This window comes from Macadamia integrifolia, chromosome 10 (genome assembly GCF_013358625.1).
Source record: "Macadamia integrifolia cultivar HAES 741 chromosome 10, SCU_Mint_v3, whole genome shotgun sequence".
Lineage (NCBI taxonomy): Eukaryota > Viridiplantae > Streptophyta > Magnoliopsida > Proteales > Proteaceae > Macadamia > Macadamia integrifolia.
The window spans coordinates 7,903,446-7,975,534 of NC_056566.1; the positions used below are offsets into that span (position 1 = coordinate 7,903,446).

The window sequence follows — 72,089 nt, forward strand, 5'->3', positions numbered from 1 at the left end:
GTGATTCAAGGTTGTGTTGATCCATGTGAACTGGGTTGTAATCACTTGTAGGTAGACAATCTCAGAGAGACGAAGGAGGTGATATTGAACTTAAGTGAGTCAACCGATTATCCTGACGTGTTCAAATGGACCGGGAGAATACTTGAGGTGTAGAATTGTGCCTGAACCAAAAATAGTTTGTTTTAGGATTCTTGAATTTCCAACCCCTTGTTCATTCATTAAATTAACAACCAATGATCCATCCAAAGTTAGTCCACTTAATGGTAGGGAGTGGATAGGGATTGATGCCCCTAGTCCACTCAATGCCATAAATGGGAGATACACATAAATGGCTTGACTAGAATATCCCTATTAATACATTCTTTGCCAATAAAGTCATACTTTCCTTAATCTTATCCCACTAGGTGACCTTCCTCCTAGTTTCCTCGGGTCTTTTAGATAATTCATCATTTTTCAAGACTTTGACAGAAGTCAGTCCGGATTGCGCATGCCAAATCATCCACATTTCATTTCTAAGAGGAAGGACACCTTTTATCTGAAACCCACTTAGGGGAGCATTTCTTTATGACTAGAATGTATCATAGAAAAATTCCTTTTCAAGACCGCAAACAAATTCTATAAATCAACTTGTGGCATTCCTAGCATTCTCCATCTATTTCTTACATGATGCGAGCATGTGGCGGATGCAATAGAACTGATAAGGCTTCCTTAATAGGATCTATATATGCAAGGTACATGATCCTTTTGATATACCAGTGCGTACGAGATCAAGGGGGTGACTTCCTTACCCATTACTCGTGACTACACACGATTGTATGCAAAAATGTAATGCGAAAATATCATTATTCGATCTTAGAATGTCATAAAGTGCACGGACCTCCCCGAGGGTGCTAGAACAATTATTAACATCCTCATCGTTTAACAATAGCCCACACCCTTGTATAGGAAGTGACCACCATTTGCTCTCAGAGTACTCTCCATGACATGCACTGACCTCTCCGAGGGTGCGGGTATGACAGGGAGTCCCTCGCCAAATGATTTCACTTCAAGCATAATGCACGATGTGGTTAGTGAATACCATTACAAACATGTGGTTAGCGAAACATGTTTTCAAACAAATGTGGTGGAAAATGTTCTTGCATTTAGAGGTAGCATCTAGTGTTGGATGCTTGATATTATCCCCAGTGGAGTCTCCACTATGAGGGAAGCGGCCGGAGAAAATGTGTCGCATTCCTCCTTTGTGGGGAGGAAAAAAGGTTTGCATTAATTTTGTCTTCTCCCCTCTCTTTCTCTTTCATGAGGGAGGATTGTGTCATGTGTGCTTCCTCAAAGGGTTCCGCACCACCATATCACAGCTCAGAGATATGTGGAGGCCTATTTTACAGGAGTGTAAAGTTCGTCTTTCGAGATAGGAAAATAATGATGGTCTAATATGGGGATCGAAATCACGCAAAAGGGTTTGGAGTTGCCACCTAGGATTATGGGCCTAGGACCCAGGGTGGGCTTAATTCCTGAGAAAAGGGCCTAAAAGTTGGTCTAGTCCAGAGATTTAGGGTAAGTGTCAAGTTATAGAATTGGGAAGGTGTTAGGCACCCAATCTACCCAGTTCAACGAGTCTTCCTACTAGATGCTTAAGAACGAACATTTTTCACATTTATTCCTATTCCGCATGCATGACTAAATTATCACATAAATGTACATTGACTGAATTTAAATAACTATGTACACTAAAATGAGGTCAATATAAAGTCTACATTGTGCTAATTTTGTTGAGAAATTATACTTGAGCTTGACCCCTGTTTCAGGTCAAAAGGGGTGGAGCCCCTGGTTGATGCTAATATGAACTTTTCTTGTGGATTCTCCTGGCTTAGGGGAAGATGGTCTTGACCTCCAAATTCCTTTCCCAAGAGAGGTTGACTATAATAATATTCGGACAGAGTTCCGGCTAGGAATGGTTACTTTTTTATTTCAATTTTGACAGATCTTTGGCTGGGGAAAGTTATTTCTGGGTTTAGACTGAGGTGGTATTCCGACAGAGCTTCAGCTAGGGATAGGCTATTGCTAGGTTTTGATTGAGGTGGCACTCCGACAGAGCTTCCACTAGGGATAGGCTATGAGAGGGCTAGGATGAGGTGGCACTCGGACAGAGCTTCAGCTAGGGATAGGCTATGGGAGGGCTAGGTTGAGGTGGCACTCGGTCAGAGCTTCTGCTAGGGATAGGCTAAAGGAGGGCTAGGAGGAAACTTTCCTAAAAATGTCACTCAAAGAAAGCAAGGGATTGAAGAGTCCCGAAGGCCCGAAGAACACTTCGAACACTTCGGATCTTATGAAGATCTCTCCGAAGACTTGGAAAACCTCAAAGGGGGAGGGGAAGAGAGAGGGCAGAGCTCTACTACCATGGGCTGCTCCTAAGAGACTTGGGTTGTTGTATTGTGTAAAATCAAAGGGAGGGGGTATTTATAGGATTTTTGGACCGAAAATTCCTTAGCCAATGGTGGTAAAAAGTAATTTCTCTAAACCAATGGGGTGAAAGTAGAAAATTTTGGACCAATAGGGTGGAGGGTAAATTTCTATAGCCAATGGGGTGAAAGGTAATTTTTTTGGGCCAATAAGGTAAAAAGATTTCTTTTTGGACCAATGGGATGCCGCAATGTAGGGTACACTAGCGGGGCAATGTAGGATACATAGGCGGGCGAAAAGGGAACTCCTTCTCCAAATCGATCACCAGAAGGGGGATTCTGATCGCTGGTGGGGGTGTCGGAGGTTTCAACGGGGGTGTGGCAGCTTCAACAAGGGTGTTGGAGGTCCAACAGGGGTGTTGGAGCTCCGGTATGGGTGCTGGGGCTCCGACATGGGTGCTAAGGCTCGGGGGGCTTGGTCGGGTGCTCGTAGGGTGCGGGTAGGGGTGCAAGGCAAGGCGTGGGTGCTCGCATGGGTGGGGTTTGGGCACTCAAGGCAAGGCATTAGTGCTCGCATGAGCGGGGTTTGGGCACTCAAGGTGTAATTTCCAGGAGTGATTGCGAGAGATCCGATGGTCCGATTTTGAAGTACCATATATCGTTGGAATCATAATTCCAAGTATTATGCATCTATGTAGTCACTATAACCGGATTCCTTCATATATGAAATATCATAATTGGACCCTTCTTTTCTCTCACACAGGTTTTCTAGGAATTTTGGGTGAGTATGGAATGCTTCTGGAAATAGTTACCTTAGTCAATTATCATCTCTATCGATCGGAAGCAAAAGGTCGCGTCCAAGATCCATACGTCAACATAGCCGGTTAGGGTGACAAAATTGGGTGTCTACAACCCTCAAAGTGAATTCGGTTGTTAGGCCATTGGTTTACTTGGCCCTCCACTAGACTATGGCCCAATTGCAGGCCACCCCCCCAAGGTTTAAGAAATTACATCTACACCCCTATAGTTTGATAGTGTTAGATGTGAAATGTAAAAGACTAATTTACCCTTATTACATTTTAAACTCTGTACAAAACATACACTCTAGGGTTACCTCAATGATGCTTCACTTGTAGCGGAATAGATCTGGTTGCCATATCGTTGTCCCTGCACGAACTATAACAATCGAGGGTTTGCAAGAATCTCATTTGGTAATGTTTCACCTTCCAAGTCTAAGAAAAGCAATAGAGATCCTTAGAGACATACGCTCTCAATTGGGAGAGGCGGGAGATAATAGGGGGAGAGGAGAGAGAGAGAGAGAGAGAGAGAGAGAGAGCTTTTGAGATTAGGTGAAAAGTTATGCTTTCTTGTGGTCAGACCTCTTATTTATAGAGATGTGGTTAGTTAGGATTTCTAATCCTAGCGGGTCTATACTTGCCCCACGTGGGCGACCGACATAGGAACCGAGTCAAGACCAAGTTCAATTAACAAACTCAAACATCCCAATACAATTCTATCTTTCTGCATCTCTCTCTTCTACTTCCTCATTGGCTTATTTCTTTTACATCTCTCTCTACCATGGGTTTTCCACAACTGAACCTTGGCACTAATAGACCAGTTTGATATCAGAATTTTTGCAACTAAAACACAAAATGGTTCAAAAAATAGATAAGATACCATAAGGCTTGAGATGAGATTGCACAAAATGAAAGAGAAAGTGCAATATAAGAGCGGGTTCAAATCCTCTACGGTGGGTGAGTGCAACAAGCATCCAACGGCTGGGAGGGCCTTGAAAGCACCCCAGCCATTGGAGCTCACTGTCCCCCGTTGCCTCCCCGCAAAGATTTTTTACACATAAAAGAGCTGCCTTCAAATGAGACTGCACAAAATAAAAGAGAAAGTTGGTTCAATAAAAGAGCTACCTTCAATTATCCATGTTAATTTTCTCCCTCTCTCTCTCTCTCTCTCTCATATACACACACACAATAGGAAATCATAAGGTTCATATTCTTGTAGATTTCAAAATTGCTGGATGGAACTAAGGTTATGGAGTATCTGAGTACAAATGTATAATGCTTTGATAGTGTTTTGAGGGCTCTTTTTATTATTATTATTGAACTTTTAGGGTTCTTACATGGTCCTAAAAACTACCTGTTTGTACAATAAAGTAAAATAAGGGAGAGGATTAAGGAAGGAAAGAAAAGATTGCAAATTGGTTTGGAATCCTCTTTAACCTGTATTTGTTGAAATCTAGCACAAAAATTGAAATTTATGAACCTTAGACTCCAAATTGATGATGAAGAAGGAATAGATTGAAGGGGGAAAACTTACCTCCATGTTGCAAAGGTCTTCAAGAAGCTTCACCAATATTGTTGCACCTTTCTTAGGTCATTGGTTAACTAGGATCGTTGGAGTTCTTCAGCTCAACCCAAAACCACTGTATTTTTTGTAGAGGAATGAGTTAGCTTCACGCAGGACAATTCCTGGTCGCATAACGCCGGAGTGGGGAGATTATTGCTCACAAGTCGCTAGAAGAGAGCAGTTGTTCTCCAAAGAGGAGAAGTTCATAATAGAAAGGGAGATGATGAAGTTACAATGATGAAAAGGAAGGGAAGACATTAGTTCCTTTGTTTTAGTTAAGGGGTAAAATATTAAACTCATAACAACCAACGGGTATTTTGGCTATTTATGAATGTAGTGCCTATTGACATCATCAGTTAATGGACTCAAACTAACGGATTGAGGCTGCTTGGAAGACTTCTTAAAATGTAAGGGAGGTTCAAGTCAATTTCTTATGGTAGGGCCATAGTCTAGGGTAGGACCAAGTAATTTTCTCAAGGAGGGAAGTTTTGATTTATGGTGTTCCAAGTAAAGACAAGATTTCATCGTTTTATCCAGTAAACCTTATTTATCCTTTGTGTTAATCTCAAAATTAAATCATTTGACACCTTTTCCTCTCATGCAGCATTTCAAAAAGAATTTGATTTGCTGGGCCATTGGGTGGCATACAGAATTCCTTCAATCTTTCTATTTGGTTGAATTGTTTGATAGGTTTACTTACTGTTCACTGTTATAAATCAAATATAGTGAACATCATATGTATTGCTTCAATTACTGCGGATTATACTTGGATCTTTAGTTATAATGTTATTTTAAATGTCTAACTTTTCCCCAACTGTGCTTGTTGGCCAAATCTATAAGTGTGTCAGTGAACTTAATTGTAATGTCTTGAATTCTTCTATGGCTAACAATCCCCCTATGGGCTTCATGTCTCTTACAGAATACCAACATTGGAAAGGGGCTAACATGGACTATATAGAAAAGCCTATCTCTAATGGTCGTGAAGAAAACCAATTTAAACAACTCTCCAAACAATACCAATAAGTGATGACATTCTCCCAACCCGTACCTGTTGCTTCCTCAAAGTTTCACACATTAATGATCTTTAAATAAGACTGGGCCAAGGTTTCTCCAAACCATTCCATCTTGGTCCATGTTCAACCCTTCAAAACCTCAAATCCATTCAAGGAGACCAAATTCAGGCCGACCCAAACCCATTGTACAGCCCAAACTAAAGTGATCAAGAGCATTAGGGTTTCATCTGATGGCCATGATTGATCTTAAGTTTTACAGGATTCAGATCCTCTACAGCCGCTAGGATGCCCAGTGAGGCATCCAACGTCTAGGAGAACTTCGGCACACTTCAATACATGGGCCCGCACCTCTAGATCCTCCTAACCATCAAACGCACACTGGAACGCAGTTAGAAAATCATTTTTAAAGTCCCAGTGAAATAGAAGAAATTAATATGTTTATATAGAAGAAAAAAAATGTTGATTGTCTCTAGATCCTAGCCAATATCTAATGTTGATTGCCACCATTATAGGCATTGGCTATCCATCCAAATTCCAGCGTACAATCCATCAACTTTGGTGAAATTATACTCCAACATTATTCAAGATAAAACTTAAAGCCCTATTTGAAAATTCAATTTCAACCAAATTAACCCAAAACCCTTCTCTTCTAAACTAATTTCAGTATTAATAAATTAATAGAAATCAACTTATTAATTCTTATTATCCACTATGGGTGATAGAGATCACTTTGATTAAGTTTCATTATCCACTAGGGACCCTATCCCACTATAATAATTGATCCTTCTCTTTAAGGGTCGATCAATAGTATATTGGCTTAACGTATGCTTTGATACCATTAAGGAATTAATGCATTCCTAAATTACATGATCTTTCTTAATAAATAGTGAATCAACTCCTTAATTTCTACGGGGATGGATTACATACCATTCACAAACAAGACATGGATTTTGACAGAGCTTGAAGCAGCCATAGATGCCTTTCCAATTCGGATGACTGCAACCTTCACTTTGAGCCTTTAATGGAGATTGGTTTCTTCATCTTCACCTTCTCAATTACACTCACACAATAATGGGAATATGTGAATTACGTATGATGAAGAGGCGACCTAGGTCTACCTATAATATAGACATTCTCTAGCCTCCCATAACGGCAAGAGAGTGGAGTATCCCACTCTATCAAAATCATCTATAAGATAGGAGGTGGATTTCTTATTTTATTTTGGGTAATTTATAGTACCACCCCCTAGAGAATGCCATTATTAGAGAAACACCCCCTGCATAATATCAAATTATACTTAGACCCCCTACGTCAGTCGCTGTTAAGTGAGGAGTTGAAATGACTGCTGTACCCTTTTGACTAAAACACATGTCAAATTCTAAGCTTAATCTCCAATATGTGGAATCCACATACGGAGGTAAGAACACTTCTAAGCTTAATCCCGTGGGATAAAGAACGCCGGTGAATCTATAGTTTTGATGGAGATTGCTTCCTCCCACTAGAACTTGATCATCACAGAGTAAGATTGTCGTGGAATGGAAGATGGGTTTAGTACTTAGAAGCGAGACCATCCATTCTGTTTATCAGATAGGTACAACATCGAGTAGAATATTGGATCTCTTCCCATTTCCCAACCGGCAGTCCCCCTTGCATAACCACTACATGACTTGAAAACCATTAGAAAGAAACCTACAAGAGAAATCACCCAATAGTAGAAAAGGATCAAAACGCCTCAATCCCATACAAAACAACAACACAAAAAACCACAAACATAATAATAGTTAGTAGCCGTAGTATAAGAAAATGATTGAAATATTCTTTATATCTCTGTAGAAGGAACCAGATGCTTCAGCTCCATTTTGAACCACCCATGCGCCTTCTTCCAAAGAACTGAGGGGAAAACTAGAAGGGAAACATCATAGAAGAGAAAGGTAAAAAGGGTACCTTCCAATGCTTCTTCTAACAAAAGCTCCTTCCCCTTCATTTTGAGGCTGAGTTAGAAACCTCTTTGCCACCAATCTGGGTATGCTAATACTAGATGTCTTATGCTCGGTAGACATGTTATTGATCAAAGAAGGAACAAAGATGTTGGTTTGATTTTGGTTTTGGTTTTGATCAGAAAATTGTTTAACAGAAATCGATTGTTTATGGCCTTCATGGGTTATGTTGGCTTGCAATCTTTAACACTGGCTTTATACTTATGTACTAGCAACACTTCAGATACTTGGAAAGGTTGGGGAAGACACCAATCTCATTCAAAACATCTCTAACTCAAACAATATAGAATTATTTGTTAGATTGTCATGGAATGGAAGATGGGTTTAGTACTTGGAAGTGAGACGACCCGCTCTGCTTATCGGGTAGGTGATTCGGATCCTTCCACATATGTTTAAGGCTCCAATGAACTTCCCAGAATTGGCCTGCTGGATTGACCCTCGTGGAGCTCCACCACAGATGAGACCTCAGCTTGTACTACTATTGAAGAAGAAGAAGAAGAAGAAGATTGTTTTAGTGGGAGCAGAACTGAGAGCCTGTGCCTGGATGGAAGTCATCTTGAGTTTACAACATCTTCTCCTCGTCGCTCGTCACCGTTGCCACTGCTCTTCACGGAGGTAGATCGCCGACGCTCTGAAATCGTGAAGGATTTGGGAATGAAGAACAGGATATCAATTTGAGGGATGTGGTCTTTTTCGATTTAGGGCTAGGGAGTTATTAAAGGGTATATTAGGTAGTTCCCATTTTACAAGGGTATTTTAGTATTTAAAAAATATATATACTAGCTGACATTAGCATATAAGGTATATTTCATAATAGTAACTGACGGCAGGGGGTCTCAGTATAATTTGGTATTATACAGGGGGAGTTACTCTAATAATGACATTCTTTAGGCGGTGGTGTTGTACATTACGCTTTTATTTTATATCACGAATAAATCAACAGGTGTTCCAACTAAAGACAAGATTTCATCATTTTATCTAGTAGACCTTGTGTTATCCTTTTTTGTATTAGTCTGAAAATGAAAACATTTGACACCTTTTCCTCTCATACCCTCAAAGTGCATTTGGTTGTTAGGCCATTGGTTTACTTGGCCCTCCACTGGACTATGGTCCAATTGCAAGCCACCCCCCAAGGTTTAAAAAACTACATTTACGCCCTTGTAGTTTGACACTACTAGATGTGAAATGTAAAAGACTAATTTACCCTTATTACATTTTAAACTTTGTACAATTGAAACATACACTCTAGGGTTACCTCAATGATGCTTCACTTGTAACGGAATAGATTTGGTTGCCATACTGACGTCCCTGCATAAACTATGACGATCGAGGGTTTGCAAGAATCTCATTAGGTAACGTTTCACCCTCCAAGTCCAAGGATAGCAATAGAGATCCTTAGAGACATACACTCTCAATTGGGAGAGGCAAAAGATAATAGGGGGGGAGAGAGAGAGAGAGAGAGTGAGAGAGAGAGAGAGAGCTTTTGAGATTAGGTCAAAAGTTATGCTTTCTTGTGGTCAGACCTCTTATTTATAGAGATCTGGCTAGTTAAGATTTCTAATCCTAGTGGGTCTATACTTGCCCCACGTGGGCGACCCACATAGGAATCGGGTCAAGACTTGTTCAATTAACAAACTCAAACATCCCAATACAATTCTATCTTTCTGCATCTCTCGCTTCTACTTCCTCATTGGCTTATTTCTTTTACATCTCTCTCTACCATGGGTTTTCCACAATTGAACCTTGGCACTAATAGTCCAGTTTGATATCGGAATTTTTGCAACTAAAACACCAAACGGTTCAAAAAATAGATAAGATACACTAAAAGGCTTGAGATGAGATTGCACAAAATGAAAGAGAAAGTGCGATATAAGAGCGGGTTCAATTCCTCTACGGTGGGTGAGCGCAATAAGGATCCAACGGCTGGGAGGGCCTTGGAAAGCACCCTAGCCGTTGGAGCTCACTGTCACCCATTGCCTCCCCGCAAAGATTTTTTACGCATAAAAGAGCTGCCTTCAAATGAGACTGCACAAAATAAAAGAGAAAGTTGGTTCAATAAAAGAGCTACCTTCAATTATCCGTGTTAATTCTCTCTCTCTCTCTCTCTCTCTCTCTCTCTCTCACACACACACACACACACACACACACACACACACACACCATGGGAAATCATAAGGTTCATATTCTTATAGCTTTCAAAATTACTGGATGTAACTAAGGTTATGGAGTATCTGAGTACAAATGTATATGCTTTGATAGTGTTTTGAGAGCGCTCTTCTTTATTATTATTATTATTATTGAACTTTTAGGGTTTTTAATTTCTCAGTCCTAAAAACTACCTGTTTGTACAGTAAAGTAAAATAAGGGCCGGAGAGGACTAAGGAAAGAAAAGGCTGCAAATTGGTTTGGAATCATCTGCAACCTGTATTTGCTGAAATCTAGCACACAAATTGAAATTTATGAAACTTAGACTCCAAATTGATGAAGAAGAAGGAACAAATTGAAGGGAGAAAACTTACCTCCACATTGCCAAGGTCCTCAAGAAGCTTTGCCAATATTGTTGCACCTTTCTTAGGTCGTTGGTTAACCAAGGTCATTGGAGTTCTTGAGCTCAACCCCAAACCATTGTGTTTTTTTTGTAGAGGAATTGTGTTAGCTTCACGCAGGACATTCCTCGTCGCATATTGTTGGAGTGGGGAGATTATTGCTCACAAGTCACCAGAAGAGAGTGGTTGTTCTCTGGAGAGGAGAAGTTCATAATAGAAAGGGAGATGAAGTTACAATGATGAAAGGGAAGGGAAGACATTAGTTCCTTTGTTTTAGTTAAAGGGTATGTAAAAAATTAAGCTCACAACAACCAACGGGTATTTTGGCCATTTATGAATGTAGTGTCTACTGACGTCATCAGTTAACAAGCTCAAACTAATGGACTGATTAGGCTGCTTGTAAGACTTCTTAAAATGTAAGGGAGGTTCAAGTCAATTTCTTATGGTAGGGCCATAGTCTAGGGGAGGACCAAATAGTTTTCTCAAATAGGGAAGTTTTGATTTATGGTGTTCAACTAAAGACAAGATTTCATCGTTTTATCCATTAAACCTTATTTATCCTTTGTGTTAATCTCGAAATGAAACTATTTGACACCTTTTCCTCTCATGCACCATTTCAAAAAGAATTTGGTTTGTTGGGCCATTGGGTGCCATACAGAATTCCTTCAATCTTTCTATTTGGTTGAACTTAATTGTAATGTCTTGAATTCTTCTATGGCTAACAATCCCCCTATGGGCTTCATGTCTTTTACAGAATACCAATTTAAACAACTCTCCAAACAATACCAATAAGTGATGACATTCTCCCTACCCGTACATGTTGCTTCCTCAAAGTTTCACACATTAATGATCTTTCCATAAAAACAGGCCAAGGTTTCTCCAAACCATTCCATCTTGGTCCATGTTCAGCCCATCAAAACCTTAGATCCATACAAGGAGACCAAAATCAGGCCGACCCAAACCCATTGTATAGCCCAAACTAAAGTGATCAAGAACATTAGGGTTTCATCTGATGGCCATGATTGATCCTATGTTTTGCAGGATTCAGATCCTCTCTAGCCGCTGGGCTGCCCAGTGAGGCATCCAACGTCTAGGAGGACTTAGGCACACTTCAATACATGGGTCCGCAACTCTAGGTCCTAGCCATCAAACGCACACTGGAACGCAATTAGAAAATCATCCTTAGAGTCCAAGTGAAATAGAAGAAATTTATGTGTTTATATAGAAAAAAAAAATGTTGAAGAACGGTCCGCGTGGCCCCTATTGTCTAGAGTCCACACACAGAGGGCGAACAAATTATGCCCTCTCCTCTATGAAATGCAAAAAAACCTATCTTGTCTTTGTGCCTATGTACACTCCCTTATTGGTCCTACACTAGCTAGGGCCATGCAACCTGAGATCGTTCTTTTTGAAAAAAATAATATATAAGAAATTAATCAACAAAGAATACACGGATGGAGATCTCCCCCATATGCAAACACATCAGCAGGTCCTCTTGCTAATGATGTTGATGCTACAAATAGCCCTTTTAAGGCACAAACACAGCCAGGGATGTTGGGGATCCACCATTATTTTACAAGTATGGCCTATCCCCACCAACCAAACTTTTGGATTTGGTCACCCCCTCCGGCCCACTCGCACGCTACTTCTACAGTTCTATGTCTTCATCCATCCATCTCTCTCACCGCCCAACCTTATTTTTTCTCAATTTTCAATGCTTTTTGAAAAGGTGCTTGCCCTTTCCCTCTCTCTCTACTATCTTCATAATTCAAATAATGCCACCCATGTCCCTAGCAGGAAGTGACATAATTACCCCAAATGACTAATGACGTTAAGGTCATCTTTTTCCCATCTAACCCAAAAGATCCTTTTCTTCTATATAGCCTTTTTCGGTCATAATTTATTGTTAATTAAAAAACTGATTTTCTTGAGTGGATACCACACCATTTTAAGAATTGGATAGGATCGGATTGAATTGGATCGGTTTGGTTAAGGCTGATCTCGATTATTCTTAATCCAGCTCAGGCTGATTTTATACGGAAAAACCTTAAGGTCCGGTTGATAACGTTTCAAGAAACGCGTTTCTGTGTCTAGAAACGGTAGAAACGGAAAAAAAAAAGCGTTTGATAAAACTATTTTGTTTCACTTATTTTCATAATAGAAATTGAAATTTCTTCCTATTTATGGTTTGAGAATCGACCTAGGCGAAACAAGTAGAAACAAGAAACTACCACAAATTTCTACCGTTTATGGAAACGACTCGTGGCCATTTTTTCGTTGGTTACTATTGACTTCTAGAAACATGAATTATCAAACACCTTCAATTCCATTTCTGTTTCTAAAAACGGAAATTTATGTTTCTTCCGTTTCTTGAAATAGAATGACAGAAACGTTATCAAACGGGCCCTTAGATGCGAAGAACTTTATTTTTGAATTCTATACTTCTTGCTTTCATGTTAAGGATTTGATCAAAAGGAAAATACTGGTCCAAGGCCCAACCCGTTGTAGGCTCTACCTTGTTCGGCTGCTTTACACAGTTACACTTTCACTACTTCATTTTTGGTAGGGATGTAAATGGATAGTCGAAATCTAAATTCGAATTCAAATTCGCATTCGTATTTGTTTAGGGGTATCCATATTTGGTTAAAGGGTATCCAGAATAAAATCCGAATTATCTAAAAAATAATTATCCAATTTGATTAAATAATCAATTAATGATTTTGAGGGGTCTTGAAGTTTAAACAGGTTCTAGAGAATGAGGAAAATAGTTAAAACAACTTAGAAAGATGGATTAAAAGCAAATTATATTCAATGGGGGGAGGAATGTCCAGATTACACAAGTCAAAGAGTAAACGAATAGTTGAAAATCTGAATTCAATCCGCATTTGTATTCATTTAGGGGTATCCGAATCCGGTTAGAAAATATCCAAATCCAAACACATCCCATTTGTATTCAATCTATATCCGATCAATTTACATCCCTAATTGTTGACTCCACGTCCTTCTCCATGGTGTCAATGTGGAGAGGGATCTAGACGCCTCACTGGTAGGTGTTTTGAAAAAAGTATAACCTATATGGGGTCCACATATTCAAAAGCACGTGAGAAAATAATAAAGAATTTCTGTGAAATGGAAACTGCACACGGGCAATATAGTAGTTTCTTCCGAAAAAAATTTAGTTCAAGTTTTACCATAAAAGGTGTTTCTATGTATTTATTATTATTATTTTTTTTTGGGGTAAGATCTTTTTAAGAGATTTAGAATCCAGATTTTAACATAATAGATTTTATTTTTTGGGGTGTTTAAAGGAAACTTGCATTGTGCATGGTGCATGGTGCAAACAAACCATAAAGACAAGTATTGCAAAAGTTTGATGTACCTCCCAACAATTAGGCTTTCTTTTGTAAGAAAATTGTGGGAAACAAGTGATCTTGCCTCAAGCTTTGTTGTTGAACTTACATGGCAACACATAACTAACCATATCGACGATGAGCAATTCAACACAAGAAAAGTCTCATTTAGATTCTTGGTAAATTATCCCCTAAGAGGTAAGAAGCTATTTTAGGTTGAATCAGTATCTTATTAACATTTTTTCGTACTAATGAGGAACCCCTTGAAGCTGCTTGGTTTTATGGTTCAGGCCTAAGGATAAATCCTGGTTATTCACAATCATGCCTACCCCATGTAACAGATCAGTCACAGAGAGACTTAATATGGACACGTCTGTAGACACACAACACATTTGAAACCAGACGTCTGTAGACACACAACACATTTGAATCCAGTTGATTGATTGAACCAATGCCCTTTTAACAGTCCAATTTACTTTCCAAAATAGATATTCTAGCTAGCTATCAACTCAATTGAACATTTTAACAATTTGATTTGATTGTTGAATCATTCATTCCACAAAAAAATGGGTTGACGAACTGCCTAGGTTTAAAAGCAGAATTGGATGTAAAATTTGTGGTAAGATTTTAAAGAGAGAGAGAGAGAGAGAGAGGGAGAGACCAAACCATTGTGACTCTCGCTAACAAATAAACTCATCTCATTTTAAATCATACTAGCGGTTAGCAAAGGGGCAGTTTGGTCATATTTTAAATTCTCCAGATAACCACTTTATGACCCTGACAGATTTTTGCCAGCCTTCCATACACTTCAAGGAAGACTCATTATGCAATTCCTCATCTCCCATATAATATATATATATATATATATATATATATATATATATATATATATATATATAGAGAGAGAGAGAGAGAGAGATTTAAAACCCACATTTTAATATTTTTTGCTTCAAAGACCCAACAATCTCTTCAGCAGAATCACTTGCAGAGATGGCTGGGTTTGTTGGGATTCTTGTCTCAGATCCATGGCTCCAAAACCAGTTCACTCAGGTGGAGCTGCGCGGCTTGAAGACCCATGTGAGTAAAGTTCTTAAAGCCTTAAACCCTAGTCCTTTTTCTTGCTTTCTTTCTAGTTGTGCTCCTCAGGATCTCTGTTTTTTGTTGTTGATTTTGTTTCTCACATTTTGGACCCGCAACAATGGCGATTGTTCTTCAGTTCCTTTCCATAAGGAGGGAGCTTGGTCAAGTAACCTTCCGTGACTTGCCTTCGAGGATGTCGAAACTGAAAGTTGTAGGAGACAATATGAGTGAGGAAGAGAGGGCTTCGTTTCTGCTCGAGTCCTACGCGAACATGGATGAGGAGGTCGATTTCGAAATCTTTCTCCGGGTGAGTTCTTTGAATGGGATCATTGGAACTATTACTTTTAGACCTTGAATCCATTAATGTGTGAAAGATCAGATTTTGTAACTGAGAGGAGTGAACTTTTGTGTGAAGTTTAATGCCTGGACTTGAATGGGTGGTTTGGGTGAGCAAAATTTTGATAAAATGATGGCAGGTTTATCTCAAAATGCAAGCTCATGCAAATGCTAAAATGGGTAGTGGGGCGAAAAATTCTTCTGCATTTCTAAAGTCTGCTACGACTACATTGCTTCATACCATCAGCGAATCTGAGAAGGCAGCTTATGTTGCACATATTAACAACTACCTTGGACAAGATGAGTTCTTGAAGAAATGCCTTCCTATAGATCCTTCCACTAATGATCTCTTTGAGATTGCAAAGGATGGTGTCCTTTTATGGTGATTCCCTGTTAAACTTTGGGTTGTGTTGAGTTTGGATTTTGGAGATGATTTTTTTTTTTTTCCATTGGTACAAGTTTAGTAATTTGAATGTGTGTTTTTTTGATGCAGTAAGCTTATCAATGTCGCAGTCCCAGGTACTATTGATGAACGAGCCATCAACACTAAGACAGTACTCAATCCATGGGAGAGAAATGAGAACCATACACTATGCCTCAACTCTGCTAAGGCCATAGGGTGTACAGTAGTTAATATTGGGACACAGGACTTCATCGAAGGAAGGGTAAATGCATGCTTTCTCTGTTGTGCTTTTTGGAATTGGGTTATAAGCTTGTTGTTTATCTTATTATTTTTTTTTGCAACTTTTTAATATTCTCATGTGTTAGTAATATCATTGTATAAGATAGCTATGATTATTATTTCTTAAAACCTGCATCTGGCAAGCTTTTGTTCCGTTGTTCACATTGTAATGTTTTAGTCTGTGCTCTGAATAGCAGTGATGATTTCTCATTTATGCTTGTGGGGGTAATAAACTGCCTTCGTGGGATGCTGAATGGTGCCTGTATGACAGCTGCAAAATGTCTTGAGTGCAGATATGTTACACTTCTGCATCCAGACTTCTATTATTAAAATTAATTTTGGTGGAAACTCTAATTTCTTTGTCTTCCATTTCTTTTTATTCTGCTCCAACATTGCCTCTCAATAACAAATCAAGGTTCTATTCAGATATTTTGTTTAAAATCTTTTAGTTGCCTACATTACTACCATTTTATCTACGTTTTTAGTGTTTGTAGTTCTTTATCTACTGCTCCTAGTTATTCTCTATGCTCTTAGTGTTTTTAGTTCTTTATCCACTGGTCCTGGTTATTTGTAAGAGACTAATTTCCTATTCTATTTTTTCTTTCAGCGGCATCTTGTGATTGGGTTGATTTCTCAAATTATTAAGGTATGGTGTGCTGATCAACCACAAAGCAATCATTTTGATGCATGTGCAAATTTAGTTTGTAGAGTTCCTGGACTAAAATCTAACCTGTGATATTTGCACCGGTATCCTTGTTTGGATTTTGGAGGCATAAAAACAAAAACTTAAAACTTCACTTCAAATAGATTTTTGACGTGGTGAACATGATCCTTACTGTTTTGATCTTTAGATACAACTATTGGCCGACCTCAACTTGAAGAAAACACCCCAGTTGGTAGAGCTGGTTGATGATAGTAAGGTGAATTGTCATTTCTTTTAAAAAATCCTAGTCTTCCTTCTCTTGGAACTGGTCTGAAGTTTATGTTTTCCTCTGTGACATAAGTTGCATTCATGTGTCAATAATCAACAGGATTTGGAGGAGCTAATGAGCTTAGCACCAGAGAAGATTCTACTCAGGTGGATGAACTTTCAGCTGAAGAAAGGAGGATACAAGAAAACCGTTACAAACTTCTCTTCTGATGTCAAGGTAAGTGACTTGACTCAATGGAAGAAGAAATTTTCTCTCTTGTTTTTATTTCTACACTATAGTCATTCTTTTTCCTATGCCTTCACAGACAGCTTTAAAACTATTATAATTTCATGTTGTTTGGCATTTTTAACCACAAGAAATGATACTATCTTTGATGAGTGAATCACAGCTATTTTAGACAGTAAAGAGAGGAGAAGGTTTACAAAGGTAGACATTATGATACCTGGATGATCAGCGTGTTACTAATATTGGTACTCATGTATACTTCATAGCTACAAAGTACTTTTTGGGCTTTCAGATGTTCATGTTTCTATCTTTCTTAAATAAAAACATATAGATGGTATATTATAGGCAATTTACTGTACAAAAAACAGTCTTTCTTTGGATTTTCTTTGAGTTGGCAAGCTGTGAACATTGTTCTAAAAAGAAAAAAGATATTTGGCTTGGAAAAGATAAACACTAGATGAGATACTTGAACCCATTCCTAGTTCTAGGATGAAAGTGTTGCATCCCTCTTTTTTGCTTCCTTATCTGTATCTGACTATCTGCATTCATGTCTGCATATGGCCTTTCTTAATTATAAGTTCAATCCTGATTGTGCCTCTGAAGTGATTTAATCTAAGCCTAGTTATTGGTGATCTGAACCATCGAATGTAGAAATGCAACCCTAAAAGCGATGTAAAAGGTAATGGAAAAACAAGAACAAATAATGCACACAGGTTTACGAGGTTTGATAAGATTGCCTACGTCTTTGGTGAGATGAGATTCTGCTTCATTATCACTGGAGAATAGAGTTACAGTGCTCGTCCTTACACCTCTTAGAATTGCTTACAGAAAAAGTAAATCTTGCTACAAATATATAGCGAAAAACCCTATTACCAGAAAGTACAAAATTGTCGGGTGTCCTGCACCTGTACTTACTGGATTAAACTGCGACTGAATACTAGACATTGTACACCAACATCAGATTGCTCAACCAGTTTTATGAGTTTATGGCCCTCAAATATTTTCTTAAGTCAGTAGACTGTTTTGGGTGTTAGGTTTTGACATTCTGAATTGTTGGACTGTGTTCCATTTGTTTAGTCCAAAGGTCCTAAAATACTGGTATTTAGACCACAAGCAGCAGAGTTTGGTCATGATGGATAGAATTGCCTTAACAGTTGAATTTAGGGGGGTTATTGTTTGTCTGGCTTTTCACTGATGATTTTCAAAATGATGCACTTTTGAGTGCCCATCCTGTTTGGAGAGACCAGGTTTTCTTATGTTTATCCTCAAATTTGTTAGTTTATCAGTTTTTCGGCAGATTTCCTTTTTTCAACTCTGTTGAGCTGACACTTTGTGTCTAGTCTAGCCAATTAATGCCGTAAGTTAGGAAACATATAATTCATGACATTATTTTGATACAGACATAAATTTTCATGTCACTCTTTTCCATTTGCTTCCCAGTTATACTTTGGAATGAGTTAAATTTGGATTATTTACAAAAATCGTCTTCTGTATGGCTTCTGTAGTTAGCTGAAAATGTTGTTCATCTTTTCTATATCTGTATTTTCTCATATAATGGATCCTTTGATTCAGAGTGACGTGCACTTGATTAATTTTTTGTCATATGTAATGATTTATGCATCTATTGGAAATTTCTGAGCTTACTAAGTTCTGCCTCTGCAGGATGGAGAGGCTTATACATGCCTACTAAATGTTCTAGCACCAGAGCACAATATTCCATCTACATTGCCTGTGAAGGATCCCTTACAAAAAGCAAAATTAATCCTTGAACATGCAGATCGAATGGGTTGCAAGAGATACCTAACCCCAAAAGACATTGTGGACGGTTCTCCAAATCTTAACCTAGCTTTTGTTGCACATATTTTTCAGCTCAGGTGAGGGTGAAAAATGACCAATTCTGGAGCATTTGTTTTTTTTAAATTGATTGGTGATTATATGAACAGTTAGACTCATGAACCAACATCCTTGAGCATAAGCATATAAATGGCCCAGTTGACATGCTAATGTGCATTTGCATCTCCGAACTGCTTATATTTGTTTTAGTTGCACTAAGATGTGTTTTTATGTATTGGAGAAAATGGTGCTGGAAAAAAATAGAAGTAGAAAAAGAATCCCCTTTACACAGTTCTTTACTCTTCCAAATAGGTATAATCATGCATCGAACTATTGATCAAAAGTTGGTGAAATAATGCATTCATGATTGATGGAGAACAAGATTATGCACTAGACAAGATGAATTGCCTTTCTTAACCACCATATGCCTATTCTGCCTGCCATTTTCTTTTGATTATTACTTTCATAATCATAGTTCAAGATTTTGGTTGAAATCGACTGAAATCCTGCACGTTTCTGCTAGCCATTTCGTTTGGCCTGAAAAAACTTCAGGGAAACCCTAGTTAAGTATCTCTAAACATACTAGAACATTTAGATTGTAAAAAAACGTCCAAAATGGTAGTTTGATTTTGTATCCTACATTGGTAGTGTACGATTACCCTTCTGTATACCTTCTTTAATACGTAGTAGCTAATCCTGATTCTGTAGAATCCATGATGGTCTAAATTGGATCTGGTGATCTGGTCCTCCTGATTTGGATCTTTGCATGATTTGGATACACGTCGGCTATTACACTTTAAAAGAAAAAAAACCAAAACAAAGCTTCCGTGCATACATGTTGACGGTGGAGATTAACAAACAAACACGTGGTAGCCTACTAGCCTTATGCGAGGCTTCTGAAATAATCGAGAGGGGAGAGGGGGTGCCACCTGTGCTGGAGGAGGGGGAGGGGATAAAATTGCAAAGCGGGAGAGAGAGGGCAAACCGGAGCATGAGGGGGAGGGGGAGGGAGAGAGAAGGGTTAGGGGGCTGCGTCACTTGTGTGAGTTTGCAGTGGTGGAATTGGCCCGTTACTTCTGCCATTGAATGGACATCTTCGCTGCCTTCTCAGGATTCATTGATCTCTCTATCAAAACCTTCTGAGCATTTGGTCTCCATGACTCTTCAAGTAAAAGAACTCAAAATATGGAGAGAGAGTTGCATACATGACAGGGAAAAGATGGGGATTTGATGTCATGCACTGTAATGTTTGAAAAAGAAAAATTAGTGTATCCAAGCCTTAACCTTTAGTGTGATGTGCTTCTCATGTCCAAAGACAACCTTTCTAATGCACTCAAACTATTAGATAGTTTGGAATCATTGCACCAGATGTTGGACTATTTTTGATTGCTGACTACCATTCTAGAGATCCCACATATTGTCTGAATTTAAAAACATCGACTAAAAAGCACTTCCTTATCTTTTATATTCACCCAAAAAAAAAAAAAAGCCCTAACTGTCCATGATCTGGGTTCTTCTGGGCTGGAGTTGTATTTTGGCCTGTCTCCTTTTTTTTTGGGGGGGGGGGAGAGGGGCAGCTAGAGACTAGTACTAATAGGAAGTAAAACAAAGAATATAGGATATGGAACTAACAGAACAGAATATGAAACTATATCTAATAGAAAATAGAAGAATTGAGAGAACAAGGGCTGGAATCAACTAATCCCGTGAAGAGAATCCACCCAAGCAACTATGAATCCATGGCTGCCAAAAAAAAAAAAAAAAAAAAATAGAAAGTAAACTGAATTGGTATATTACTTCAAATTGTTTGGGGAGTATTGACACAAGTAATTGTGTTTTGCATTACTTTGCTCTCAATAGAGAGGATTACAATTTATATAAGAGACGAATGCCCTTGTCAGCTAGGGTCCTATACAAGGTAGGAGACCTTACAAGGTATGAACACATGCAATATAGAATCCTACCAAAACTGGAATACCAAGACTTTGGAAATAGTATATTGAGTTGCCTGATTGGTAGGACTCAATATACGTCAATACACCCCCTCAAGGGGAAGAGTCAAAAGCGTGAATCTTTAACTTGTAACACATGAATTGGAACTGTGCGATTGGTAAGGCCTTCTTAAGAATATCCACATTTTGGTCCTTGGTGGAAATGAACTGAACAGAAAGTTATCGCTGCGCAACCTGTTCATGCACAAATGGTAGTCTATTTCCATATGTTTTGTGCATGCGTGGAAGATAGGGTTTACAACCAGGTATGTAGACCCAATGTTATCACACCAAAGAACCGGAGGGCTGCAGATAGGAAGCCAAGCTTCTTAAAGAGCGATTCTAACCAAATAAGCTTAGTAGACGTTAAGGTTCAAGGTATCGGGTTTCGACCCTTGGGGAGACCAAAATTTTGGTCAAAACCTGGGAAATTTCGAAGAAACGGAATTTTTCCCGGTTTGGTGGAAACTTTGGTTTCGACCCCCAAAATGTGTTTTTTTTTCTTGATTTTTTTGTACATCCTATTTTAGACATTTCTAACACATTCACATAATTAGTTTCACAGAAAAAACACATAAAGTCATCCATGTGGGGGAACCAAAAGTTTGGTAATGCACGTTGAGTCGACTGAAAGTCTGAAACTATACTACATAAGTACATAGTCTACACTAGGTGTAGTCTACAATCTATGTCAGCACATAATACATAATACAAATGATCCAAAGTAAATAATAATATTACATCATCATGAGTTATCTCTCAACACTCAGCACTCAGCACTCAGCACTCAGCACTCAACACTCAGCACTCAGCACTCAGCACTCAGCACTCAACACTTAACACTCAAAAGTCAATTCCAAGTAGAATGTCTAGGCGGTTCCAGTCCATGAGCTGCGTACTACTGCAGATGTCGTAGCCGCTCCTCTGAATGCACCACATATGCGTCTCATGACATGTTTTGGTCCCAATTGTTTTGGTAGTCTATTACTACTCATCTATAAGATGCATCATCAACATCAACTAGGTCTCCCAGCTTAGGAAATAGCTCAATCACAATTATAGGATGTGGATATAGCACACAAGGTTGGGATGGATACCTAAAGATACTGTCAACAAAAGATGACCCACCACTTGAACTACCCTCCTATTCAAATGAGGTAGAAGATCCACCATACTGTCCATACCCACCACTATATCCAAATGAAACAGTGCTCTTGAAGGATAGTCCACCGGTATATACACCATACAATGGATACCCATAATGCGATGCAGCTGATCCGGCTCTCTCAAAGCCACTATCACTATGATGTACTGGACTAGGGCTCGAGTGAATGAATTCTAGTGCACGCCAACACCCAGATCCTCCACTCTGTCTGAAACTCATGGCTTTCATTGTGCCCGACAAGCTAGATATATCCATACTTTGGCCCAAGCTGCCTTCCTTAGGTAGATTTTCAAAGATCGAAGTTTAGATTGAAGTTTTTTGGGCACAAGGGGAAAATCTTGAGTGTTTCCCCAAGTTTTCCACTTCACAGAGAAAATAAGGGAAGAGGGTCGAATTTTTGAGAATAGAAGACTTAGTTTCCCTTAAAAGCATGTTATATAAGGGCTAGTTCCACCTAAAAGGTCGAACCAACTGGTTCAGTCAAAATTTCTCACATTTCAGTCAAAATATGGGAATTTTCGGTCAGAACATGTTGAAACCTATCGAAACCTGTGACTTTAAAAAGTCACAAGCTATATGGTATTGGGCTGCTGCGATACCGTTGAAATGTGTGAAATTTAGATGGTATCGGTCGACTTCTTGAACCATGGTAGACGTATCAGCCAAGGCCATGTATTCCAACTTAGTGGAGGATTGCCCCACGGTCATCTGTTTATAAGAAGTCCAGGAAATTAGATTTGGACCAAATAGCATAGCTTCTTGTGGACCAGTAATTGTCAGAATTGCCTGCCTAGTCAGCATCACTGAAGGCATGAAGTGAGGTGGAGGAAAACTGCTAGATAAGGAGGTCATGACCACGGCTTGCCTTGAGATAGCGAAGGATACACTTGACCATCATCTAATGATCCTCAGTGGGGGCATGCATATATTGACAACACACCCTGCTGATAGAAAAATTGACATCTGGTCTTGTTAGAGTTATATATTGGAGAGCGCACACAATTGACCGATATTTGGTTGGATAAGAGTAGGGGGCACCTCGTGTGGCTGATGGTTTGACAGTTGTGACCATAAGTGTCTGAACAGGTTTGCAATCAACCATGCCAGTCCGTTTAAGTAAATCATCAATATAACGGGCCTGAGAAAGGAGACCCTAAGTGATGCTTGATAGGAGCGATGCCAAGGAAAAAAATGAAGTGGACCGAGGTCCTTGATGGAGAATTCGTTGGCCAATCTTTGAAGGAGAACAGAGACTTAAGCTTGTGAACTACTAGTGACAAGGATGCCATCGACATAAATAAAACATACACATATGTTGTACTTGTGTGATAGATGAATAAAGAGGGATCCGTCTGAGATGCACGAATCGCCAAGTGCAAAAGAAACTGGGTTGACCTCTGAAACCATGCTTGCGGGGCCTGTTTAAGCCCATAGAGATAGCGATGAAGGTTGTAGACATGAGACAAATGGGACTTATCCTCAAACCCAGGCGGCTGAACCATTAAGACCTCTTTAGTTAGAACCCATTATAAAAAGGCATTGTGCATGTCCAGTTGTCGCACCAGCCACCACCGGGAGATTGCAATTGCCAAGATGGAACGAATGGTGGTTGTTTTGACAATGAGAATGAAAGTCTCATTGTAGTCCAAGCCTTCTTGGCGATGAAAACCCTTGTCCACAAGACGCGTTTTGTATCGCTCAAGTGAACCGTCGGCCTTGTGCTTGATTCGATAAAACCATTTGCAACATGAGGTCATTAAATTTCTCTGCCATTGCCTGTTGCCTCGTTGGAAACTTGCTAGCCTATTAGAAGCAGGTTGGTTTGATGGGTGGGTTGGAGGAGCATTAGGGAGAGGCTTGAGCTGCATACTATGGAGGGAGAGGTGAACGCTGAGGGATGATTTGAAGACCATCAGGGTGGGAGGTGTGGGTTGTGGCGGCCACGATAGTAGGTTGGGAGTCAGGCTGGCGTGGGGGGGGAGCGGGAGTAGCATAGATGTCTACTAGAGGATGGGTACGATGGGGAGGGGAGGGTGGTGAAGGAGGGGTTGAGCTAATAGGGGAGAGTAGGGGGAGGCAAGGGGTATAGGAGTAAGGGAGGGGGAACGGGTGGGGGAGGGATTGTTGGGTGGTAAGGGCAACAAAGGATAGGGAAGACTAATGGGGGCCGTGGCCCAAGGAAAAGAGAGGAATGGAGGGGGAGACGGACCAAGTGGAGAGACCCTAGAGAATAGGAAGCAGGACTCATCAAAATGTACATGACGAGCAATGTAGAGTCTGTTTGTGGTCAAGTCTAGACAACGATAGCCAGTGTGAGCTACTAACCTAGAAAAACACATGGAGCAGATGAAAATCCATTTTAATGGGCATTGTGTGGACGAAGGTATGGGAAACATTGAAAACCAAAGGTGCTAAGGAAGTAATGGTCAGAGGACTTCTTGAAAAACATGTTGAAAAGGAGTGATATTGTTACTTACCCAAGAGGGCATGTGATTAATGAGGTAACACGGCATCAAAGGCATAATGCCAGTACTGCTTAGGGACAGATGCATGCCTAGCAAGGAGAGAACGGTTTCAGAAATATGGCGATGGCGTGCTCAATAGAGCCCTGTTGTTTGTGACTGTGAGGGCAGGATACCTTGTGGGAAATCCCTAATTTAGAGAAGAAGGTGGGTAGGGAGCGGTTTTCACCACCCCGGTCTGTTTGGATTGATGTTAACTTTTGTGAGAAGTGGTGTTCAACAAGAGATTGAAATTCATGAAAGATGCGAAATCATCGGATTTATCAATCATAGAGTAAAACCAGATGTACTTGGAAAAATCAACAAAAATTAAAAAATATTTATAACCTTCAGGGGAGGGGGTGGCACAGGGCCCCCAAAAACATCATTGTAAACTAAATCGAGAGGAAACAAACTAACAGAAGAGGAAAGAACTAAAGACAATTTAATGGCCTTGCAAAGTTGGCAAACTATACAGACTCGACTCAACTGTGTGGACTGACACGGGAGGTTATTCGTACTACCGGAGAAGACGCTTATGTGGGTGTTATCCCAAATAGAATATAGCATAAGGACTGATTACTGATAACCTTATCCAAAGGGAGAGGGGGAAGCAGTTCAAAGGGATTAAACACCCTTCAACCAGCTGTCCAAAGGGATTGAACACCCTATCCACCAAGATTGCCAATAAGAATTAGGATAGACTGGAATTCTAACATCTTATGTAATTCAGCCAAGAAAAGATAAAAGTAACAGAATGTAAAAGAAAACTAACACTAAGACCTCAACTTATCTAACTAATAAATCCGTATTCCTAACTCTTAACTCATTTAGGCTCATTAAAGTGGTATATTACAATAAAAACCCCTTGGACCAAAGGCCCAACACATGCAAAACCAACCCAAGGCTTATTTCTACTAAAATAAGCCTACTTTTGTGATTTTTGTGCTCCAGAAATGTAAGAATTCATTTCTTTTTTTGGTAGTATTGAATGCCTGACCATTAATTCTACTAGTTTATTCACTGTGTTTTATTTTTTTGAATAAGCATTATTATATTTTTTAGTCCCCTCCCTATAATAAAGCATATTCTCAATTAGTGTTGAAGCTAATATTATCATTTGTTCTATTTAGAAATGGCCTCTCATCCCAGACAAAGCAAATATCCTATGTTGAAATTTCACCAGATGAGGCACAAGTGTCTAGAGAAGAAAGAGCATTCCGCCTTTGGATCAATAGTCTTGGAAATTCAACATATATTGATAATGTGTTTGAAGATGTTAGAAATGGGTAAGCCAGTAACATCCTCTGTATGTGTTTTGATGGTAGTGTCCTAGCTGGGTTATCTTTTGCCATGCCTAACACCATCTTTTCAATATGTTATTCTAATTCCTAACAACTGTTTCTTTTCATCTGCAGATGGGTACTCTTAGAAGCCCTAGACAAGGTTTCACCAGGGATAGTGAATTGGAAGATTGCAACCAAACCTCCAATTAAAATGCCATTCAGGAAAGTAGAAAACTGTAACCAAGTTGTGAAGATTGGGAAACAATTGAAGTTTTCTCTGGTCAACATTGCTGGACATGATATCGTGCAAGGGAATAAGAAACTAATATTAGGTCCGCACATTGTTCATAAATTAACCTTTATGGGCATTTTGTCTCTGAGATCTTGGTTGGAATTTCTAAACTCTGCTTCCTTTTGTATCAAAGCCTGGAAAGGGCTTCTTTAGGCATTGGCCTGTTGACATTTACAAATGCATTGAAGCATTTGATTCATTTTTGTTGCAAGAACTTGTATTCAACACATAGTTATTGTTTTATGCAGCTTTCTTGTGGCAATTAATGCGGTGCAACATCCTCCAGCTTCTAAAGAACCTGAGATTCCATTCTCATGAGAAGGCAATCACAGATGCTGATATTCTAGAATGGGCCAATAAAAAAGTTAGGGATGCAGGGAGGCATAGTCGTATGGATAGTTTTAAGGTATTGTAATCAACACTGATTTCTTTTCAGATGTTAAGGTTGCCAGGTGACGGTGGGGTGAAGGGCTCTATGAGATGTGTTTAAATTACCACTAAATTTTGATTGTGGCACTTTTGGGTTCACGGTTGAGACCCAAGCAGTTGAATGCATACCCAGATGCATGCTTCAGTTTGTCTGTATATTAGTTTTATCCTATAGCTTGAGGTGCTTATCCTGATACTGAATTGTGATCATAGTTGTCACGGCGCCAAGGCGATGGAGAGCTGTCTAAGCGCTTAGGCGAGAAGGCGCCCGCCTTAAGGCGAATAAGGTGCCAAAAAAGACGTTACTATTTTTTTAATATATCTATAATATCTAGTATAACTGTATAACAATGATATACTTAATTTTAAATTGCTTGTAAAAAATCAAGCCTTTAAGTTATATCAAAATACAAGAAGCACGACTTTAAGCAACATAAAGGGAAAAAAGTACACACTTTAAGCAACATCAAGAGACAAGAATCAACATTCAACATGAAATTCATATCAATGCAAATTGCAAAGTGATATATTTTCTAACATGAGAAAACACAACAAAAAATAAAAAAATTATTCATAAAAAAAAAGCTATAAATAAAACAAAAGGCATAACAACATATAATTCCTAATGAAATATTATAAATAATATAATATTTAACTATTTAAGTATGTAGTTAGATATACTTACCTCTATGATGCCCAAAACGAGATCCACAAAGTCCATCATAGACCATGAGTCCATGAACCATGATATTTTAATGTTTAACACCCTGTTAATCAATACGTATAAGTTAGTGATACTAAAGCACTAAGCAACAAGAGAAACCTTGTTCCTTAATATATGAGTCATGACTCATGATAGGTGATAGGCTATGGGTTCCAATCCTACCTGGGGAGAATTAAAAACACCTAATGGAAATTGAGAAACATAAAAATAAACCAAAATGCTAAACTTTAGTAAGCTTTAAAGTATAAATTTTAAAACAACAAAATAAACCATCAAGCTAAACTTTGTTCTTGTTTAACCATAATCAAGCTAACAAATCAACATCTACTTCTTCTCCCTCCTATTGTTGTTGACTCATAGAATCAGTTGGCCCATCACCAAAGTCTTCTTCAATATCTTCATCATCACGCACCACATTGTGGACATCTTCTTCAACTTCATCATCTGACGATTCCTCAATAGTGGCCCTCCCCCTACCACGACGTGTGTAGCAAATATTGGCTGTACTTGTTGATCCTTGAGCCCTCCTAGGTAAATTACGACCCCCCACCGATGTAGATGCACCAATTGCTCTATCAACATCTCCCCATGTGAGGTAGTCTCCAGGATGGACTAAATCTCTATCTTCTTGCTCCCCTGTTATCCATTCACTACTCCAATTCATTTCATCAAGAATTAATGGATCATAATTGCTGCCCTTTTCCCTTCTTTCTTGGAACCTTGAATGAAGCCGACGATTATATTGGATATAGACTAGATCATTCAAGCGCTGATGTTCTAGTCTATTCCTCTTCTTGGTGTGAATTTGAATCCATAAATACTCTTTATTTAAGTCAAGAAATAGATGTAAAAAGTATAATTACAAACTAATATTTAAAAAATACGTACAAAATCAAATGTGCTCCAATTGCACTCACAACCGAAAGCGGAGCAACAAAGGCCTAATATGCGTATTGCATATTGTTGAAGTGTAGGGGCCGAAGATCCATGTGTTTCTCACCAAGAGACTATATATAAGGAAAAAATTAGATACACATATTGTTAAATACTTATTAAAATTAAAAAAAAAAAAATACTTAGTACTTACTAGGATCCAATGCTCCTTCACCGGCTTTCCGTTGTTTAATAGCCAAACTCCTTGAAAAGCTACCTTCACATTTTCTGTACATTTGAGACTTACGTATGATCTTATCTTGCACAGCTAAGTCGGGCACCATTCTTTCAATACCTATCATGAATGCATCTTGTGTTTTACATGATTCTTCAAAAGGGAGTCTCTCATCATTGATGTAGTCAAAATATTTGCTAGCATTTAGGAAAAAGCCAGCAGTATATAAAGGTCGATCCATTTGGACCTCCCAACGGTCATCAATAATTGCTAACACCTTCTTCCATGACCGTTATTTGTTGGCAAAATTTACTTTATCCTTTTTTTTGCTATTTCCATTGCCAAATAAACTTTAGGCAATGCAGGCCTCTCATCACCATCTACTAACCTCAAGACAACTAAAATTGGTTGGGATGCTCTTAAGCAATCTAGTACACGGTTCCAGAATGTTTGTGCAAGTATTGTCTCAAGTACTTTCTTACCTGCCTCTGTCTTGGACAACTTAGAACTATTCCAATCATCAGATACAAATAATTGCTTCAAGGCATCCTTGTTCTTGTACAGACTTTGTAGTGTCAAGAATGAGGTAGCAAATCTTGTAACTCCAGACCTCACCAGATCTATTCCATTTGTCTTTTTCCTCAAAGCATCAACAAGTTTGTAATGTCTGTAGATAAAACTTGTCATTGTTTTTGCCCTCTCTATTGTTGTTTTATAAGCTTTCAACTTGCCAATGCCCTCTAACATGAGGTCCAAACAATGAGCTGCACAAGGAGTCCAATAAAGCTTACTCCGTTTTTCCATCAACATTCTACCACCTGCAAAATAATTAGCTGCATTGTCTGTAACTACTTGTACCACATTATCCTCCCCAATTTCTTCAATTTTACTATCAAGCAGCTGAAATAACATGTCTGCATATTGAGATTCACTAGATACATCTACAGAGCCCATAAAATAAGTCCCCAATGGACAATTGACAAGGAAATTAATCAAGTGTCTACCTCTCTTGTCAGTCCACCCATCAGACAGAAGAGTGCACCCGTGCCTTTTCCAATAATCTTCATATTTCTTCTTGATACAGTCAATCTGAGCTTTTTCATCCTGTAACAAGGGCACTCTCAACTCATGGTAAGAAGGGGGCTTATATCCTGACCCAAACTGCGCAATGGCTTCAACCATCTCCTCAAAGCTCCTTAACTTGACTGTATTGAATGGGATGCTAGCTTCATAAAACCATTTTGCAACATATGCATTAGTTTTCTTTCTGTTTGCATTTGATTTTAAGCTGCTTTGTATTGTTGTCTGGGTAGAACCTTTAGACCTCCTCTCACCAACTATTTCTTAAGGAGTCTGTCGAAGATTCTATAAGAATCTATCAGACCCTTTACTGCCACTTGTGTAATAACATTAGCTTTATTCCTTTTGGAAGATGTCCCAGAGCTTGGCACAAGGTTCTTTATTGAGGAGTCTATAGTTGGGGGCCTTGGTGCACCAGACTGGAGTTGCCCTCCACTTTGTATCTCTTCAGGCAAATCCTCTCCCTCCTGATGATCAACAGAATAATCCTCATCAAATACATCAGGCTTCCTCTTCTGATTTCGCATGATAGCTTCATGCATCTCTCTAGCGATTGCTGCAGTTGTTTTTGGGCACTTTGATATATCTCCATACCCACCAATTAAATGTTGCTTAAGCCTTTTGATTCCTCCTTTGGCATCTTTTCCACAAAGTGTACATCGCACTAAGTTCTTATCATTAAGATCTGGCCAATATCCATACTTTCACCCGGGGTCTTTTGATTTGGCCTTCCTAGTTGGATCTTTGCTTGGATCATATGTTGATGCTCCAGTGCTCGCAGATGGCCCGCCACTACCACTAGTAGCCATATCTATTTGAATAAACTACAGCACCACACAAACATAAGGAACAACAACAAGAGAAACTAAGTAAGAAAAAATAAGAAATAAAAATGAGAGAAGGCATTGCACTAATGCACAACAGTCAATAGTAGTAAAAAAAAATTCATAAGAGAAGAAGCATTGCACTGCCACTAATGCACTCTACAATCTACAAAATAATAACTAATGCACTACAGCCTACCTACAGTAGCAGGGAAATGCACTAGCAGGAGAAGAGAAGGAATCATGCAGGAGTAAAAAAAATTCATAAGAGAAAAAGCATAGCACTAATGCACAACAGTAGTAATCATGCAATCATAAATTCATAATACAGATTACAGTCTACGTCTACTTGCAGGGGAAAAAGAAAGGAAGCACTAGCAGAGGAGCAGAGAAGAAGAAGAAGAAACATAGAAAGAACCGGCAGCCTCCATAAGAAGCATTCGAGAACATCAGAGGGGAAAAAGAAGAAAAAAAAAGAAAACCAGATGCAGACGAAGAAGCAAAGGAAGAAGAGAGGAAAAATAAAAAAAACCCAGCCGTAGACGAAGAAGAAGCAAAGGAAGAAGAGGGAAAAAAAAAACTCAGTTGCAGACAAAGAAGAAGCAGAGGAAGAAGAGAAAAAAAAAAGTCGTAGACGAAGAAGAAGCAGAGGAAGAAGAGGGAAAAAAGAAAAAAAAGTCGTAGACGAAGAAGAAGCAGAGGAAGAAGAGGGAAAAAAGAAAAAAAAAATCGTAGATGAAGAAGAAGCAGACTAGCAGAGGAAGAAGAGGGAAAAAAAAAATCAGTTGCAGAACCAGAAGACGAAGTAGCAGGGAGGGAAAAAAAAATATTACAAACATACCTGAAGTCGAGTAGGGAACGATGGATTTCAGCCAAGTCCAACTTCAATCTCAATCGGTCGGTTGAATCAATGAATCCAAAGTTCTCTAGGTTTAGAGGCGGAGAGAAGTTAATGGCAGAGAGACTTCACCGGGAGAGAGAAACATGGAGGGTTTTAAATTATAAGCCTTTCATGTTATATTTCCCGCCACTACCAAACCTTTTTCTTTTTTTTTTTTGTTCACTTGAGGGTGGTAAAATGATTCCATGCATCTCACACCATTTAAAAACCTATACTTCATCAAATGAAAAGTTTACAATTAGAATATAAAAAAAAAATAATTAAGTGAAAGTAAAAAAAAAAAACACACACACACACAAGGCGGTCACCTTGCCTACCAAGTCGTTCAAGGCGCCAAAGGCGACGCCTTAATACCAAAGGCGACCGCCTTTCCTACGTAAACAATTGCGTCCCTCGCCATGTCCCTAAAAAAAGGCCTAGGCGACGCCTTGACAACTATGATTGTGATAGGTTCAGAGAAATCGCATGTGCCTTGAACCATTCTAATTTATGGGTGATAAGTTGCTTTTTTCATATTTGTATTGTTCATCATTTGATATCATAGTAATATCAGTCATTATGAGGATGTTAAGAAGTTGCTTTCCTATTACGGTAAACTACCTAGTATGGCATCCATGCATGCATTAGCCTCCACATGATGAGCTCTATTACCTAAATCTACTGAGGTTGTGTTTGATTAGAAAATAGTTGTCATGTCACCTAGGTGAACCAAGGTGGTTGGGGGGGGCGGGGGAATTTTAGGCGACACCAGCAAGGTGCCTCGTGCACTGGGTTCCTCTTTTTTTCCTTTTTTTTTTTTATACCAGCAAGGTGCCAGTCCAGGCAGATGCCTAGGTGACACCTTATCAACTATGGAGTATGGATTAGAAGTCAAGTGGGAGGGGGGGGGGTGGAATTCCAAAGTAAAGTGAGGTGGGTAGAAAAAGCAACTTTCACATTGAGTTTCTATTTGGACTGAGGTGAGTGAAAAATAATTTCCATTCACAACGGAAGGAAAATAAGAGTTATTTGGGGGTCTCGGTTTCTTTGCATCTTGGCTTTTGTTTGGTTTGAGTTTGATTGGGTTTAATGAGGTTTTGCCTCTTTTTTTAGTTTGATAGTTGTTGCACTTTCCTGTTCTTTGCTCTTGTATTTATTTGCCCCCCCGGACCTCGCACATGTTTAGTTTGGTATGGCAATTTTGCATCACTTTCTGCATTTTGACCAACCAAAGTGAAAATCATTGTTCCAAGTAAAAACCCTCTACCATCTTGAATTAGTTTTCTCAATTTTCATTCACTTCACATTTAACCAAACACTGGTGTGAGCTAAAACTTTTTCTTGTTGGGTGCCCCAAAACTATCTCGACTTTTATGGGCTTATTTGTATTTCAGTATTCTCCTTATCCTAGAACATTGTGATGGACTTCATTAACAAGAAAAATGAAGAAAAATATATGTATGTGATGAAAATGTTTTTAGAAACATCTTTTCTGCAGTCTTTAGCATTAGGTATTCTTGATGGGGTGTGCATATTGATGTTCTTGAGCCCTCGTCTCAAAGAATTTGTTAATCCCATCCTTATGTTCTCTTTGTCCCTTCAACAAATTAACAAAATGCTCTCCAAGTTTTATTTATATGCTCAGATGATCATGAATTTCACTCTTTTTTCGTCTGCTTCTCTATTTCTTTCTGTAGAGCTTGTGCTTCATCCTCTTAAACTAGGATATTCCTGTGCAATTTAAGGAATTCTAGCTCTACCTTTATGTGCTGAAATTGTCATTAAAGATGATTATTATTCTTTCTTAAGAAGATTGTGGTGATACTTTGGATCCAGCTTTGACCATGTAATTGCTGATGAGTTCTCTTACTATGATTCCATATTTGCAGGATAAAAGGTTGTCTGATGGCATTTTTTTCCTTGAATTGCTTAGTGCGGTAGAACCAAGAGTTGTTGATTGGAGTCTTGTTACAAAAGGGGAAAACGGTAAACTCATATTTTCTGACTGTGATAGTGAAGGCAATTTCCTCAAAGCTTCCTTTTATGACTTGTGAAAGTTTTTCTGAATGATTATTTTGTTGAATTTATGCACTATTATTATTGGAAAAATTCCATTGATGTTCTTGAAATGAATCCTGCATTTTACTCATTAACATGAATCTGTTTGTTCAGGGTGGAACTTGGTCAATAAGAGGGGTGTGACGCCCTCTATCACATGTACCTATACCCATCTAACATATATAGTAGGGATTAATTTTGTCAAAGTTCATTCATTGCCTTAGAGACTGATACGGCCAAATTGATTGCCCAGTAGGGTAAGAACACGTGGTATCTAAGGAAAGGACACGTGTCGCTCACCTGTTAGAGGCTGCAAGGAGTCTGACCGTGTCAACCGCGTGAAGAGAATATTCCCCACGAAGGGGATAAGACGTATCCGAGTAGAACTCGAAGAGGAAAGGAGGCGGACCCGAGGAGGACTCCTCCAAGGAAAAGAGAAACCCTAAACCCTAAGGACTATAAGAGAGGGCCTGAGCGGAGGAAAAAAGGTAAGCAAAAAAACCCTCACCATTACCCTTGTGAAAAGCTGTGCGGCCGATCTCTAACTTGGGTGTCGGAGGACTAACCCCGGATAAACATCTGGGCTTCTGCCTTCTGTATTTGTGCAGGATCAGCTCATACGGATTTTCGGCAGCAACAGATTGGCGCCGTCTGTGGGAAACAACAGTAATGGTGGGGAGAACCTACAATCGTAGGAACACTAGAGCAGCGTCGAATATAAACATGGGGGAGAAGGAACCTTCAGGAGGGCTCCCTCGACGGAAATCGGAGGAGAAAGGGGAAACGATGATTGGGAAGGTTTTGCGAGGGACCAGCGTTCGGCCGGATATTCGGTGTGAAGAGATAGTAATCCTCCACCCCCTCCTGGAGAGCAGGAATATGTGACAAGGGAGCAGTTCGAAGCCCTCCAGGAGAAATATAACCGAATGGTCGAGGCAATGAAGGAGGTCTCCAAAGTTGTATCTCAGAAGACCGGCAGAGCACCGCGAGGCCCCCATATCCGGCTCGAGAGAGCTCGAGATGAGGACCGGAGCAGTACGGAATCGATAAGGTCCGATCATAATCCTCGAAACCGAGTGATAAGGGAAAGTCCCGCACACGGGGGAAGGACGCGACGTGCCGCCGGGGCCAAACATGGGGAACCATGCCAAGGAGACGAGCAGAGAGGAGGACTCGGGGTTGAAGTAGATGATCCTGGACCTGAAAGATGAGATCAGGAAGGTGGCAGAAAACCAGATGGGAGCTCGCGAGCCAGACCTCACTAATGACACGGCTCTAGCTGATGAGGTCATGAGGGACCTGCTCCCGATTGGCTTTCGCCTGCCAAAGTATGACACCTACGACGGGTCTGGGGACCTCGTCGATCATCTGGAAGGCTTCAAGGTTGCCATGTAGTTCTATCGAGTTTCGGAAAACATCATGTGTCGCGCCCTGCCATTGACGTTCAGAGGAGCGGCAAGGCTATGGTACAACCGTTTGCCGACGAAGTCGATCCACAGCTTCAGCGATTTATGTTACTTCTTCGTGAAGGGATTCTCCAGTAGCCAACCCCTTTAGAAGACCACGTTGAACTTGACCAACGTCAAGCAATATGAAGGAGAATCACTACGAAACTACATGAAGCGCTTCCAACAAGAGAATATCACGATCAGAGGTCTGGACCCGAAAGAAGAGTTCACAACCCTGCTGGGAGGCGTCAAGGATAAGGAGCTGAAAAGGTCTTTGGCGAAGCATACATCGAGGAACCTGGCCGAGTTGAGAGCTCGGTGCGATAAGTACATCCAGATGGAAGAAACCCTTCAAGCCGATGAAGAAGCTGAAGGGAAGACGGGAAGGAAAAGGATCTCAAGGGGCGACGACAAACCTTCCGAAGAAAGCAAAAGACGAAAGTTCGAGCGTAGTCGGGCACCCAGTCCACTAAGGAAGTTCAAGAAATACGAGCCCCTGAATTGGAAACGAACGGATGTGCTGATGCAGATAAAGGACTCTCCAGATGCCAGAGCCATGAAGTGGCCAGGGAAGATGGGACGACACCCCGAGAGACGCAATATGGACAAATATTGCCACTTCCACAGGGACCACGGCCACGACACCGAAGATTGTTGACACCTCAAGGGGAAAATAGAAGGAATGATAAGAAGATATCTAGGCCGATTCGTGGACCGCGAAAAGGAGGATGCCCAAGACGGTAATGACCGCAGAGACATCCGTCGTAGAGATGGCAGAGGCCGCTATGAAAGAAGGGGGCCAGCCCGCAGAGGCAATCAGGAACGACAAAGGGACCGGACACCCGAGGAAGTTGACCATCACCTCCGGGACGAGAATAAAAGCCCAACTAGGGTTATAGCGACAATCTGTGGAGGCTTAGCCGCTGGAAAAAATTCAGTCTCGGCCAGGAAAGCAAAAGCCTATGCGAGAAGCGTACATGTGGCTGAATGGTCGAACAAGAAGGAGAGGACGGGGACGGTTATTTCCTTCTTAGACGATGATCTGGAAGGGGTGCACACTCCGCATGACGATGCCCTGGTAGTCACCATGACCATAGCCGATTGCAGAGTGAAGATGATCTTGGTGGATAACGGCAGTTCAGCTGATATCCTGTTCCTTGAAGCTTTCCAGAAGATAGGCCTGGACAAGGGAAAACTGAAGAAAGTCGAACACCCGTTGCAAGGATTCTCCGGCGTCCCAGTAAAAGTGGAGGGATCGACTGAGTTGCTGGTAAGAGCCGGCACCGGAGATCGCCAAGTAACAGTCATGATCAACTTCCTGGTAGTAGGCATTACTTTGGCATACAATGCCATACTAGGGAGAGTTGGTTTAAACCTGTTAAAGATTGTCGTCTCCACGCCACATCTCAAGATGAAATTCCCAACCAAGAACGGTATCGGTGAATGTTGAGGCGATCAGGAGGCATCCCGGAGATGGGGAAGAGAGAAGGCGGGCAAGGCACTCCCGATAGAAGATCTGCGCGATGACACCAGTTATCAAAGGGGGGAATCGGTTGAGGATCAAATACAAGTTGAGGCCGAAGAGGGGGATAACACTCGTCAATTCCAGGTCGGGGCTACAATGCCAAGGCAACAACGAGAAAAATTCATCTCATTCCTCCGAAACAACTCTGACGTCTTCGCCTGGTTGGCCTTAGACATGCCTGGAATAGACCGAGAGGTAATAGAGCATCATCTGAGTGTCAGCCCGGCAAAGAAGCCGGTGCAACAGAAGAAGAGGACCTTCGCCCCCGAAAGGTAGCAAAAAATAGATGAAGTAGAGAAGTTGCTGAAGGCCCAGTTCATTTGCGAGATCCAATACTCGGAGTGGATATCCAACGTCGTGATGGTCCCGAAGGCAAATGGAAAGTGGAGGATCTGCATCGGCTTCACCGATCTGAACAAGGCCTGCCCAAAGGATGGATACCCCCTGCTGAAAATAGACCTCCTCATCGATGCCACGGCAGGGTACAAGGCGCTGAGCTTCATGGATGCGTACTCGGGGTACAATCAGATCAAGATGTCTGAGGGTGATGTCTCGAAGACATCCTTCGTGACCGAGGGGGGCTTGTACTGCTATGAAGTCATATGCCCTTCGGGTTAAAAAACGCAGGGGCCATCTATCAAAGGTTGGTGAATAAAATCTTCAAGGGGATGATCGGCAAAACCATGGAGGTATACGTGGACGATATGCTTGTAAAAAGCCTGAAGGCGGAACAGCACATTCAAGACTTAGAAAAGGCGTTTTAGGTGCTGAGGCAGTACAACATGAAGCTGAACCCGACAAAGTGCGCATTCGGAGTAGCCTCGGGAAAGTTCCTCGGCTTTATTGTCTCGGAGAGGGGAATTGAAGCCAATCCGGTGAAAATACAAGCCATTTGAGATATGAGGTCACCCCAGAATGTGAAGCAAGTCCAGGAGCTAACAGGCAGAGTCGCCGCCCTAGGGCGATTTATGTCTTGGTCGGCTGACAGATGCCTCCCCTTCTTCAGAGCCTTGAAGGGATCCAAAAAGTTCGAATGGACGGAGGAATGCGAAAAGTCCTTTGAACAACTGAAGGAGTACCTGGCCGCACCCCCACTGCTGACAAAGCCAAATGCTGGGGATACCTTGTAGTTGTACCTTGCTGTATCAGCAGTAGCGGTCAGCGCAGTACTGACAAAGGAAGAAGGAAGGCAACAACGGCCAATATACTACGTCAGCAGAACCCTGCTAGATGCCGAAACAAGATACAGAAAGACGGAGAAAGTGGCATACGCCCTGGTAACAGTGGCAAGAAAGCTGATGCCCTATTTTCAATCACATACAATATGCGTATTCATAGACCAGCCCCTGAAGAAGATACTGCAGCGGCCGGATAAGTCCGGTCGCCTAGTAAACTGGGCCATAGAGTTGGGAGAATTTGACATCCAGTACAAACTGAGAACCGCGATAAAAGCACAGGCCCTCGCAAACTTCATAGCCGAGACGACGCTCCCTGATGATCCCCAGGAGCTTTTCGAGGACCGAGGAGAAAAGGCTTGGGCATTGTACGTGGACGGTGCTTCCAACAGCGCGGGGATCATATTGGTCAGCCCCAGAGGTTTCAAGATTGAGTACGCCCTACGGTTAGACTTCGATGCCTCCTACAATGAAGCAGAGTACGAAGCGTTAATAGCCAGAATTAATCTGGCACGGGCTTTGATGGTGCAGGAGCTGGTGGTGCATAGTGATTCACAGCTCGTGGTACGACAGGTGAATAAAGACTACGAAGCCAAAGAACAAAGGATGGCTGGGTACTTGAAGACAGTGCGAGAAAGAATAACAACCTTCAAGGAATTCGAGGTAAGGCAGATGCCACGAGAAGAGAATGCCAGTGCAGACGCACTGTCGCAGTTGGCCACCTCCGACTTCACAGACCTTGGACGATCGGTGTATTTTGAAGTGCTACCACAGTCAAGTACCGAAAGACCCCAAGAGGTGTTACCCGTAGGTAAACACGGCCATAGCTGGATGGATGCCATAACCGAATACCTAAAGGAACACTCCCCGAGAATAGGGATGAGGCAAGGAAAGTACGAATGAGGTCAGCATGCTTCCTTTTGAAGGACGAGACGTTGTACAAAATAGGGTTCACCGTGCCGTACCTCAAGTGCTTGAACCCCGCCGATGGCGAGTACACACTCCGAGAAGTGCATGAAGGGATATGCGGCCAACACCTAGGAGCCCGGGCCTTGGCACATAAAGTGCTGAGGCAGGGCCTGTTCTGGCCGACAATGAGGAAGGACGTGGAATCATTAGTCAGGAAGTGCGTTAAGTGCCAGATGTTCGCCCCTGTTCCCAGGTAGCACTCTATCGAGCTCTCATCCCTATCAAGCCCAATATCATTCGCCATGTGGGGAATGGACATCTTGGGCCCATTCCCCCTGGCCACGAGACAGAGGAAGTTTGTGGTAGTGGCGGTAGACTACTTCACGAAATGGGCAGAGGCCGAAGCACTGGCGACGATATCCGAAAAGAATGTAAGGAACTTATTCCAGAGGGCGGTAGTCTATCGATTTGGAATCCCTCGGGTGGTGGTAAAGGACAATGGAACTCAGTTCGCCAATCCGACTTTCGGCTTGTTCTGTGATGCCCTTGGCATTGACCATAGGAAAACGTCTTTCGGTTATCCATCAACCAACGGGCTAACAGAGGTAACCAACCGTACCCTACTACAAGGAATAAAGAAGAGACTGGATGATGCCAAAGGGTTATGGGCAGATGAGTTGTACAACATCCTCTGGGCTTACCGCACAACTGAGAGATCGGCCACCGGAGAAACACCTTTCATTTTAACTTACGGCACCGAAGCTGTACTTCCGGTGGAGGTAGGGGCCGTAACCCACCGGATTCAGTACTACAATGAAGAAGAAAACGATAAAGGACTCCGAGCTAATTTAGACCTCTTGACCGAAGTCAGGGACACCTCGAAAGAAAGGATCGCCACCTATCAGCATAGGGTTGCGAGGCACTACAACTCCAAAGTCCAAAAGAACGAGTTCAGGATGGGTGACCTCGTCCTCAGAAGGGCAGAAGTATCAGACCCGAGGCATCAAGGAAAACTAGCTCCAAATTGGGAAGGTCCTTACAGAGTCTCAAGGGTAATATGACCAGGGTCCTATCACTTGGAGACTACAAGGGGAGAAAAGGTACCCCGATCGTGGAACTCAAAGAACTTGAGAAAATTCTACCAGTAGTGAAGTAGCAAGCACACTCACATTGTTTAATTTTTTGCTCCTAAGCACTTTCAAGTTGTAACTCATCCTAAGCTCTCCAGATGATTTTATTTATGAAAAATATGTAAGCTGGTTTACGGCAGTTGATGGGAATTCTCTTGTTTGGTGGCTTTAGCTTTGCCGAAGGTCCTTATCTCGGTCATTACCTCGGCTGATTGATCAAGGCAGAGCTGAAGGAAATTTGCCGAAGGGATCCAGCCAAAGGTCCTCACCTATGTGACGACGGCCGAGGGAGCTCCCCTCGGCTGGATGTTCGGCCCAGGACCAGAGGATAAAAGACCCCTCGGCCGGAGCTGAAGGGAAAGACCACTTGGTGAAAATCCTACTTGTTCAGGTGGGAACTCTGGCTAAGGCCGAGCAAACCTGACCGAAGGTCAGCACCTAGGTTGGGAGCTCAGACCAAGGCCGAGTGGACCTGACCGAAGGTCACCACTTCGACTAGGAACTCTGGCTAAGGCCGAGCTGACCTGACCGAAGGTCACCACCTCAGCTGGGAGCTCAGGCAAAGACCGAGCGGACCTGATCGAAGGTCCTTACCTCGGTTGGGAGCTCAGGCAGAGACCGAACTGACCTGACCGAAGGTCCTTACCTCGGTCGAGGGCACCGGCCGAATCCTACTTGTTCAGGATCCCTCAAGTCCACGGCCCTCGGACGTGGGAAACCTCGGATAAGCCGATGGAGCAGAACCAAGCCTCGTACCAGAGTAGAGGCGTATTAATCCTTAGGCCGCCTAGGGGTTCGGCCTTCTTACACCTACCTACGGGCTAAAGATCCTTTATCATAAAGAAAATGTGAAAAAGCAAAAGGCAAAGTTATCCGAAGAAATGAAAATATTCATTCATTGAAAAAGGCCTGAAGGTCGAGATTACATGAAAAGGGCCGAAGGCTCACATCACAAAAAAAAGAGGAGAGAAAGCCCGAAGGCTCACATCACAAAAAAAAAAAAAGGAGAGAGAGCCCGAAGGCTGAGGTAAGGTGCAGGGTGGCTTCAGGGGGTGTCTATCGGGTTCACGGCCTCGTCGTCGGCATGGTGGAGGGTCTCCCCATCGGAGCCATTGTGACCAGGAGTCAGAGGCACCTCACGTTGCAGCTGAACCTCACCTTCCTCGCTATAGCCTTCGCCGTCGACGTCGGCAACCTCGGTGGCTGTTGGGGCTGCCTCAACACACTCCTCTTCGAAGATGAGCCCGCTGTCCTCGAAAGAGACCTCTGGGTAATGCTCGAGGACCCAATCTCGGACCTCAGTAGCACCCATTGTGAACCCAGGGGCGATGGCGAGCTTGACCTCCTCCCGAAAGCCCTCAGAGGCCCTATACTTCTCGGCCCCTCGGGTCTCGGCCTCCTGAACCCTTGCTGTTATCTGCGCCTTTAGCTCCGCAAGCTTCTGATCGCATTCCTGGCGAGTACGAAGAAGGTCCGCTTCCAGGTGGTCCACCTCGAGGAGAACCGAACGCTCATTCTCCAGGATTGACTTCTCGTGTTCGGAACCCTCGAGGTCTCGGGCCATGGCTTCGGCCTGGATCGCCAGCTGACCCACTTGGTTTTGGGCTTGCATAAGACACCGATGGTCAGTACGTTACAATAATAATAAATTAAGGTTTGGAAGACTGAAGCTTACCTCTGCCATGAAGATGCATGCGCTAGTTATCATTGCCACCGTCCCTTGTGCTTCGGCGGCATCTCCGGGGAGACTGCCCTTCAGTACCAGCTCATGAGCGACACGCCCGACGAACAGTGTCGTCTTCTTTAACCGACCACCGAGGGACGAAGCCAACCTCGGCCCTAACATTCCCAGCCCTCGGGCTTAACATTCCCAGCCCTCGGGCTTCTTAAGTCTGCCATGGGGGAAGTCTCGGGCAGACAAGCTATGGCCCGAAGCAGCGAGGGCCTAGACCACTTCGGTACTGGGTCCTTCAGCCCTGGACCTTCTCTTCGGTGGGGGAGCTTCCGAGGAGGGAGGCCCCTTCTTCTTTTTCCTCTTCAACTTCTATTGCTACTGCGCATCCCGCGCTTTGGCCTCCCTTATCTGGACTTGCCTCTCCGCAGTTGCAGCCCTAGCCTCGGCCCTGGAGATTTGCACTGCATGAAGACGAAGGGAGTTAGTATGAAACACAAGTACCCAAGGCAAGTAAACTTGGGCTGGCCTAAGACTCACCCTAGCTAAGCCCGAATCTGAACAAAATGGCGTCGGACTTAAGGCTGTCGGACTCAACTGGAGGGCAGGTGTCTTGACGCTTCGCCATCGCCATCGACTCCGCGTCTGTCCCAAAAAGGCAGGGGCGGAGTTCACCATCCTCAGATCGGGGCCCTCGGATGACCTCACGAAGAAGAATTTCTCCTTCCACCCGTGGATCGACGTTGGGTAACCGTTCAGTAGCTGAAGGTCTTTCCGAGGGCTAAAGTAGTACCAGCCCGAAAGCCCCTTACAGGCCTGAAGGAGGAAGCAGTTGATGAAGAGAGGGAGGGAGAGAGGCCTCTAGCGCCTAGAGAAAAGGACGACGAAGCTAAGCATCTGCTGCCATCCATTCGGCGTAAGTTGGGTCGGACAAATCCCGTAGTGCCGAAACACCTGGGCGAAGAAAGGATGGAGGGGAAGCCGAAGGCCGGCCTTAAACGCCTCCTTATATAAGCATAGCTCTTCGGAGTTCCGATAGCTAGCTCGGTCGGTCGGTTTTGGTAGTCGGAGCTCGAAAGCATCCGAGATACTGAAGGAGGCCCTTAGCTCCCCCAGCTCCAGCGCGTCCATAGTGGAAACGATGTGGAGAGCCTCCACCTCAAGGGGGTCCCGGGTCTGGGCTCGGGATTCAAGCACTCTCTCCCTGAATCCCTCACCGTTTGAGCCACCCTAGGACCCAGATGGCGAGGCCGTGGACGATGAGTCTCGGGCAGAGGGCGAATCGGGGGAAGAGTCCGAGGACATCCCTCGGACCCCCCTAGACTCTGATACCTATGGTTAGACATTCTCCTCTCGGAGGATGAGGGACTGTACCTAGACGAACAAGACATCGTACTTACTTTTGGTGAAGACGAAGCGCTAAAGGAAAATGAACACCTAGACTGAAGGAAGGCTCTCCGAGGGAAAAACAAAAGTGACCCACAAATGGACCCCCACACTTTATAAATAGAAGAAAAACGATACGACTGCCCAAGCATTAATGGCTCCGTCACGTCACCAATTACCACCCCTCGAGATTTGCGTCAGAGCAGACCTGATCGAAGGTCTCTACCTCGGTTGGGAGTTCAGGCAAAAGCCGAATGGACCTGATCGAAGGTCCTTACCTCGGTTGGGAGCTCAGGCAAAGGCTGAGCGGACCTGATCGAAGGTCCTTACCTCGGTTGGAAGCTCAGGCAAAGGTCGAGCGGACCTGACCGAAGGTCCTTACCTCGGTTGGTGGCTTTGGCTAAGGTCGAGCTGACCTGACCGAAGGTCACAACTTCGGCAGGGGGTGCAGGAAAAGGCCGAGCGGACCTGACCGAAGGTCCTTACCTCGGTTGGGAGCTCAGGCAAAGGCCGAGCGGACCTGACTGAAGGTCCTTACCTTGGTTGGTGGCTCTGGCTAAGGCCGAGCTGACCTAACCGAAGGTCAACACCTCGGCAGGGGGTGCAGGAAAAGGCCGAGCGGACCTGACCGAAGGTCCTTACCTCGGTTGGGAGCTCAGGCAAAGGCCGAGTGGACCTGACCGAAGGTCCTTACCTCGGTTGGGAGCTCAGGCAAAGGCCGAGCGAACCTGACCGAAGGTCCTTACCTCGGTTGGGAGTTTAGGCAGAGGTCGAGTGGACCTGACCGAAGGTCCTTACCTCGGTTGGGGGCTTTGGTTAAGGCTGAGCTGACCTGACCGAAGGTCACAACCTCGGCAGGGGGCTCCGGCAAAAAGCCGAGCGGACCTAACCGAAGGTCCTTACCTCGGTTGGGAGCTCAGGCAAAGGCCGAGCGGACCTGACCGAAGGTCCTTACCTCTGTTGGGGGCTCTGGCTAAGGCCAAGCTGACCTGATCCAAGGTCACAACCTCGGCAGGGGGCTTCGACAAAAGCCGAGCTGACCTAACCGAAGGTCCTTACCTCGGTTGGGGGCTCTGGCTAAGGCTGAGCTGACCTGACTGAAGGTCACCACCTCGGTTAGGGGCTCATGCAAAGGCCGAGCTGGCTTGACCGAAGGACCTGACCGAAGGTCCCGGTCGCAAGCAAAACTAAAGCCGAAGCCGAAGGAATAAGGCCTAAGGGACGCATGAATGAGAGAAAATGTCGAAAAACTTGATTACTCCCACAGGAAGAGCCTCTTGGTGAGAGTAAGGGGGCTACTGAGAAGGCCAAATTGATTGCCCAGTAGGGTAAGAACACGTGGTATCTAAGGAAAGGACACGTGTTGCTCACATGTTAGAGGCTGCAAGAAGTTTGACCGCGTCAACCGCGTGAAGAGAATATTCCCCACGAAGGGGATAAGACGTATCCGAGTACGACTCGAAGAGGAAAGGAGGCGGACCCGAGGAGGACTCCTCGCAGGAAAAGAGAAACCCTAAACCCTAAGGACTATAAGAGAGGGCCCGAGCGGAGGAAAAAAGGCAAGCAGAAAAACCCTCACCATTACCCTTGTGAAAAGCTGTGCGGTCGATCTCTAACTTGGGCGTCAGAGGACTAACCCTGGATAAACATCCGGGCCTCTGCCATCTGTAGTTGTGCAGGATCAGCTTATACGGATTTTCGGCAGCAACAGAGACAAATCCTAACAGAGGCCGAAATCTTGATTTGGAAAGAACACTACACGTCAATTTGGTGATCTGTGCTCTTGCTCCTACACCTGCTCTTATCAACCAGGCGAAAATCATATCTGTTGACACTGCAGTTCTTCACTTTTCCTTATTTAAATGTTTCATTCCTTGACTACTAATCATTTCAATCATGTACTTTATTTTATGCATTTCCTAGTTTAACCATTAATCACTAGCCAAAAACATGAAAAATTCAAAGTCCATGCTTACTTTTTCCTGCTCTAGCACATGACTTGTGAACATTGGACTTCCATAAGAACAATGGATTCACATTAGTCCATTTGGTTTGTTGGTTGGACTTCCATTTGAAAAGGCTAATTTCACATTAATCCTATATTTTTGTTGTACGCACATGCCTAACGTTAACCCATTTGGTTCTATTGGTTGCACTTCTTTTTTAGCAACGACTATTATATTTTCTTACGCTAAGGATCTGAAAGAATGAAATGTACCATTTTAAAAACATGACTAGTCTAAAGATGCAAGCAATGTCCAATGGATAAGTAAACCACAAAACTAATGTACTTGATTTTTAGATGTTTAGATTGGAGAAATTGATTCTTTCAATGGACAAAATGCAGACGAGGAGAAAAAGATGAATGCCACATATATTATCAGTATTGCAAGGAAGCTTGGATGCTCAATTTTTCTGCTTCCAGAAGATATAACAGAGGTAATGGTGGCAGTTATGGATGATATTCTGTCTTCCCTATTTCTCTCCTTGGTAATGTCTAAGATCATTTTGTCTGCCATCTGTCTTCCACCTGCGACATGACTTGCTTGTCTGAAATATGATCCATTGCTTGATTAATGAAATCGGAATAGAGAATGAGAGAGATGGACTTGGATAAATTCAACATTAAGCCCTTCTGGTTGGACACCCAATTAATCTGTATTTATTTCGTTATAATATTGTTGGTTTGACAATTATCCTGTATCTCAGTGTGTTGGTGGTTTTTCCCATAGGTGAACCAGAAGATGATCCTAACTTTGACAGCAAGCATTATGTATTGGTTCTTGAAACAACCTGTTGAGAGATACAATGAAAATGGGAGCTCGTTGGACACCATGTCAAACTCAACCACGGATGACACAGCTTCTGAGAGCTCAACAGAATAGAATGGGAATAGATAATTTGGTGATCCCTGCAGAAATTAAACCATTGGTGGTGGTTTGTTATCCTTCGGAACTTAGTGAACATTTCCCTTGCTAATTTTGAGCCTTTTTCATTTTGATACTTCCAAGTAGTCATGAAACAGTTATTCATTTGTACGCCGGAGTTGTAGATTATTCTTTCTTCCTTTTGTTAGTTGTGTAAGATGTTAACAGATATTATTGTGTTGCAAAGCTAATATCCTTGTAAATATTAACTTCAAATTCTGTTTCTGTAAATTGAAATTGATCGATACTTGTATTTTCTTTTTGTGGGTCTGTCCGTTTGTAACGAAGCAAGTTTTATTTTTTATTTTTTAATAGGAAAGAAAAGACTTCATTCAAGACAGAGTGGAAAATTAGAAAATACTGTATCAACAGAAGCTTCAGTTCTAGCAATCCTAGCTAACTGATCAGCAAAGAAAAACAAGCCAACCTTTTTTGTTTTTGTTTTTGTTGTTTTTTTTTTTTTTCACCATAATTCGAGTCTTAAAGTATTTCCCAAATCACGGATGTCCATCAAGAAAGACCAACCTTTGACGGAGGTGAGTCCTAATCGATTTGCTTACCGCAGCCCTTTGATGATTCCTCTTGCTTCCTTCCTATGTGCTCCCCGCCTGACCCGAGCTTAGGGCAACACAGATACATTTACCATAGAAAAATATAACCTCACTTGTTTTACCATCTTGCAATAAGTTGTTTTTTTGGGTGTTTGAGGTAATGTCATCCAAACCTGTTTGCCAACTTAGGCTGCGTTTTTTGTGTGCATTCTTTAATGCATTTTAGGTCGATTTTGCTTTATGTGATGATAAAAATATAACTATTTTTATATGTTTCAGAATGCAAAATCGACCTAGAATGCATTGGAATGCATTACCAAACGCAGTTAGATTTGGAATCGTAATTCCCAAATTGATCTCTAATTTCCACAAACAAACATATCCTTCACCATGCATGCAATGAACAGATACCTCTTCACTGTGACCTTCGGGAAACTAAGCCTATCAGATCTGAATTTGAAACCAAAATTGAATCGAATCGTTTACACAAAAAACGTGAAACCATTTATTAAATGGTTTGGTTTTGGTTTTAAAATTGAAACCATGATTCAGTTTCGGTTCTAAAGTTTAAACCGTTGGTAAACTGTTAAACCGATTACATTAAACAACTATTAAAAAAAAAAAACATATTACAATAAATAATTCAATCCAATGTTAGAATTTACATCCATTTCACTAAAAATTTTAAGGGTAAATATGTTTAAATAAAAAATTAGAAAATATAAGAAAATCGTTTAAATTGAAACTGTTTATAAATGGTTTTTGTTTTAATATATAAAGTCGTTTATTAAATGATTCGGTTTTGGTTTTACCTAAAAAATCTTGAATCGAACCGATTAACACCTTTAGCCACTGTGAATGGGTATCTGTTCACTGCATGCATGGTGAAGAAAAACTTTGTTCTATATGGACTGAGTTACACTATGGCCACGATGAATGGTTATCTGTTCATTGAGTGGCCCTATGGTTGGAGGGGTACATGAGTTGCATCCCTTCTATCCATATTATGATATTTACTGCATGGTGAAGGAAAACTTTGTCCTATATCTTGAACATCACCATGTTGTAAAGAAAAACTTTGCCCTATCGTGATTATAATCCAAATTGAGATGTTTGCCTCATGTTCATGGCAAGTGGAAAAAACACCTTTAATTAGTAGACAAACATCACTTGTGAATAAGCTTAGCACGCAAAGCCTATATTGGAAGAATCAACATTTAGTTATTGATTGAGAAGTCCAAGGTACCCATAGGGAGGTCCCACAAGGTGGTGATAACATGTCGCATATTAGAAAGTGGAAATTCGACATGGCAAGGTGATTACACACCACACAATTTAGGAAATGAGATTTTAACTAAACATTAATGTTCCTCTTGATCATTAGCTGAACATGATTGATTGCATTACTCTATTTTACACCAAGATGGCGGAAAGAATAATTTTTTAAGAGAGTATTCTCTGTCCAGGAATGTGACCTACGTCAGCACTCTTCATGCCTATTTCTCTCCTTTTTCAAAAAGTGATGAAGATGTCATTTCATCTAAAAAAGAAAAAAATAGACAAATAGATGCAAGTGGCACCTTGAGCTTCGATGTGATGACAATAAGAGTGGCAATGGGTTAGGATATATTAACCGCTGAATCACATATTTTGTCCAAATATTCTTTCCATAATGGTATGAAATAATGATATCACCAGATAAGATACAACAATCACCATTTAGAAAAGAAAAGAAAAAAAGGGTAAGCATAATAGTCCAAAATCTGGTCGATAATTGAGAGGGAAAGGGAGAAAAAGGGGGTGAGGGAGGAAAGGATCAAGCTAAAATATTTTTACCATGATTATGATCTGTGACATAGAAACTAGCTAGGTAAATATCAAACTTTGCTGCACAAATGACGGAAAATAATGGATTCTTGCTGGGTTTATTGTAGTGAAATTTTAAAATACATCTGATGCGGTAAAAATTGACCGGATGACCTTCCTTGCAGTTTTTGGTGCTCCAGCTGACCTGCACAGAAGAGATGACAGGGGAGAGCCGGGCTAACTCGATAGGGGACTCTCCGATGCCTAAGTCAGATCTTTCCACAGCAGATGCTCAAGAGAGCTTTTCCAGTAAAAGAAGAAGTGAGTGATCGATCCCCTTTGAGGGAGGCTTACCTTGATATTTATAGGCTGCTGATGGAGAGAGAAGGAGGGGAGTTTGTGCAGAGTCCGGTTCAGGCGTAGAGTCCTTGAGGGGAGTGGCTCTGTGATTTTGGGAATATTCTGAGTTCCAGGGAATATTCTCTATTGATCTCGGAGGTGCAAGTCGTGAGAGGGGTGGACGCCTCTGATGACGTGTAGTGGATAGAGTCCTGCCCCCGTGATCAGGGATTACGTTCCTTGAATGTAGGAGTGGACAAGAGCACGTTTCTGGGTGCCTTACTTGATTGTGCCGAGCCACAGTGATAGGTTGGTCGAGCCGAGGTGATTGGCAGCACGACCTGATGGAGGGCTAAGGTGGCAGCACGGCTTGACGAAGGGCCGATGTGGTAGCACGACCTGATGGAGGACCGAGGTGGCAGAACGACCTGATGGAGGGCCGAGGTGGCAACACGGCCTGACGGAAGGCCGAGGTGGTAGCACGGCTTGATGAGATGTCGAGGTGGCAGCATAGCCTAATAGAGAGCCGAGGTGGCAGCACGGCCTGATGGAAGGCCGAGGTGGTAGCACGGCCTGATGGAGGGCCGAGGTGGTAGCACAGCCTGATGGAGGGCCGAGGTAGTAGCACGGCCTGATGGAGGGCCGAGGTGCAATATTGGTCAGGACCGTTCCTTGCCCGTGCCGTGGTTGGGAAGAAATACCCTCATCACCAGCCCCTGGTCTAGCGGTTTGGCTCGGATAGCTAGAGTTTAAATTCTGCTGACATTTTTGATCGTGTGCCGTCAACTCGGTGCGAAATGCGCTCGTTATGCCACATGTCTCAGAGCCATTACCTCACCTTGGGTAGGCGAAGAGACCGCTCTTGTCTGCCGTTGATTTCAATAATATCTAGCCGTTCATTCTCCATTGCCTTCTCCTATAAATAGTGTACATCTTTACCCAAAGTCTTGTCGTTTGATCTTGTGATAAAGTCAGCTCAGCTTGCTCCCATCCTCAGCGCAGACTATCAAAGAGTTTCAGAGCAGCACGGTGTCGTGAACAACGCTCCTTCTCGCTCGTCCTTCTAAGTTCGTCCTGCAACAAGTAAGTACGATTATGGTTGTGACTCATCGGTCCTCTGCTTAGCCTTTCGCATACCCTAGCACTAGCACTAGCCCTGGAGATCCCAACATGACGTCCGCGTGTGATCCGGACTCGCCCAACCAGACCCCCTTGACTACCGTGAGGCCTGGGGAAAATCACCTTGAGTGCCCCATTCCCTATCCTTCGTCCTCTAGTGACGACACTTCTAGCAGTCAGGGCTCTGACGACAGCTTAGGCTCGGGTAGTAGCTCGGGCTCTAAGTCTGTGGAGGTGGTCTCGCCAGAGACCGTCCCGAGCAGGGCTGGGGTTGGCTAAACTACCTCAACTCATCCCCTAGTGCTACGGCAACAGGTACTCCGGGTGCGGGCCCCTTGGGTGCCGAAGTCCCTGAGGTTGGTCAGGCAGAGTCCGAGGTGGAAGGCTCTGCCTCCTCCTCTGGAGAGAAGAAGACCGCAGAGAATACCCCAAGCATCCTGATGCCTAAGGTGCTCAACCTGATCCGGATCCGATACGGCATCCAAGATTATGTGGTGATGCCCGTCCCAGACAAGAACGAACGAGTGGACGCCACTGGGGAATAGGTTTCCCTTTACGATGTGGCCTTCTAGAGCGGCCTGAGGATTCTTGTGCCCAAGCTGGTCAGCTCGGTCTTGGAACACTGGTGCCTCGCTCCCAGCCAGCTGACTCCTAACTCATGGTGGACTGTTCTAAGCTTTGAGGTGTTTATCTCGAAGCTGGGTTGGACGGCAATGCTGGATCTGTTCAAGAAGATATTCTTGGTGAAGAGGCACACCTCAGGGTGGTACTACACCAAGAGGGAGAGGAACGGTCCTTACAGCGACCTGAAGATGTTCCTCAACATGCCCTCCTCAGTGAAGAAGTGGAAGGAGAGGTACTTCTACGTGGCGATGGAGGGGAACCCCTTCAAGAGTAGTTGGGTCAAGCCCACCCTCTCCGTGCTGAACCAAGCACCCAAGCTCTCCCCAACTGACCTCCAAACATATCAAATGTGTTTGGGTGGGGAGGCTGTGGATGTTAGCATGCTGCAGGATGAAGACTTCCTCTGCGAGTTTGAGCTGAGTGAAGTCCCCGGTGAGGGTCCGACTGAGTCCGGTTATTGTGGTTCAGCATAGTCTTTTGATGTTTTAGCCTGTTCCCAGTAGTGATAAAGCTCGGTTCTTTCTCGTCTTGCAGTGGTTAATGTGAAGGTAGACAATAAGGCCCTGGCCGCGGCGACAACGGAGGCGAGGAAGAAAGATGAGGCCGAGCAGGCTGCCAAGAAGGCCGGTGACAAGGGCAGGGCCGTGGCAAGCCCCAACTTGGATGTGAAGGTCTCTCCTCCCGCTGGCGCAGGCAACAATTCCACGCCCCTTATTATTAGGGGCAAGCAAGGGAAGGAGATGCCCCCTCCAGTACAATATTCAGCTCGGCACGGGGCTCTGATCTCTGTGAAGGCGAAGGAACCAGCTGATGCGGTAGAGAAGGTGCTAGGGCAGACTGGCACACCTGATTGAGCTGGGGTGGGGTCCGACGGCCAAAAAGGAGGCGCTCGCGAGTTGACGAGGGGCAGCACGGAAACCCTCCAAAGGTGGCTCGAACAGGGAAGCAACCCACGGAACCCTGGGTGGAACTGCTGGAGAACGACACCGTCCTGGACCCCTAAGAAGGATGTTATCCACGTGAGGAAGTTTCCTGACATTGACTTCGCGGAGCAGGTCTACACCTGGATGGGGGACGTAAGTATTTCATGCCTCTTACCCTTTGTATTTATTTGAGTTCCTAGTATTCATGGCTCCGTTGGATAAATGTAGGCTTTCGTTTATGTGGTGGAGGCCGCTAGTCGGTTTGAGAACATGGCCGTTGCCCGCGAGAAGTTGGATGATGAGGTAAAGTGCCTAGGGGGGCTCTTCATATGGCCACGGGCCAGTTGGAGAACGTGAAGAGAAAGGCCCGATCTGAGGAGCATAGGGCGAAGACCATGAGGAGAGGGCTAGCGAGCTGGAGCGTGAGGTGGCTAAGCAGCTAAGGATCAACAATAGCCTTGTCAAAGAAAAAGACACTCTAGAGCAAGCTGTCCGAAGCTCAGGAGGCCAGCAAAAAGAAAGAAGTCGAACACTCAACTCGGATTTCTAAGCTGGAGAAGAAACATCAATCCGAGCTGGCTTCGAACGATGAGGTTGCTACTGAGAGGTGGCTGAACTTTGAAGTTGGTCAGAAATGGCTAGTTGACGTCAACGTCTCCTCATTTCAGGCTGGCTCAGAAGATGCCATTCAGTTCATCCTTGGTAAGACGCCTGATTATGATTTCTCTGAGTATGAGCAGCGCGCTCCTGCCCCAGCTTCCTCTGTACAGCTCGCTGGTCAAGCTGAGGTCGGTGAGGAGGTGACCCAAGCCGACCCTAAAGCTACCAAGTGATCCAACTCACTCCTTCCTGATCTAGGCCCCCGGCTTCTGCAGTACTGATGTCGTGCTTCTCCTTTTTGTCTTGTTTCTTTCTTTTTTTTGTAATCTTCTTGCTTCTCTTCTTCTTCTTCTTCTTTTTTGTAAAAATCCCATTTGGGAGTTGATGTAATTTTGAGGGTTTCTTCCCTCCATAAATGGAAATTTTTTTTTTCTTCCCTCATTGTCTTTCTTCAGTTTTTGTAAGGTAATTCCATTTTTCAATTGAACTTGATTCGGTCCTTTGTGTCTTTGTATATCGAAGCATCATGCCTGGACCTGGACCGCCGTACAAGTATGCCTAATCCGGATTTGGGATTAAAGGTGCCGAACCGAAGCTAGTTCTTTATGCCTTAGGGTAAGGTCTTGAGTTGCTAAAACTAGGGTAAGGTATTGTTGATGGTGCCAACCTGGAGCTCGGTCTTAGATGCTACCGAGCTAGAGGTCGGTCTTTGAGTTGCCAAACTAGGGCCTGGTCTTGGTGGTGCCGAGCTGGAGCTCGGGCTTGCATGCCTTAATGCGTAAGGTCTTGAGGTGCCGAGCCATGCTCGGGCTTGTATGCCTTAGTTCGTAAGGGCTTGAGATGCCAAGCTGTTCTCGGGCTTGCATACCTTAGTGGATAAGGTCTTTGAGTTGCTTGGCTAGGGCCTGGTCTTGGTAGTCCCGAGCTTGAGCTCAGTCTTAGATGCTGCCGAGCTTGAGCTCGGTCTTCGTGCCTTAGATGTTAAGGTCTTTGAGTCACCAAACTGGGGTCTGGTCTTGTGGTGCCGAGCTGGAGCCAGTCTTTGTTGCTACCGAGCTGGAGATCGGTCTTTGTGCCTTAGTTGTTAACGTCTTTGAGTCGTCAAACTGGGGTCTGGTCTTATGGTGCCGAGCTGGAGCTCGGTCTTAGTTGCTGCCGAGCTAGAGCTCAGTCTTTGTGCCTTAGTTGAGGTCTTTGAGTCGCCAAACTGGGGTCTGGTCTTGTGGTGCAGAGTTGGAGCTCGTTCTTAGTTTCTGCCAAGCTAGAGCTTAGTCTTTGTGCCTTAGTTGTTAAGGTCTTTGAGTCGCCAAATTGGGGTCTGGTCTTGTGGTGCCTAGCTGGAGCTCGGTCTTAGTTGCTACCGAGCTGGAGCTCGGTCTTCGTGCCTTAGATGTTAAGGTCTTTGAGTCGCCAAACTGGGGTCTGGTCTTGTGGTGCCGAGCTGGAGCTCGGTCTTTAGTTTCTGCCGAGCTAGAGCTCAGTCTTTGTGCCTTAGTTAAGGTCTTTGAGTCACAAAACTGGGGTCTGGTCTTGTGGTGCAGAGTTGGAGCTCGTTCTTAGTTGCTGCCGAGCTAGAGCTCGGTCTTTGTGCCTTAGTTGTTAAGGTCTTTGAGTCGCTAAATTGGGGTCTGGTCTTGTGGTGCCTAGCTGGAGCTCGGTCTTAGTTGCTACCGAGCTGGAGCTTGGTCTTCGTGCCTTAGATGTTAAGGTCTTTGAGTCGCCAAACTGGGGTCTGGTCTTGTGGTGCCGAGCTGAAGCTTGGTCTTTGTTGCTGCCAAGCTAGAACTCGGTCTTTGTGCCTTAGTTTTTAAGGTCATTGAATCGCCAAACTGGGGTCTGATCTTGTGGTGCCGAGCTGGAGCTCAGTCTTTGATGCTAACGAGTTGTACTCTGTCTTAGAAGAGTCAGATATTTGAGAGAAGCTTCATAGTATATTGATGTGTGGTATGAATTTGGGATAAATACATTGCTTCGAAATAGAATCTAATCCACTTTGTGATAAAAATTGAATAACTGAGATATGGAAGCTAAGGTGCTAAAAGTATAAAATCTACAAGATTGACCCCCAATCGATGGGATTTCAATGCAATCTACTGATAAAACTGTCTACTGGTAAATTTTTTTGAGATTTTCAACATTTTATGCCCTTGGTATAGCTGTACCCCCCTGAGTCTGCAAGTGGTATGTACTAGGGCGCACCATTTTGGAGACTATGTAAGGGCCTTCCCAATTCGCGCTGAGCTTGCCTTCACTTCTTGGGTCCGCTATAGCTACTTTCCTAAAGACCAAGTCACCAACTATGAATCCCCGTGGTTTGACCCTTCGGTTGTGATACTGCCGGACTTTCTGCTTGTAGGTTTCATTTCATACAAGTGTTTCTTCCCGAACTTTGTCTATGAAGTTGATGTTTGCTTGGAGCCCAGCTTCATTCTGTGAAGCTTCGAACACTGCTGATTGGAATGAGGCTTGGGTTACCTCCACAGGGGTTAACGCTTCAGTTCGGTATGCCAACTAGAACGGCATCTCTCTTGTGGGGGTCTGAGCTGAGGTGCGATATGCCCAAAGTACACTGAGTAGCTGGTCTGCCCAGTTCTTCTTCTCCTAGTCTAGCCTCTTCTTTATTCCATCTAGAAGTATATGGTTGGCTTTTTCTGCCTGACCGTTCGATTGCGGGTGTGCTACAGCAGTGTTTCAGAAATCAATATTAAAGTTACTGTAGAAGAGCCTGAATTTTCGATTGTCGAATTATCGACCATTATCTGTGACTAACACCTTTGGGACACCATAGCGGTATATGACGTCATCCCTCACGAACTTCTCCACTGCTTGCTCAGTGATTCTGGCTTGGGGACGTGCCTCCACCCATTTAGTGAAGTAATCAATAGCGACAATCAAGAATTGGACACCCCCTTTTTCTTTCTTGAACTGTCCTAGAATATCCATTCCCCACATTGCGAATGGGATCGGATAGATCACGGAACTAAGTTTTGTAGCCGAGACGTGTGGTATTGGGGCGTGTACTTGACACTTAAAGCACTGTCGGACGAACTTCATTGCATCTTGTTGCATGTTTGGCCAGTAGAATCCTTGGCGTAGCACCTTGTAGGCTAGTGCCCTTCCCCCGATGTGTCCCCCACAAATTCCTTCGTGGACTTCGCAAAGCATCTCTTCAGCTCGATTCGGAGGCAGGCACTTCAGCAGGGGCCAGGATATTGCCCTTTTGTAAAGTACTCCACCCTAGAGGGTGTATTTGGTTACTCTCCTTTTAACTGCCCTTGCTTCTATTTAATCTCCTGGGAGATGTCCATCATGCAAATAGTCCATGATGGGATCCATCCAGCTCGGCTCGGATTTCTACGTATTGCTGCACAACAATTCTTGCTCATAGGTAGGTTGGTTTAGTACTTCAAAATATACTAAGCTTGCACAATCCCCGAGTTCTGTTGTAGCTAGTTTGGAGAGGGCATCTGCTATTGCATTTTTCTCCCACGGGATCTGTACCATCGTGAATGTGTTAAAACTGGTCACCAGATGACGTACTTCTTTCAAATACTTAGCCATTCTCTCTTCTTTGGCCTTGTATTGCCCATTGACTTGGTTCACGATTAGTTGGGAGCCACTATGTGCGATTAAGTCGTCTGTCATTACTACCTTTGCCAGTTTGATTCCTGTACCCAGGGCTTCATACTCTGCCTCGTTATTTATGGCGGGGAATATAAATCTAAGGGCGTATTGTATCGTGAATTCCTCAGGGCTTTTCAGCACAAGTCCTGCACTGCTCCTCATTGTGGTGCTGGATCCATCAACAAAGAGCTTCCACTTTCTGTTCAGCTCGGCCGTAGGCTCTGTTGCTTCTTCGGTTTGTGTACATTCTACTAGGAAATCAGCCAGCGCCTGGCCTTTGATTACGCTTCTTGGTCAGAATTCAATGTTGTGCTCACTTAACTCGATAGCCCAACTTACCATACGTCCTGCTACGCTGGGGCTGTGAAGTGACTTTCTCAGCGGTTGATCAGTTAGTACAACAATGGCGTGTGCTTGGAAGTAGGGCCTCAACTTCCTGGCTGTCACAACCAGCGCTAGTGTAAACTTCTCAATCTTCTAGTATCTTGTCTCCGCTTCTAGGAGCATATGACTCACATAGTAGATGGGCCTCTGGGTCTTTGCCTCTTCTCTCATGAGGACTGCACTAACAGCTACTGTGGAGGTAGCGAGTTAAAGCTGTAGCTCCTCTCCGAGCTCTGGTCGGCTCAGTAGGGGGGCCGGGTTAGGCAGGCCTTGATTTCATCGAAAGCTGCTTCGCATTCCTCTGTCCAGTGAAATTGTTGTTGACCTTTTCCTCCTTTAAGTAGCTTGAAGAATGGAAGGCACCTATCCCTAGCTCGGTACAAGAACATATTAAGTGCGGCTAGGTACCCCGTCAGTTTTTGAACTTCACGAATGTTTTTTGGTGGACGCATCTCATGAATGGCCTCAATTTTTGAGGGGTTTGCCTCTATTCCCCTTTGTGATACTAGAAAGCCCAGGAATTTCCCAGAGGTTACTCCAAATGCACACTTGGTTGGATTTAGTCTCATCTGGTTCTACCGCAGGACATCGAAAGCTTCCTTCAGATCTAGCACATGATCAATGCCTTTCGCGCTCTTGATCAGCATTTCATCAACGTAAACTTTCATATTTCTTCCGATCTAGCTTTGGAACATCGTATTCACCATCCTCTGGTAAGTGGCTCCAGCATTCTTTAGGCCAAAAGGCATTGTAGTGTAGCAGTAGTTGCCCCGAGTGGTGAGGAAAGCAGTTTTCTCCTCATCTTCCAGCTCAATCTTTATTTTGTTGTAGCCAGAATATGCGTCCATGAAGGTCAACATCTCGTGGCCTGCAGTCGAGTCTATGAGGGAGTCAATCCGGGACAAAGGATAGTAGTCTTTGGGATAAGCCTTGTTTAGGTCAGTGTAGTCTATGCATATCCTCCATTTCCCGTTGGACTTCAGGACCATGACCACATTGGCTAACCAGGTTGGGTACTTTACTTTTCTCACAAACCCCGCTGCTAGGAGTTTGTCAACCTCCTCGTTGATGATGGTGTTTCGCTCAGTCGTGAAGTTCCTGCACTTCTGATGGACAGGCTTGAAGTTAGGATTAATGTCCAGACTGTGCTCGACTACGACCCTGGAGATGCCTGGCATATCAGAAGCTTTTCACGTGAAAATATCAGAGTTTTCACCGAGGAAGTTTAAAATTTCATCGCAGCATTGGGAGCTGAGCAGTGCTCCAAGCTGAACTATTTTTGACGGCTCGACCTCAGTGATTGGGACAGTAAGTAGCTGTTCAACTGGCTCAGCTCGGGTCAGGAGGCTTTCATCTAGGCAATCAACAATTTCTACCATACATGCTAGGCCCGAACATGGTTTCTTGACAGATTTTATGAAGTTGGCATAGCATTCCTAGGATTCCTTTTGGCTGGACTTGCATTCTCCGCCTCCATTGCTGGTGGAAAATTTGACTTTCATGTACTTAGTGGACACAATCGCCCCAAGACCATTGAGGCCAAGTCGGCCAAGGATTGCATTTTATGGTGAGGCGATCTTGGCGACCATAAAAGAGACCATGGTAGTGGCTGTCTGAGCTCCCTGTCCAATGGTTACAGGCAAATCAACAACTCCTTCTAGCTCTGCCGGCATGCCTGAAAATTTGTATAAGTCTTGGGGCTGGTTTTAAGGCCCCGCTGCCAAGCCCCAGTTTTATGAAGGCTTCATAGGACATGAGGTCAACGGAGGCTCCCGTGTCCACTAGGACCCTATGGAAGGGGTGGTTGGCCACCACTAATCGAACCATGACAACGTCATTGTGAGGCCATTTCAACTCTTCCAGATCTCTGTCAGAGAATTTAATGGGTGGATCCGTTCTGAGGGCTTTGATAGGTTGTTCCGTGATGTATATGAACTGCGCGTGTGCTTTGGATTTTCTGAATGATTCTGTCATGGGTCCGCCCATGATTGTTAGGATGGCTAGACCCACAGGCTGGTTATCGTAAGTGCCAGCTCAGTCCGTGGCTGGGTCCTTGGAAGGCTCGGTCCTATCTCGGCTCGACTTAGTATCATCTCTCCTCGGCTCGGGCCAGTTCTCACCATATTTCTACTTCAAATACTGGTTAAGGTATCCAGCCTTGATGAGCTCATCAATTTCCCTTTTCAGAGACTTGTAGTCTTCAGTGTCATGTCTATGGTCTCGATGGTATCGACAATACCGGTTGGGGTTCCTCTCCTCTAGCTTAGCTGTCATTGGCCTGGACCAGCGAAAATACTTCTGATCTTGGATCTTTAAGAGCAGGTTTGTTCAGGAACGATCAAGTTCATATCGCTCAGGTTCAGCCGTGTCAAGCGGTCGATCTGTTTTGTTCTTCTTCAACTAGCGAGAGTCATCCCTAGGTCTCAGAGTCCTTTTCTTCTCCTTCTCTGACTGATCACCCCTGTCAGCTATTCCTCAGGAGGCCAGAACTTCTTCCATGTTGGCGTATTAATTGTACCATCTCAACAGTTCAGGTATTGTTTTTGGCAAGTCAAGGGCTAGAGACTGGACCAGATCATGGTGCATTACCACGTTGCACAACATGCTATATGTCACTTCTTCCGGTAGGTTCTTTACCTCCAGTGTTGCCTTAGTGAATCAGACAAGGAACTCTCTTATAATCTCTCTCACTCCCTGCCTCATGTTCATCACATTTTGTGTGGTTTGCTTCTGCTTCATACTTGCTTGGAAACGTGTGAGGAACGCTCTTGTCAGCTCTTCATAGTTGCGGATGGACCATGACCGTAAGTTCGACATCTATACCAGTGCAGCTCCTTTTAATGAGGCTACGAAGGCCTGGCAGAGAATGGCATCTGACCTACCATGAACCGTCATGGCCGAGCTGTAGTACAATAGATGATCATAGGGATCTGTGGTGCCGTCATATCCATTGAAGATGGGTATCACAAAATTTGGAGGCAGCTCAGCGTCTATCAGTTCGTCGGATAGTGCATTATGTGCCAGAGTTACAGTTATGTCGGCCGAGTGCCTTTGCCTCTGTATTCCTTCTACTTGCTCAGTGAGCCACTGGATGCAGCTCTCCAGGTCGTCCCTTCTCACCTTGGCTCGATGATCCAGGGATCTTCGTGCCCTTTCACCTCTTCTAAGGCTTCTTCCTTGGCCTTGGTAACCACCAGGACGATCCTGACCTTACCATGGTGCGCCTCTGGTCGGCCTGATGGGCGAGCCCTGACCCGGGTGGGGTTGATCTTGCCGAGCTGGCCTCTAGTAGTTTTCACGTTCCTCTTTGTCCGGACGCGTGCCTCTACTGAGTCTTTGAGGAGACAGTTGGCGTCTTCCTACCCGGGGTGGGGATCTATGAGTATCATGTGTCTTTGGAATCTGGTGACACGTGGAACGACGAGCTCTCCCGTTCTAGGCAGGGATGGGACCTTTCCTGTGCCCCTCAGTAGGAGAGCGGGGTGGTACTAAATGAACAGTGCATGACGTTCTGGCCGACCCCCTTCTTGCTATTGATTGAGGGGTTACACTATTGTCAGGAGATTCGTCATTGAAATGTCTACCCTGAACAGGCCTAGGCGGCTGAGCTGAACTAGTCCGTGGCACTGGAAGTATCAGGCCGAACTAGAGTATAAAATCCAGCACCAATGTGTTTGTAGCTAACACCTGCAGCTGCAAGCTCTGCATTTGCTCTTCCATGTTCAGGTGAGTTACTTGGGATGATGGGATATGGCGAGATAGCCGAGGGTTTTGCTTGCGCTGATCCCCCTCTCCTTAGGTAACTTGCGCATCAAGCCTGGTTTACTGAGGTCCACGTGGAGGGGTCTCTGCTGGGATGTTTTCTTGCTTTACCATTGGTGGTGAATTGGGACGTCTAAGTAGTACTTTGCGGGTGGATCTTGCTCGCGTTGTCATTGAAGAAACGACCTTCTCACTCCTTAATTGCATTGGTCCAAGGTGACTTTGTAACTGTTTCCCACAGACGGTGCCAATCTGATGCGGTAAAAATTGACCAGATGACCTTCCCTGTAGTACCTAGTGCTCCAGCCGACTTGCACAGAAGAGATGACAGGGGAGAGCCGGGCTGACCCGATAGGGGACTCTCCGATGCCTGAGTTAGATCTTTCCATAGCAGATGCTCAAGAGAGCTTTTCCAGTAAAAGAAGAAGTGAGTGATCGATCCCCTTTGAGGGAGTCTTACCTTCATATTTATAGGCTACTGATTGAGAGAGGAGGGGAGTTTGTGTAGAGTTCGGTTCATACGTAGAGTCCTTGAGGGGAGCGGCTCTGTGATTCTGGGAATATTTTGGGTTCAAGGGAAACCATTGATCTTGGAGGTGCAAGTCGTGTGAGGGGTGGAGGCCTCTGATGATGTGTAGTGGATAGAGTCCTGCCCCCGTTGTCACACCCCGTTCACAAAGAACTGGACGGGTGACCGGGTTAACTCCGGTTAACCCAAACCTGTCGGGATCATCTGATACAGTACCCAACCACAACATATACGCATCTAAGATAAACGTTCAAAAGTTCAGCGGAAGACTTAATTTACCTGTAAATACCCCCAATATACTTGATACCCAAATTTTAGTATATAGATAAATACATATGGGCCCACATGCATGATATTTACACAAAAAGAATAACAATTCACATATCAAGTACACAAAAAGAGGTCATCAAAAGAATCAAAAAGTAAAACCCTGTACGGCGTCAATACTGCAGTCCCGTAGCACAACCCTCGTACGTGTAATCCGTACCGTGCTCATACTCCTCGGGGACCCACCAATCCTCATCGGAAAACTCAACTGTGGGGCCCGACCCTGGATCTTCAGGTTGGTGACCTGTAAAATCATCTAAAAGAGGTGCGCATGTGGGATGAGCTCACTAGCTCAGTAAGTGAAAATAAGGACCACACAACAATCCACACAACAATCACATCCATATGCACTACATGCTATGCAATTCATTTTAAACCTCATCCACCTAAACATTACTAAGTCTTTGGTTTAGTGCTACTACAACCACAGTGCGCGTATACTCCGAGTACGAGCCGCGAACTCCATCCCGCGATACGCCCATAGGGCTGTCGGAGAAGGCCCACCGTGAGTACTTGGCAAATTTAAAGCATGTCGACTACCGGCTCTCAACATAAAAGTAAATGACAGAAAGTAAAGGTGCTGACTCCAGTAATTTGAAAGCAGTACGATTGGCCCTCTTGAATATACCACTGAGGTTGTCGACTGTCCTAAAGACCAGTCGGGCATATGTCTAACCGCCACAGTGACTCGACACCCGCGACCACTGCTTCCCCCCAAGTGATAACCCAACACCTCAACCCCTGTTGGGAAGGGTCGTAGCACGGGACGATGATAACCCTAAACCGCATGCTCCTATATGTCATAGTACGATTGCATAGTGCCACCGCGTCCCATTCCACGGGCCACCAATGCACTCGTTTCTAAGCCGACTACGACATCTAGTCTAATAATGTATCATGCACAGTGATCCCATCATTCATCACATAAGCACATCAATAATTTAGCATTGAGAAAGTAAAACACAACACACGTGTCATAATCATATGAGGATGACTAAGCTACACATAATTTGCATGATGACATGGCTAGTCTAGATACAATTAAATGATGCCAAACAAGCCTTAAAATAAAGTCAAACGTCCTCTCCCCACTTACTTGTCGTGTACAAAGACTCACGCCCGGTATGGGTGAGATTCGACGCGGGAAAGGTAAATTTTGGTGAACCTATCATAAGTGAATGGGATTAGCATTTCACCACTTTGGGATAAAAAATAACAAGATTTGATGACTAAATCATGTTTAGAATCATAAAAGAAGGTTGCACGTCCGTTTTGGGTCTATTCGGATACAAAAATCACGTTGGGGGCCTCTCGGGTGGGTCGGACAGCCCACCTGTCACGGCCCACCGTTCTTCTCAGGTGGGCGGGTGGGCCGGCCGGTCCCAGCCCACTGGTGGGGACTGAGGGTTGGTCCTCTCAGGCGGGCAGGTTGGCCTACCGATCATGACCGACAGGCAGGTGCCCTCAGGGGGGCTGGGACCGGTGGGGACCGAGGGCCTGCCCTCTCAGGCGGGTGCCCTCAGGGGGGCTGTGCGGCCCACCGGTCCCAGCCCACCTAAGAGGGCGGAATTTTTCCCTCTTCCTTGAAACTTTCCCCAACCTTTGGGGAATCAAATGGGGCTTTCCCAATCCCATTTCCCACACATTCAAGGTTTTATAAGATGATTCTAACCTAGATCTAAGTTAGATTTAAGGATTGAGAAGCCATCTTACCTTCTTTGCACAAGAACTCTATCAAAACCCCAAATTCACTTCTTAGTTCAATGAATCACCAATGCTTCTCAAATCTTGCAAACACTTCTCCAAATCCTTCAAAATCAACACATATACTATCTATTAAACCTTAGATTCATCATCTCAAGGAACTCTACCCGAGTCAAGGGTTTTAATTGGGTTTGGTGAAAGTTTAAGAAACATAGCCTTTGCTCACCTTTAATCGTAGATCTCGTGTTAGGGATCACTCTTCTGGCTGCTCTATATAGGTCATATCAGCTTCTGGATATTCTGGTTCCACGGGTAATACATGCGATGGAACATGAACGTATCGCTTCAGCATGGAAACATGGAATACGTTATGAACATTCCCGAGAGAAGGTGGCAGAGCAAGCATGTATGCTACTGAGCCAACCCGAGTTAAAATCTCAAATGGGCCAATGTATCTCGGGCTCAACTTACCCTTTCTATGAAACCTTTGCAACCCTTTAGTAGGAGAAATCTTGAGAAACACCTTTTCTCCTGCTTGAAACTCAATGTCTTTCCTGCGGTTGTCTGCATAGTTCTTTTGATATGACTGAACTGCCTTAATCCTTTCTCGAATAACATCGACCTTGTCACAAGTCATCTGTATCATTTTAGGTCCTAACATTCGGCATTCGCCTACCTCATTCCAATATAGAGGAGTTATACACTTCCTACCATATAATTCCTCATACGGTGCCATCCCAATTGTAACTTGGTAACTGTTGTTATAGGAAAACTCCATAAGGGGTATATATTCTTCCCAACTACCACACATTTCCATTGCAGATGCCCTGAGCATGTCTTCTAATATCTATATGGTTCGCTCCGACTGACCATCAGTCTGTGGGTGGAAAGCAGTACTCAAATTCAATTGTGATCCCAAAGCATGCTTGAAGCTTTTCCAAAATCTGGAAGTGAACCTTGAGTCCCTATTTGACACAATGCTCACTGGCACTCCATGCAAGCGCACTATGTTATCCATATAAAGTTGTGCTAACTTGGCCATAGAGAACTTGGTCTTGATGGGAATGAAATGAGCAGTATTAGTAAGCCGATCAACTATCACCCATATCGCATCCATCCCCTTAGGTGTGCATGGTAGTCCGGTGACAATGTCCATTGTAATCCTATCCCACTTACAGTTGGTACTGGGAGCGGCTGAAGAGTACCATAAGGTCAATGCCTCTCAGCTTTTACTTTTTGGCATGTAAGACAAGTCGCTACATACAGGGCTATTGTGATTCTCATGCTTGGCCACCAGTAATTTTGTTTAAGGTCTTTGTACATCTTTGTACTTCCTAGGTGAAGTGAGTACTTGGAGCTATGTGCTTCCCGCACTATCTTGTCTTGTATCTCCAAATCATCGGGCACACACAACTTACCTCGAAATAATAACTCCCCATCGCTAGCTAAAACGAAATCAGGGTCGTTCATTGTTTGCTCTTGAATCTTAATTCTGATCCGCTGCAATTCAGGATCCAAAGGTTGTTTCATTATCACCTCTTGCCTAATAGACGGATGCACCTGTAGAGCTGCCAGGGATACAGTCAACCATTTAAGGTTTTCTAGTTGATGTTCAAGCTCTAAGGTTGCCCCTTCATATAAGAGGGTTTCATCCATTAGCATCGCCTCTTGTATGAGTGGTGGGCTAACTGCTAAGTATGAGAGTGACACAGTCTGTGCCTTCTGACTCAACGCATCTGCCACTACATTAGCCTTGCCGGGATGATACTGAATGTCGCAGTCATAATCCTTCATGAGCTCAAGCGATCTCCTCTGCCTCATGTTCAAATCTTTTTGGGTGAAAAAGTACTTAAGGGTTTTGTGATCACTGTATATCTCGCACTTCTCCCCATACAAATAATGTCGTCAAATCTTTAGTGAAAAAATGACTGCGGCTACTTCCAAGTTATGAGTGGGGTAGTTCTTCTCATAGTCCTTTAGTTGTCGGTAGGGGTGTCAATTCCTAAACCAAATCGGTAAAACCGGTAGGACCAAACTGATAACAACACGGACCAGACCGAACCGAACCGAAGCCTTATTGGTTCGGTTCGGTTTGGAGTATTGCAACCCCAAAACCAAGCAGAACCGCATCGAAAATCGGATGAACCCGAAACCAAACCGAAACTAGCTCAAAACCCAGACCGAAACTGAAACCAAACCGGTAAGAAACTGAAACACTCCAAAATTCATTAAAAAAATCAAAATTTGTAAGTTTTGTATACATTTGTATGGAAAGTCGAATCCAAACTAGACCAAAAACTATAACCAACCCGGTTACAAATTGATTTAAGAAACCGAAGGCAAACCGAAACCAAACCGCTTCGAAATCAAAACCAAACCGAAACCAGAATTTCCTTATTGGTTCAATTTTGGTTTCAGCTTTCCCACACCGAAACTGACTCAACTCGGATCAAAACCAATCCGGACCGACCGATTAACACCCCTAGTTGTCGGGATGCATACGCTATCACCTTACCGCGTTGCATGAGAACACAACCCAACCCAACCTTAGAAGCGTCAGTGTAGACTGTCATTCCACCTGTGCCTTTAGGGATGGTCAACACAGGGGCCGACACCAACCTTTTCTTCAATTACTGAAAACTCTTCTCACATTCCTCTACCCATTCAAATTTCACACCCTTTTTGGTTAACTTAGTCATTGGTGCTGAGACCCGAGCAAAATTCTCAATGAAGCGCCGGTAGTATCCAGCCAAACCAAAGAAACTTCTAATTTCAGTAACATTCTTAGGTCTTTCCCATTCTACTACTGCTTTCACCTTATCAGGATGCACCTCGATTCCGGCCTCAGACACTACGTGTCCCAGGAATCCAACTTGCTCAAGCCAAAATTCACATTTACTGTATTTGGCAAACAATTGTTGTTCTCTCAGCCTCTGTAACACCATCCTCAGGTGTTGAGTGTGCTCCTCTTCTGTCTTAGAGTAGATCAAGATGTCATCAATAAAAATAATTACCCATTTATCAAGGACATCATGAAATACTCGATTCATTTGATCCATGAATGCTGTCAGCGCATTGGTTAACCCAAAAGATAACACTAGGAACTCATAGTGACCATACCGAGTCCTGAACGCTGTCTTGGGTATGTCACTGCTCTTTATCTTGAGCTGATAATAGCCTGATCTAAGGTCTATCTTCGAAAATACCCTTGCACCTTGTAGTTGGTCAGACAAATCATCAATGCGTGGCAATGGATACCGGTTCTTAATGGTTAGCTTATTAAATTCCCGGTAATCAATGCACATACGCAAGCTGCCATCCTTCTTTTTGACAAACAAAACTGGGGCACCCCAAGTCGAAACACTTGGGCGAATAAACCCCTTCTCCAATAATTCTTGCAACTGCATCTGTAACTCCTTCAATTCGGCTGGTGCCATCCTATATGGAGCTTTAGACATTGGAGCTGCTCCAGGAATCAAGTCTATGGCAGATTCTAACTCTCTATCAGGCGGTAGATGCATCAGATCATCTGGAAAGACGTTGGGAAATTCTTTAACCACCTTTACCTCTTCTAGAGGTGTAACCTTTGCATCAACATCAAGTACCGATGCTAAGTAACCCTGACATCTACTTTCCAATAGCTTTACCGCTTGAAGAGCAGAGACGAGGACCTTTCTAGCCCATTTCATTTTATCTGCTTGGTATACCAAATCTTTTACTTCATCATCTGTCACCCTAATTAAATTTTTGGCACACATAATATTAGCTCGATGGGCCGACAACCAATCCATGCCCAGTTTAACGTCAAAATTCTGCATGTTGAATTTAATGAGATGTGCATCCAATTTATTCCCACTGATTTCCACTAGGCACAACCCATACACCTCCTTCAACTGTGTAACTTTGTCGGTAGGCATACTAACAGTCATCCCATGATCTAGTGTCCTGGGTGACATACCAAGTTTCTCAGAAAATCTCTTAGTTATGAATGAGTGTGTAGCTCCTGAATCAAACAAGACATAGGCTGGTATACCCGATATAGGTAGAACACCTAGTGCAACAATACGTATAAGTACAGCAGGTTATCAATATTTAGCATAAGGAAAATATTAAATTAGAATGTACCTGCTACCACTTCTGTGCTGGCCTCAGCTTCCTCAGCTGATAAGGCATACATTCTTCCTAGTGGTTGATTCCGCCGAGTTAAGGGAGGTCTGTATACTGGGGGCTAACTGGATGGTAAGGTTGGTCTGACCCAACAGTCTTTAGCATAATGCCCATAGAAGTGGCAATTAAAGCAACGGATCTATGATGCCGAGACTGGGGCAGGGCCCCTTTGTACCTGACCTGAAGTAGACGGGGGACGAGGTGACCTTGTGACTGTAGGCACCGTACTAGTGTTTGGACGAAAAAGATGTAGAGCCTGGACCACGAGCTGGTCGAGGAAGGTAACCAGATGGCCTATAGGGTTGTCTGTATGTAGGCCCAGAACTATACAACCCACGGTATACCTTGGATGAGTTGCCCATGTCCAAAAATGGATTAGTCCTCTTCCATAATCCAGGTGTGAGGGACTGTTCTCCCTTCTGCTTATCTTCCATGGTCTTAGCCTTTTGCATAATCTGGCCATAATCTGTCAAATCTAAGACCTCGAGCACTGACCCAATAGATGCCTTTAATCCCTTCAAAAATCTTGTGCCTTTTCTTTGGCTGACCTCATATGCCTAGGGGTAAAATGGAAGAAGCTTTCAAACTGCTGCTGATACTCAAGGATAGTCTTATTCCCTTGAGTTAAGGCCATGAATTCTGTCTCTTTATGGTCTATGAAGCTACGAGGGTAATGGTTGGCCAAAAACAACTCCTTGAACTGCTCCCATGTGGGTTCCGGATGTGTGGCCAACAATATAGGCTTAGAGGCTTGCCACCAAGAGTTGGCCTCATTCTTGAGTTACAACCCCGCACAAATAAGCTTCTGTGCCTCAGTGCACTCAATTACTTAAAATATCATTTCCAGCTCTTGGATCCACTGGTCCGGCTCTAGAGGATCACTTCCCACCTTAGAGAATACAGGTGGCAAATTCCTCTTGAAAGATTCCACTACCCTTAATGTGCTATTCGTCGTCGGGTAGTTGGGTGCATATACCGTATAGTAAGGGTACGGAGGGGCACCATATATGGAGCAATGCTGAGTGGCAGAATTGGAGGTGTACCTCCAGCTTGGGGCCCCATATCAGATCCTACAGGTGGGTCTTGAGGTGTACTGATCTGGGGATGTTGACCGGGTTGAGGAAGGTCTAACTGTTGTTGTATAGCAGCCATAAATGCCTGCTGCTACTGGAGCATTTGTTGTTGGAAGACTTGTTGTGACTGCTGGATTATGGTTGCAACATCACCCGGAGTGCTACGTATAATATACCTTGGGCCGAGAGTGAGATACATGCCGAGAGTCGAATTCCATCAAAATCCCACTTGTTGGCCAATTTTCGGCCCTCAGGTGGGCGGTCACAGGTGGGCGCATCCTCCCACCTGAGTGACCCACCCATGTGGTTACTAGTGGTTTTAGGAAATTATAAATAGCATTATTTTGTGTTTTTCAATATCTCGTTTACTACATTTAGAAGTTGGTGAGAAGATTAAAGAGGAGAGAGAAAAGAAGGGAGAAAAGAGAACGGAGAAGAGGAAAAGGGAAGGAAGATGAAGAAGAAATGGATTTAAGCGGTGCCAAGGTTTGATCTTCTCATTCCGACGCCGGAAGAGTGATCCCCAACATGAGGTCTACGATTAGAGGTGAGCAAAGGCTATGTTTCTTAAACTTTCACCAAACCCAAGTAAAACCCTTGATTTGGGTAGAGTTCCTTGAGATCTTGTAAATCCCCCTTGAGATGATGAATCTAAGGTTTGATAGATGGTCTATGTGTTGATTTTGAAGGATTTGAAGAAGTGTTTACAAGGTTGAAGAAGCATTGGTGATTTCTTGAGCTAAGAAGTGATTTTGGGGTTTTGAAAGAGTTCTTGAGCAGAGAAGGTAAGATGGCTTCTCAATCCTTAAATCTAACTTAGATCTAGGTTAGAATCATCTTATGAGACCTTGAATGTGTGGAAAATGGGTTTGGAAAAGCCCCATTTGTTTTCCCAAAGGTTGGGGAAAGTTTCAAGGAAAATGGCATTTTTTCGCCCTCTCAGGTGGGTCGAGACCGGTGGGCCAAACGGCCCGCCTGAGAGGGTAGGCCTTTAGGGCCAACCGGTGGGCCCCGACCAGTGGGCCGACCGACTGGCCGACCTACCCGTCGATTATGACCGGTGGGCCGACCGATGGGCCAACCTGCCTGTCGGTCCTAGCCGACCCTCGGCCCCCACCGGTGGGCCGACCTGCCCGTCGATTAGGACCGGTGGGTCAAAATCGGTGGGCCGACCCACCCACCTGTGAAGACTAGTGGGCCATGGCAGGTGGGCTGTCCGACCCATCCGAGAGGCCCCCAACGTGATTTTTGTGTTCGAATGGACCCAAAACGGATGTGCAACCTTCTTTTATGATTCTAAACATGATTTTATCATCAAATCTTGTTAGTTTTGACTCCAAAGTGGTGAAATGCTAACCCCATTCACTTATGATAGGTTCATCGAAATTTATGTTTCTCGCTTCGGATCTCACCCGTACCGGGCGTGAGTCTTTGTACACTACAAGTAAGTGGGGAGAGGACGTTTGACCTTATTTTAAGGCTTATTTGGCATTCATTCAAATGTATCTAGACTAGCCATGTCATCATGTAAATTTTATGTAGTTTTTCCATCCTCATATTATTATGACATGTGTGTTTTGTTTACTTTCTCAATGTCAAATGATGTTGTGCTTATGTGATGAATGATGGAGTCATTGTACATGATGCATTAATAGACTAGATGCCGTAGTCGGCTTGGAAACGAGTGAATTGGTGGCCCGTGGAATGGAACGCGGTGGCACTATGGAATCATACTATGTCATATAGGAGCATGCGGTTTAGGATTATCATCTCCCCGTGCTACGACCCTTCCCAACAGGGGATGATGTGTTGGGTTACCATTTGGGGGGAAGCAGTGGTCACAGTTGTCGGGTCACTATGGCGGTTAGACATACGCCCGGTGGGTCATTAGGACAGTTGGAAACCTCGGTGGTATATTCAAGAGGGCCAATCGTACTGCTTTTAAATTGCTGGAGTCAACACCTTTATTTTTTATCATTTACTTTTATGTTTAGAGCCGGTAGTCGACATGCTTTACTTTTTCGAGTACTCACGGTGGGCCTTCTCCGACAGCCCTATGGGCATATCGCGGGATGGAGTTCGCGGCTCGTACCCGGAGTATACGCGCACTGTGGTTGTAGTAGCACTAAACCAAAGACTTAGTAATGTTGTTAAGGTGGATGTGATTTAAAATGAATTGCATAGCATATGGTGCATATGGTTGTGATTGTTGTGTGGACTGTTGCGTGCTCTTTCTTTTCATTTACTCAGCTAGTGAGCTCATCCCACATGTACACCTCTTTTAGAAGATTTTACAGGTCACCAGCCTGAAGATCAAGGGTCAAGACCCACAGTTGAATTCTCTGAAGAGGATTGGTGGGTCCCCGAGGAGTATGAGCACGGTACGGATTGCACGTACGAGGGCTGTGCTGCGGGACCGTAGTATTGACACCGTGCTGAGCTTTACTTTTTGATTCTTTTGATGACCCCTTTTTGTGTACTTGATATGTGAATTGTTATTCTTTTTGTGTAAATATCATGCTTGCGGGCCCACATGTATTTATTTATATACTACAATTTGGGTATCAAGTATATTGGGGATATTTACAGGTACATTAAGTCTTCCGCTGAGATTTTTGAACGTGATCTTTGATATGTGTATGCTGTGGTTGAGTACTGTATCAGATGATCCTGGCAGGTTTGGGTTAACCGAAGTTAACCCGGTCACCGATCCAGTTCTGTGTGAACGGGGTGTGATAACGGTGGTATTAGAACGTGATGCTTTATTCACTCACAGCATACCATTTAGACCCAATAGAATCTATGATATGAAATGGGATTGGGTAAATGTAAAAGCTTTAAAGAGTTAAAAGCCAAAGAAAGAAAGTAATAATAATGGTTGCATTTGGTTAACGCATTTCATGGCATGCATTAGAGAAGGATTATTTGGAATAAATGAAAAAAATTAGTTATTTGATTCCATAACCCATCGAGTATGTATTTAACGAAATTTCGGCAGCATAACGACGCTAAAATAAGATTTCCAAAATTTTCACACACAAGCACCTGATAGACAACATGTATATATATACCAACAAGCATAAACAATTCCAAACCAACCACAGGTCACCAAACATCATCACAACACCATACTAGCAAGTCCAATTACAGAGAAGGAAAAAGTATAAAGAAAAATAATAATATGAACCACATGGAGACAAGTGAGAAGCTGATGTAGACGGGCGAGCTAAGTCCTTAGAGACCCTCGTCATTGTCTAACTCCACTACTCCGTCCCTCCTAGGTCTCGATCTAACCTTAAGCCGATGGCTGTAGTAATCAAACCTAGAGTTCACCAGCTGTACATCCCTCCGGAGTCGGGAAAAATCCGCTGAAATGGCGTTGGCTGTTGTATCCAAGTCCTCGCCCAATCTTAGGAAGGAACTCTCTAAGGTAGCCTGCCTTTCCAAGATGTTTTCCTCTCTAAAAGCACTCTCATCTAGTCTTCTTAGCAGCTGATCTTGCCCTTCTTTCAAGGCCCTCATAGAAGTCGTCATGGTCTCAAAATCAAATGCACCATTCTCAGGTGGTGGGGCTATGTGCTGTGGGCCTACAGCCCCCGCGAAGCCAGGATCAGCACCTCTCAAGTCAAGAGGCTCCTCCTCAAGGATATCCTCATCCAGAAAATCCTCCTCCTCGAACTGAGGAACATAATCCTCATCCTCCTCACTAGACTCCTCCTCCATGGGAACATCCTCCCTATGGGCATTCCTCCTGTCCCTGCCTCTTTGAGCTCCTGTTCTCTGAGGTACATCCATGAGCATGTGGAGACCCATCCTCAGTAGGTTTCCCCTGTCAAACTTGTCTGCTGGAGTCTTTCCCTCCTCACCACTCAGATCCACCCCAAAGAACTCAAAGATCCTAGTGAGGATCCTACCGTATGGGAACCCTCCGTCTTTGGGGTGTGAGGTATGGTACTCCATAGTCTTGAGGATGATGTAAGGCAAGCATAAGTGCTCGGCACCTCCCTCTAAGGCCTTATAAATGCAGAAGGCTAAGTAGGCCGCCATGAAGCCTACCTGGTTCCGGTTACCTCCTCTAGGGAGCAGATTGAACTGAACCAAACGGGCAAATACACGAACCTCTGGGTAAAATGTCATCTCGGAATCCGGATGCTTCTTGCTACCACAGAGGTCTCGTAAATGTATTACTACGTCTCCAAACTTAAGGTTGGGCCCATGGACTTACTCCTTGGAGGACTATAGAAATGATGCCCAACTGAAGAAATGTCCAAAATGCTAGCCAGGGTGTCCACGGTCAAGTGAATGTCCACCCCCTGCACCATGCTAGTTATTGAATACTCCCCATACTGATATGAGACCTCCAAATTACAGTAGAATCTTCGAACCTGTTGCTCATAGCATGGACGGTCTATGTTGAGGATAGACTGCCAACCCAGTACGGCGAATCTCTCATGAAGTTGAACCTTGTGGAAATCGCTGATTACCACGGTCTTCTCCATCATCACAGACCTCTTTAGGAAGGCCTGCCAGTTGGTTGCTGCCTTTGAACTTCAGAAGAGTCCCTCATCGTAGTCTAAAGGATCGATAGGGGTAGGTCCTGGTCGCCTTATGCGAGGGGCTGGGGAACTAGTCCCTGCACTTTTTCATTTGGAAGTGGTGGTCTTACGCCGAGTGGAAGAGGATGCGGGTTCCTTGCCCTTGCGAGAAGACATCCTGGAAAGAAAAGAGGAGAAAGAATGATAAGTAAGGATGAGGAATAATAAAGGAAACAAATAGATGGGTGAGCAAGTACAATACATAATGTGGATTTTGATAGAAAGAGAAGTGGATAAATCATGGAGAAATGAATAGGAGGAAGCCCCAAAACATGATGTCCACTAGCACATTTCAAAACAGAAATGTAACAAAAGGCATATAAAGCATGGCAAGTGAGGAATGATGGAAAAAAAAAACCCCAAATCTCAATGTGCAAGTTCAATCTAAGAAAAATGAAAAGTCTCACAATAGAGTAAAGCTTGAAGCTTACATGTCTATGAATGAAATGCCATCATTATACAATTTAGAGTATGCAAAGGCATCTTCTATTATGACATTGAGATGCAAGGAATGAAATAGATTTAAGTGTCCACAAGTATGAAAGGATGGGAGGGGAATCATAAAAACCCAGAATTCTTTTTCAAGAAACCCAACACAAAAGATAAGGGTTTTCATGGGAAAGGGATGGATTTTCATGGAAGGAGATGGGATTTCAAGCATACATGAATTTCCATGAACTCTCCAACATTTTAATTGC

At 43.5% G+C, this 72,089-nt stretch overlaps 1 protein-coding gene and 1 long non-coding RNA gene across 3 annotated transcripts; both read left to right on the forward strand.

Moving 5' to 3' along the window:
- The first annotated feature begins 14,568 nt into the window (after nt 1–14,568).
- On the forward strand, nt 14,569–45,526 carry LOC122091227 (fimbrin-2-like). Of its 2 annotated transcripts, none has more exons than XM_042661082.1 (14): nt 14,569–14,743; nt 14,883–15,053; nt 15,223–15,464; nt 15,576–15,747; nt 16,372–16,410; nt 16,616–16,684; nt 16,796–16,912; nt 18,584–18,795; nt 25,545–25,700; nt 25,830–26,029; nt 26,238–26,395; nt 32,924–33,020; nt 44,685–44,776; nt 45,070–45,526. In XM_042661082.1, exons 1-14 carry the CDS (start codon nt 14,657–14,659, stop codon nt 45,220–45,222), a joined length of 1,965 nt encoding a protein of 654 aa, XP_042517016.1. In that variant the 5' UTR covers nt 14,569–14,656; the 3' UTR covers nt 45,223–45,526. The 2 variants fall into 2 exon arrangements, with proteins under 2 accessions (XP_042517016.1, XP_042517017.1); XM_042661083.1 differs by having other exon boundaries at nt 14,601–14,747.
- Nucleotides 26,402–30,620, forward strand: LOC122091228. The gene is made up of 2 exons (XR_006143877.1): nt 26,402–26,705; nt 30,510–30,620. It is a non-coding gene; the product is annotated as an uncharacterized LOC122091228 (long non-coding RNA).
- Nucleotides 45,527–72,089: the final 26,563 nt, after the last annotated feature.

Excerpts from the sequence above, each read along its gene's own strand:
- LOC122091227 (XM_042661082.1), top strand. The coding sequence starts at position 14,657 with ATGGCTGGGTTTGTTGGGATTCTTGTCTCAGATCCATGGCTCCAAAAC. Across the intron at positions 18,796-25,544 it reads GCACATATTTTTCAGCTCAG|AAATGGCCTCTCATCCCAGA; the intron begins GTGAGGGTGAAA and ends TGTTCTATTTAG. Across the intron at positions 33,021-44,684 it reads TGTTACAAAAGGGGAAAACG|ACGAGGAGAAAAAGATGAAT; the intron begins GTAAACTCATAT and ends GACAAAATGCAG.